The 72,089-nt window shown below is 43.9% G+C and overlaps 1 protein-coding gene across 1 annotated transcript; it reads right to left on the reverse strand.

The window, feature by feature from the left end:
• Positions 1-4,154: 4,154 nt before the first annotated feature.
• Positions 4,155-31,833, reverse strand: LOC120020016 (CMRF35-like molecule 3). Its single transcript, XM_038963438.1, has 10 exons — positions 31,703-31,833; positions 29,477-29,697; positions 28,579-28,702; positions 27,998-28,079; positions 22,695-22,849; positions 5,772-5,843; positions 5,577-5,688; positions 5,399-5,490; positions 5,140-5,189; positions 4,155-4,556 (listed from the first exon to the last, which is right to left on the reverse strand). The coding sequence occupies exons 1-10, from the start codon at positions 31,749-31,751 to the stop codon at positions 4,479-4,481; spliced, it is 1,035 nt and encodes a 344-aa protein (XP_038819366.1). The 5' UTR covers positions 31,752-31,833; the 3' UTR covers positions 4,155-4,478.
• Positions 31,834-72,089: the final 40,256 nt, after the last annotated feature.

A 72,089-nucleotide genomic window follows, 5' to 3' on the forward strand; every position in this document is an offset into this window, starting at 1 on the left:
AGAATGTTTTTATTGAATGTAACGATGGCCTCATTCTGTATGTTATGTCTCTGTGCCTCCAGGATCAGCACACAGAGAGGACCCCCTTCAATGTCTGTTTCAGAGGAACCCCTCAACGTCTGTTTCAGAGGAACCCCCTCAACGTCTGTTTCAGAGGAACCCCCTCAACGTCTGTTTCAGAGGAACCCCCTCAACGTCTGTTTCAGAGGAACCCCCTCAACGTCTGTTTCAGAGGAACCCCCTCAACGTCTGTTTCAGAGGAACCCCCTCAACGTCTGTTTCAGAGGAACCCCCTCAACGTCTGTTTCAGAGGAACCCCTCAACGTCTGTTTCAGAGGAACCCCTCAACGTCTGTTTCAGAGGAATCCCCTCAACGTCTGTTTCAGAGGAATCCCCTCAACGTCTGTTTCAGAGGAACCCCTCAACGTCTGTTTCAGAGGAACCCCTCAACGTCTGTTTCAGAGGAACCCCTCAACGTCTGTTTCAGAGGAACCCCCCTCAACGTTTGTTTCAGAGGAACCCCCCTCAACGTTTGTTTCAGAGGAACCCCCCTCAACGTCTGTTTCAGAGGAACCCCTCAACGTCTGTTTCAGAGGAACCCCTCAACGTCTGTTTCAGAGGAACCCCTCAACGTCTGTTTCAGAGGAACCTCCCTCAATGTCTGTTTCAGAGGAACCCCTCAACGTCTGTTTCAGAGGAACCCCTCAACGTCTGTTTCAGAGGAACCCCTCAACGTCTGTTTCAGAGGAACCCCTCAACGTCTGTTTCAGAGGAACCCCTCAACGTCTGTTTCAGAGGAACCCCTCAACGTCTGTTTGAGGAACCCCTCAACGTCTGTTTCAGAGGAACCCCCTCAACGTCTGTTTCAGAGGAACCCCCTCAACGTCTGTTTCAGAGGACCCCCCTCAACGTCTGTTTCAGAGGACCCCCCTCAACGTCTGTTTCAGAGGACCCCCCTCAACGTCTGTTTCAGAGGACCCCCCTCAACGTCTGTTTCAGAGGACCCCCTCAACGTCTGTTTCAGAGGAACCCCTCAATGTCTGTTTCAGAGGAACCCCCCTCAACGTCTGTTTCAGAGGACCCCCTAGTGCACAGCAACATGGAGGATGAGCTTGATGTGGACTCTGAGTCAAAAGTGAGAGGCTAGTGAAAGCATGAGTTATAGTGCGATTGAAATGTATGTATGACCTCATAACATTTTTCTAAATATGTACTCATGTAATTCAACACCATGTTAGCCCTTATAAATCGTGTGCGTGTGTGTGGGTGTGCGTGCGTGTGTGTGTGCGTACACACACGGGCATTCCTGTGCCGTTTAAGAAAGCTGCAGGAAAATAAGTCACTGACTCATTTTGTTCCTAATGATTAACAGGATAATTAATTCAATACATTTAGTTGCTTTCCTACAACTTGTTTATTTTACCCATTTTAATCTCCACAATGCAGATTTTATCAGGCCCTGCACAAGGTAACAAATTGAACATAGGTTTTAGGTAACATTTCAAATCATCATTATGGCACTGTGATGATGTGGAGGCAGGGTGTTCTAATTTGATGAGGTTGGGAAAGTGTAACCACCAACACTGAGCAGTGGATACTGGGGATAACATTATCAAATAAGAAGAGGTTTATCCAATTTGATGATACTCATCCTTCAGTTGAAGGTATGGATTAAAGGGGGGTGGGGGTAAGGTGATGCATTCACTATTTTTAAGTGGGGATAGTTCTTGAAGATTTGATATTTTCTGAATAATCAATTTGCCAATTTTATTTTCTCCACAGTGCCCAAAGCATGACACCGTTGAAACCAACATTGGAGTAGAGAAGTGTGTCTTTGGAGGACCATTCTCACCTCTTAAGGTGGCAGGGACTGAAGTGCAAACGTGAGTATCAATACCTTTGCTTCAATAATGATTACAATAGGTGGCTATCAACACCAAATCGGCATCATTTGCTAAAGTTGCAATATACCTATACACTCAACCTTAATCCATCCTTCATGTGTTAATTTCGTCAACGACCTATTTTTCCTGACTAAAATGATGATGATTACGAGGGAGGGGGACGATAACTACTACAAATGTACTTTTCATTTTAGTCTACGAAAATGACTAGAGGAGAATTCCACCTGAGGCTAATGGCATGCGGCGCGAGAGCGGCAACACGGAAGAATGAATAATGGCGCACTTGGGAAGATGGAGCTTCTGATGTGATCAAAGCAAAAATAGCCTACAGGAAAGTGAGGGAGTGAACAGTATTGTTTCTACACTGAACAAAAACATAAACGCAACATGTGAAGTGTTGGTTTCATGTGCTGAAATAAAAGACCCCAGAAATGTTCCATACGCACAAAAAGCGTATTTCTCTCGTTTTGTCCACATTTGTTTGCATCCCCGTTAGTGAGCATTTGTCCCTTTGACAAGATAAGATGTCAATTCTGCCAATGAGAGGATTGTATGAAATATTCTGCATGTTTAGGATTGGAGAAAAGGGGACATTTGTTTGCATAATTGATATCTTTCAGTCGCACGGTCTGATTGAGCTGATCTGCCTGGCTATTCTCCCACACAGCTCCCACTTCACTCCTAACTCTTTTGAACTGATGCGAAGCAAGGCACCTGGACACATGACTTGTAACTAATCTCAACGAGAAACAATGTTTACTCCCTCTCTTACTTTCGTGTAGGCTATTTTTGCTTTGATCACATCAGAAGCTCTATTTTCCCATGTATGCCGTTATTCATTCATCTGTGTTGCCGCTCTCACGCCGCATGTACACACGATAGAACTCAAGAGGATATTTAGCAATAAAATATTCATTATTTAATAGGGGAAAAAATGCTTTGACTTGTGACTAAAATTAGACACGTTGTCCAGGGTTTTAGTCGACTGATAATAACAACAATTTGTCACATTGTCCACGGTTTCCGTGAAATGACTAATGAGACTAAGACTAAAAGGTATTTTAAAACTAAAGATAAAATAGCTGGCAAAATATTATAACTGATCCAGCCCTCAACCTGTCCAGCATTTATTTTCATCTGTTCACTTACCAATCCACCATGGTTCTCATCTAATATGAACTGTGCTCCAGAGTATGTTAGTGTAACGTCTAATTATAGAGGTTGTACAGCGAGGGATCTCACAATAAAAAGGGGGGGGGGGGGGGGGGGGGTGATTATACACGCCTCAAACTCAACTCTTGACCTCAACGCCAGTTCCACTTCGTTTTTTAATTGTTCCCCTCCAAATCAGGGACTGCTTTAGACTTGACCGGTGCAATTTAATTATCAGGTAGAACAGAAATCTAGCAGGCTCCGGATTTCTAGGCTAAGAGTTGAATACTGCTCTACACACTATTGTGTGTATATATTTTATGTATTTTATACCCTGTGCTGGGGACAAAAGGCCACTTTAAAATGCTATGGCGGCATATGAAAAGATGTCACCATATCAGAAGGTCCAGCAGGTCAGGGGTCATTTGGGGGGGTAATTTGGTCATTGTTCGTATTGAACGGTACAGCCTTGCCTATAGAGCAGGGGTGTCAAACTCATTCCATGGAGGGCCTAGTTTCTGCTGGGTTTTCCTTCCAATTGAAGACCTAGACAACCAGGTGAGAGGAGTTCCTTACTGAGACCTAAACAACCAGGTGAGAGGACTTTCTTACTAATTAGTGCCCTTCATTCATCAATCAAGTACAAAGGAGGAGAGAAAACCTGCAAACACTCAGACCTCCGTGGCACAAGTTTGACGACACCGATTGAGCATGCTCCCGATAAATGGGATGTCAGCCCACAGCCCTACACGGTGACACCCACATATTACAATTCCAAAGAGTTTACACAAATATTAGCATCCATAGCTATAATTGCCTGACTTTACAGTCCAAAAGGAATGCTCAATGCGCACAATAGTGAAGTGATTTCCCACAGTTACAGACCCGCAATAAGACCCACGCCGCTAATATTTATCAACTCATCAGAATTGTAATCTGTTGGTGTCACTGAGTAGGTGGATACCCCCATTTCATGTATGCACACTTCATAGGTACCAACTTGTCCAACCAGTATACTGAGTACTATGATAACTAGTCCCTTTCTATACCAACTTGTTCAACCAGTATACTGAGAACTAGAATAACTAGTCCCTTTCATGTAATTCTTTATTTTTTTTTTATAGAAAATGTAAATATGTAATACAAACAAATAGTTACAGTAGATTATATACACACTGATTTCAGTAAATATCGTAACATTATTTAACATGTCAGGTAATGATCACAATAACTAACATCATTAGCATTTGTGGTACTTAGCAGGTCTGTACCAAAGGGCAGGATCATACAGCATGGTACTGAACATATTGTTGGATGGATGGAATATTTAGAGGCAGCAACATGGCGTCCAGCTCTGAAGAAAGGTGGCCAGAGATAGAGGGTGGAAGTTAGAGGTCAGAGGTGACTGGAGGGTGGGCGGGGTCAGAAACCTGACACCTTCTGTGAGGCGGAGTTGAGGAAGATGACAGAGGTGTTCTGCCAGTCGTCACCCGGGGGGTCCTGGGGGGAGAGGGGGGTCAGTCAGTCAACTCACAGGTGTTTAAAACAAGGGGACCAAGGGTGTATTCATTATGGAAACTGTTTACTGTTTAAGAAACAAACGGAAGCATACGAAACGAGGAGGGACCTTGTACAATAGAAACTCATTTGCGTTTTCTGTTTGGAGTAAATGGTTTATGTTGCAAAACATTTTGCAACACCCCTTGTGTGTTGGATCAGCTGACAGTTGGAGTGGACTTACACTGAGTCTGGATCAGCTGATAGTTGTAGTGGACTTACACTGAGTCTGGATCAGCTGATAGTTGTAGTGGACTTACACTGAGTCTGGATCAGCTGATAGTTGGAGTGTACTTACACTGAGTCTGGATCAGCTGATAGTTGGAGTGGACTTACACTAAGTCTGGATCAGCTGATAGTTGGAGTGGACTTACACTGAGTCTGGATCAGCTGATAGTTGGAGTGGACTTACACTGAGTCTGGATCAGCTGATAGTTGGAGTGGACTTACACTGAGTCTGGATCAGCTGATAGTTGGAGTGGACTTACACTGAGTCTGGATCAGCTGATAGTTGTAGTGGACTTACACTGAGTCTGGCTTCCAGCTCCTCTGCCTGTCTTGTCCTGTGTGTTTTGTCTGAAAAGATATGGTGAGGTTTAACTTAGGAGCAATAAAATATGCTTATTCCATTGTCTACCAGCAGACAGCGTCATTGTAACAGGACACATTTCCATGAACTAGTTATGAATAAGGCCTGCATTTTGTTCACTAGAAACCTTCAGTGTGAAATCCATGTCATGCCTTCTGTGTGTTTATAAACCTACTATACCCAGTACAGGACTCACTGTATTGGTCCAGTATCTTCCATGGCAGCAGCACCAGAACCATCAAGATGAACAAAACTCCACACACCATCAGAGGAAACTCCCATAGTGGCCTGCAACACACACACACACAGGGCTACCTATAGCTGTGGTAACTTCTACCCATGGTTACCTATCCCTCCCTGGTCTGCAGTGTTACCTGTGGGGGTCTGCTCCTTTAGCTACGTGTCTGGGAAGAGGAGACACAGACGGAGACACAGGAACAGACTGGGGGCTTTCTTCTGGTGGGGACGTCACTGTAGGAGCAGGCGCTGCGTGACAAACACACAACAGGTTTCTTAATCCTGCTTGTTCTAACTCCTGATTCAGCCAATCATATCTAATCATCATGTACCTGTTGTGGATGGAGGAGTGACCAGGATGTGGACAGCCACCTGTTGTTGTCCTGCATCACACCAGTACCAGCCTGCAGACACATGAGAATATTAATAACCAGTACCAGCCTGCAGACACATGAGAATATTAATAACCAGTACCAGCCTGCAGATACATGAGAATATTAATAACCGGTACCAGCCTGCACACACATGAGAATATTAATAACCAGTACCAGCCTGTACACACATGAGAATATTAATAACCGGTACCAGCCTGCACACACATGAGAATATTAATAACCGGTACCAGCCTGCACACACATGAGAATATTAATAACCGGTACCAGCCTGCACACACATGAGAATATTAATAACCGGTACCAGCCTGCACACACATGAGAATATTAATAACCGGTACCAGCCTGCACACACATGAGAATATTAATAACCGGTACCAGCCTGCACACACGAGAATATTAATAACCGGTACCAGCCTGCACACACGAGAATATTAATAACCGGTACCAGCCTGCACACACGAGAATATTAATAACCGGTACCAGCCTGTACACACATGAGAATATTAATAACCGGTACCAGCCTGTACACACATGAGAATATTAATAACCAGTACCAGCCTGTACACACATGAGAATATTAATAACCAGTACCAGCCTGCACACACATGAGAATATTAATAACCAGTACCAGCCTGCACACACATGAGAATATTAATAACCAGTACCAGCCTGCACACACATGAGAATATTAATAACCGGTACCAGCCTGCACACACATGAGAATATTAATAACCAGTACCAGCCTGCACACACATGAGAATATTAATAACCAGTACCAGCCTGCACACACATGAGAATATTAATAACCGGTACCAGCCTGCAGATACATGAGAATATTAATAACCGGTACCAGCCTGCAGATACATGAGAATATTAATAACCGGTACCAGCCTGCACACACATGAGAATATTAATAACCGGTACCAGCCTGCACACACATGAGAATATTAATAACCGGTACCAGCCTGCACACACATGAGAATATTAATAACCGGTACCAGCCTGCACACACATGAGAATATTAATAACCGGTACCAGCCTGCACACACATGAGAATATTAATAACCGGTACCAGCCTGCACACACATGAGAATATTAATAACCGGTACCAGCCTGCACACACATGAGAATATTAATAACCGGTACCAGCCTGCACACACATGAGAATATTAATAACCGGTACCAGCCTGCAGATACATGAGAATATTAATAACCGGTACCAGCCTGCACACACATGAGAATATTAATAACCGGTACCAGCCTGCACACACATGAGAATATTAATAACCGGTACCAGCCTGCACACACATGAGAATATTAATAACCGGTACCAGCCTGCACACACATGAGAATATTAATAACCGGTACCAGCCTGCACACACATGAGAATATTAATAACCGGTACCAGCCTGCAGACACATGAGAATATTAATAACCGGTACCAGCCTGCGCACACATGAGAATATTAATAACCAGTACCAGCCTGCACACACATGAGAATATTAATAACCGGTACCAGCCTGCAGATACATGAGAATATTAATAACCGGTACCAGCCTGCAGATACATGAGAATATTAATAACCGGTACCAGCCTGCACACACATGAGAATATTAATAACCGGTACCAGCCTGCACACACATGAGAATATTAATAACCGGTACCAGCCTGCACACACATGAGAATATTAATAACCGGTACCAGCCTGTACACACATGAGAATATTAATAACCGGTACCAGCCTGTACACACATGAGAATATTAATAACCGGTACCAGCCTGCACACACATGAGAATATTAATAACCGGTACCAGCCTGCACACACATGAGAATATTAATAACCAGTACCAGCCTGTACACACATGAGAATATTAATAACCGGTACCAGCCTGCACACACATGAGAATATTAATAACCAGTACCAGCCTGCACACACATGAGAATATTAATAACCGGTACCAGCCTGCACACACATGAGAATATTAATAACCGGTACCAGCCTGCACACACATGAGAATATTAATAACCGGTACCAGCCTGCAGATACATGAGAATATTAATAACCGGTACCAGCCTGCACACACATGAGAATATTAATAACCAGTACCAGCCTGTACACACATGAGAATATTAATAACCAGTACCAGCCTGCACACACATGAGAATATTAATAACCGGTAGCAGCCTGCACACACATGAGAATATTAATAACCGGTAGCAGCCTGCACACACATGAGAATATTAATAACCGGTAGCAGCCTGCACACACATGAGAATATTAATAACCGGTACCAGCCTGCACACACATGAGAATATTAATAACCGGTACCAGCCTGCACACACATGAGAATATTAATAACCGGTACCAGCCTGCACACACATGAGAATATTAATAACCGGTACCAGCCTGCACACACATGAGAATATTAATAACCGGTACCAGCCTGCAGATACATGAGAATATTAATAACCGGTACCAGCCTGCACACACATGAGAATATTAATAACCGGTACCAGCCTGCATCACATGAGAATATTAATAACCGGTACCAGCCTGCACACACATGAGAATATTAATAACCGGTACCAGCCTGTACACACATGAGAATATTAATAACCGGTACCAGCCTGCAGATACATGAGAATATTAATAACCAGTACCAGCCTGCAGATACATGAGAATATTAATAACCAGTACCAGCCTGCAGATACATGAGAATATTAATAACCAGTACCAGCCTGCAGATACATGAGAATATTAATAACCAGTACCAGCCTGCAGATACATGAGAATATTAATAACCGGTACCAGCCTGCACACACATGAGAATATTAATAACCGGTACCAGCCTGCACACACATGAGAATATTAATAACCGGTACCAGCCTGCACACACATGAGAATATTAATAACCGGTACCAGCCTGCACACACATGAGAATATTAATAACCGGTACCAGCCTGCACACACATGAGAATATTAATAACCGGTACCAGCCTGCACACACATGAGAATATTAATAACCGGTACCAGCCTGCACACACATGAGAATATTAATAACCGGTACCAGCCTGCACACACATGAGAATATTAATAACCGGTACCAGCCTGCACACACATGAGAATATTAATAACCGGTACCAGCCTGCACACACATGAGAATATTAATAACCGGTACCAGCCTGCACACACATGAGAATATTAATATCCGGTACCAGCCTGCACACACATGAGAATATTAATAACCGGTACCAGCCTGCACACACATGAGAATATTAATAACCGGTACCAGCCTGCACACACATGAGAATATTAATAACCGGTACCAGCCTGCACACACATGAGAATATTAATAACCGGTACCAGCCTGCACACACATGAGAATATTAATAACCGGTACCAGCCTGCACACACATGAGAATATTAATAACCGGTACCAGCCTGCACACACATGAGAATATTAATAACCGGTACCAGCCTGCACACACATGAGAATATTAATAACCGGTACCAGCCTGCACGCACATGAGAATATTAATAACCGGTACCAGCCTGCACACACATGAGAATATTAATAACCGGTACCAGCCTGCACGCACATGAGAATATTAATAACCGGTACCAGCCTGTACGCACATGAGAATATTAATAACCGGTACCAGCCTGTACGCACATGAGAATATTAATAACCGGTACCAGCCTGTACGCACATGAGAATATTAATAACCGGTACCAGCCTGTACGCACATGAGAATATTAATAACCGGTACCAGCCTGTACACACATGAGAATATTAATAACCAGTACCAGCCTGTACACACATGAGAATATTAATAACCGGTACCAGCCTGTACACACATGAGAATATTAATAACCGGTACCAGCCTGCACACACATGAGAATATTAATAACCGGTACCAGCCTGCACACACATGAGAATATGAATAACCGGTACCAGCCTGCACACACATGAGAATATGAATAACCGGTACCAGCCTGCACACACATGAGAATATGAATAACCGGTACCAGCCTGCACACACATGAGAATATTAATAACCGGTACCAGCCTGCACACACATGAGAATATTAATAACCGGTACCAGCCTGCACACACATGAGAATATTAATAACCGGTACCAGCCTGCACACACATGAGAATATTAATAACCGGTACCAGCCTGCACACACATGAGAATATTAATAACCGGTACCAGCCTGCACACACATGAGAATATTAATAACCGGTACCAGCCTGCACACACATGAGAATATTAATAACCGGTACCAGCCTGCACACACATGAGAATATTAATAACCGGTACCAGCCTGCAGATACATGAGAATATTAATAACCAGTACCAGCCTGCAGATACATGAGAATATTAATAACCAGTACCAGCCTGCAGATACATGAGAATATTAATAACCAGTACCAGCCTGCAGATACATGAGAATATTAATAACCAGTACCAGCCTGCAGATACATGAGAATATTAATAACCAGTACCAGCCTGCACACACATGAGAATATTAATAACCAGTACCAGCCTGCACACACATGAGAATATTAATAACCAGTACCAGCCTGCACACACATGAGAATATTAATAACCAGTACCAGCCTGCACACACATGAGAATATTAATAACCAGTACCAGCCTGCACACACATGAGAATATTAATAACCAGTACCAGCCTGCACACACACATGAGAATATTAATAACCAGTACCAGCCTGCACACACATGAGAATATTAATAACCGGTACCAGCCTGCACACACATGAGAATATTAATAACCGGTACCAGCCTGCACACACATGAGAATATTAATAACCGGTACCAGCCTGCACACACATGAGAATATTAAATAACCGGTACCAGCCTGCACACACATGAGAATATTAATAACCGGTACCAGCCTGCACACACCTGGTACCAGCCTGCACACACATGAGAATATTAATAACCGGTACCAGCCTGCACACACATGAGAATATTAATAACCGGTACCAGCCTGCACACACATGAGAATATTAATAACCGGTACCAGCCTGCACACACATGAGAATATTAATAACCGGTACCAGCCTGCACACACATGAGAATATTAATAACCGGTACCAGCCTGCACACACATGAGAATATTAATAACCGGTACCAGCCTGCACACACATGAGAATATTAATAACCAGTACCAGCCTGCACACACATGAGAATATTAATAACCAGTACCAGCCTGCACACACATGAGAATATTAATAACCAGTACCAGCCTGCACACACATGAGAATATTAATAACCAGTACCAGCCTGCCACACACATGAGAATATTAATAACCGGTACCAGCCTGCACACACATGAGAATATTAATAACCGGTACCAGCCTGTACATCACATGAGAATATTAATAACCGGTACCAGCCTGCGATACATGAGATATTAATAACCGGTACCAGCCTGCAGATACATGAGAATATTAATAACCGGTACCAGCCTGCAGATACATGAGAATATTAATAACCGTACCAGCCTGCAGATACATGAGAATATTAATAACCAGTACCAGCCTGCAGATACATGAGAATATTAATAACCAGTACCAGCCTGCAGATACATGAGAATATTAATAACCAGTACCAGCCTGCAGCATACATGAGAATATTAATAACCGGTACCAGCCTGCACACACATGAGAATATTAATAACCGGTACCAGCCTGCACACACATGAGAATATTAATAACCGGTACCAGCCTGCACACACATGAGAATATTAATAACCGGTACCAGCCTGCACACACATGAGAATATTAATAACCGGTACCAGCCTGCACACACATGAGAATATTAATAACCAGGTACCAGCCTGTACACACATGAGAATATTAATAACCAGTACCAGCCTGCACACACATGAGAATATTAATAACCAGTACCAGCCTGCACACACATGAGAATATTAATAACCAGTACCAGCCTGCACACACATGAGAATATTAATAACCGGTACAAGCCTGCACACACATGAGAATATTAATAACCGGTACCAGCCTGCACACACATGAGAATATTAATAACCGGTACCAGCCCTGCACACACATGAGAATATTAATAACCGGTACCAGCCTGCAACACACATGAGAATATTAATAATCCGGTACCAGCCTGCACACACATGAGAATATTAATAACCGGTACCAGCCCTGCACACACATGAGAATATTAATAACCGGTACCAGCCCTGCACACACATGAGAATATTAATAACCGGTACCAGCCTGCACCACACATGAGAATATTAATAACCGTACCGAGCCTGCACGAAACATGAAATATTAATAACCGGTACCCAGCCTGTACGCACATGAGATATTAATAACCGGTACCAGCCTGCAGATACATGAGAAGATTACTACCGTTACCAGCTGCTACACACTGAGAATATTAATAATACCGGTACCAGCCTGCGTACACACATGAGAAATATTAATAACCGTACCAGCCTGCACACATGAGAATATTATAACCGGACCAGCCTGCACACACATGAGAATATTAATAACCAGTACCAGCCTGCACCACATGAGAATATTAATAACCGGTACCAGCCTGCACACACATGAGAATATTAATAACCGGTACCAGCCTGCACACACATGAGAATATTAATAACCGGTACCAGCCTGCACACACATGAGAATATTAATACCGTACCAGCCTGCACACACATGAGATATTAAATAACCGTACCGACGCACACACATGAGAATATTAATAACCGGTACCAGCCTGCACACATAAATATTATAACGTACACCTGCACACAAAGATATTAATAACCGTACCAGACCTGCACACACATGAGAATATTAATAACCGGTACCAGCCTGCAACACATGAGAATATTAATAACCAGTACACACCTGCAGATACTAAGAAGATAAATAACCAGTACCAGCCTGCAGATACATGAGAATATTAATAACCAGACCAGCCTGCAGATACATGAGAATATTAATAACCAGTACCAGCCTGTGCAGAACATGAGAATATAATACCGTACCAGCCTGCACACATGAGATATTAATAACCAGTACCAGCCTGACACCATGAGAATATTATAACCAGACCAGCCTGCACACACATGAGAATATTAATAACCGGTACCAGCCTGCACACACATGAGAATATTTAATAACCGGTACCAGCCTGCACACACTGAGAATATTAATAACCGGTACCAGCCTGCCACACATGAGAATATTAATAACCGGTACCAGCCTGCACACACATGAGAATATTAATAACCGTACCAGCCTGCACACACATGAGAATATTAATAACCGTACCAGCCTGCACACACATGAATATTAATAACCAGTACCAGCCTGCACACACAGAATATTAATAACCGTACCAGCCTGCACACACATGAGAAATTAATAACCGGTACCACCTGCACACACATGAGAATATTAAAACCGGTACCAGCCTGCACACACATGAGAATATTAATAACCGGTACCAGCCTGCACACACATGAAATATAATAACCGGTACCAGCCTGCACACACATGAGAATATTAATAACCGTACCAGCCTGCACACACATGAGAATATTAATAACGGTACCACCTGCACACACATGAATATTAATAACCGGTACCACCTGTACACACATGAGAATTTAATAACCGGTACCAGCCTGCACACACATGAGAATATTAATAACCGGTACCAGCCTGCACGCCCACTGAGAATATTAATAACCAGTCGCCTGACCCACATGAGAATATTATATAACCGGTACCAGCCTGCATCACATAGAGATATTATAACCGTACCAGCCTGTACACATGAAATATTAATAACCGGTACCAGCCTGCAGATACATGAGAATATTAATAACCAGTACCAGCCTTCAGACACATGAGAATTAATAACCAGTACCAGCCTGCAACAAAAATTTAAAACGTACCAGCCTCAGAAACATGAGAATATTAATAACCGTACCAGCCTGCAATACATGAGAATATATAACCGTACCAGCCTGCAAACATGAGAATATTAATACCAGTACCAGCCTGCAATACATGAGAATATTAATAACCAGTACCAGCCTGCAAACATGAGAATATTAATAACCAGTACCAGCCTGCACACACATGAATATTAATAACCGTACCCCTGCACACACATGAGAATATTAATAACCGGTACCAGCCTGCCACACATGAGAATATTAAATAACCGGTACCAGCCTGCACACACATGAGAATATTAATAACCGTACCAGCCTGCACACACATGAAAATATTAATAACCCGTACCAGCCTGCGCACCACATGAGAATATATAACGTGCCTAAGAATATTATAACCGGTACCAGCCTGTACACACATGAAATATAATAACCGGTACCAGCCTGCACACACATGAGAATATTAATAACCAGTACCAGCCTGCACACCATGAGATATAAATAACCAGTACCAGCCTGCACACACATGAGAATATTAATAACCGTACCAGCCTGCACACACATGAGAATATATACCAGTACCAGCCTGCACACACGGAGATATTAATAACCGTACCAGCCTGCAACCAATGAAATATTAATAACCGGTACCAGCCTGCACACAATGAGAATAATAACCGTACCAGCCTGCACACACATGAGAATATTAATAACCGGTACCAGCCTGCAACACACATGAGAATATTAATAACCGGGTAATACCAGCCGCCCACACACATGAGAATAATTAATAACCGGTACCAGCCTGTACACACATGAGGAATATTAATAACCGGTACCAGCCGGTACACACATGAGAATATTAATAACCGGTACCAGCCTGTTACACCACATGAGAATATTAATAACCCTTACCAGCCTGTACACACATGAGAATATGGAATAACCAGTACCAGCCCTGGTACACACATGAGAATATTAATAACCAGTACCAGCCTGACACCACATGAGAATATTAATAAACCGGTACCAAGCCTGCACACACATGGAGAATATTAATAACCGGATACCAGCCTGCACACACATGAGAATATAATAACCGGTACCAGCCTGCACACACATGAGAATATTAATAACCGTACCAGCCTGCACACACATGAGAATATTAATAACCAGTACCAGCCTGCACACACATGAGAATATTAATAACAGTACCAGCCTGCACCAACATGAGAATATTAATAACCAGTACCAGCCTGCACACCAGGAGAATATTAATAACCAGTACCAGCCTGCACACACATGAGAATATTAATAACCAGTACCAGCCTGCACACACATGAGAATATTAATAACCAGTACCAGCCTGCACACACATGAGACATATAATAACCAGTACCCAGCCTACACATGAGAATATTAATAACCAGTACCAGCCTGCACACACATGAGAATATTAATAACCAGTACCAGCCTGCAGATACATGAGAATATTAATAACCAGTACCAGCCTGCACAAACATGAGAATATTAATAACCGGTACCAGCCTGCAGATACATGAGAATATTAATAACCGGTACCAGCCTGTACACACATGAGAATATTAATAACCAGTACCAGCCTGCACACACATGAGAATATTAATAACCAGTACCAGCCTGCACACACATGAGAATATTAATAACCAGTACCAGCCTGCACACACATGAGAATATTAATAACCAGTACCAGCCTGCACACACATGAGAATATTAATAACCAGTACCAGCCTGCACACACATGAGAATATTAATAACCAGTACCAGCCTGTACACACATGAGAATATTAATAACCGGTACCAGCCTGCATCACATGAGAATATTAATAACCGGTACCAGCCTGCACACACATGAGAATATTAATAAACCGGTACCAGCCTGTACACACATGAGAATATTAATAACCGGTACCAGCCTGCAGATACATGAGAATATTAATAACCAGTACCAGCCTGCAGATACATGAGAATATTAATAACCAGTACCAGCCTGCAGATACATGAGAATATTAATAACCAGTACCAGCCTGCAGATACATGAGAATATTAATAACCGGTACCAGCCTGCAGATACATGAGAATATTAATAACCGGTACCAGCCTGCACACACATGAGAATATTAATAACCGGTACCAGCCTGCACACACATGAGAATATTAATAACCGGTACCAGCCTGCACACACATGAGAATATTAATAACCGGTACCAGCCTGCACACACATGAGAATATTAATAACCGGTACCAGCCTGCACACACATGAGAATATTAATAACCGGTACCAGCCTGCACACACATGAGAATATTAATAACTAGTACCAGCCTGCACACACATGAGAATATTAATAACCAGTACCAGCCTGCACACACATGAGAATATTAATAACCAGTACCAGCCTGCACACACATGAGAATATTAATAACCAGTACCAGCCTGCACACACATGAGAATATTAATAACCAGTACCAGCCTGCACACACATGAGAATATTAATAACCAGTACCAGCCTGCACACACATGAGAATATTAATAACCAGTACCAGCCTGCACACACATGAGAATATTAATAACCAGTACCAGCCTGCACACACATGAGAATATTAATAACCAGTACCAGCCTGCACACACATGAGAATATTAATAACCAGTACCAGCCTGCAGATACATGAGAATATTAATAACCGGTACCAGCCTGCAGATACATGAGAATATTAATAACCGGTACCAGCCTGCACACACATGAGAATATTAATAACCGGTACCAGCCTGCACACACATGAGAATATTAATAACCGGTACCAGCCTGCAGATACATGAGAATATTAATAACCGGTACCAGCCTGCACACACGAGAATATTAATAACCGGTACCAGCCTGCACACACATGAGAATATTAATAACCAGTACCAGCCTGCACACACATGAGAATATTAATAACCAGTACCAGCCTGCAGATACATGAGAATATGAATAACCGGTACCAGCCTGCAGATACATGAGAATATGAATAACCGGTACCAGCCTGCACACACATGAGAATATGAATAACCGGTACCAGCCTGCACACACATGAGAATATTAATAACCGGTACCAGCCTGCACACACATGAGAATATTAATAACCGGTACCAGCCTGCACACACATGAGAATATTAATAACCGGTACCAGCCTGCACACACATGAGAATATTAATAACCAGTACCAGCCTGCACACACATGAGAATATTAATAACCAGTACCAGCCTGTACACACATGAGAATATTAATAACCAGTACCAGCCTGTACACACATGAGAATATTAATAACCGGTACCAGCCTGCACACACATGAGAATATTAATAACCAGTACCAGCCTGCACACACATGAGAATATTAATAACCGGTACCAGCCTGCAGATACATGAGAATATTAATAACCAGTACCAGCCTGCACACACATGAGAATATTAATAACCGGTACCAGCCTGCAGATACATGAGAATATTAATAACCAGTACCAGCCTGCACACACGAGAATATTAATAACCGGTACCAGCCTGCACACACATGAGAATATTAATAACCGGTACCAGCCTGCACACACATGAGAATATTAATAACCGGTACCAGCCTGCAGATACATGAGAATATTAATAACCAGTACCAGCCTGCAGATACATGAGAATATTAATAACCAGTACCAGCCTGCAGATACATGAGAATATTAATAACCAGTACCAGCCTGCAGATACATGAGAATATTAATAACCAGTACCAGCCTGCACACACATGAGAATATTAATAACCGGTACCAGCCTGCACACACATGAGAATATTAATAACCGGTACCAGCCTGCACACACATGAGAATATTAATAACCGGTACCAGCCTGCACACACCACACATGAGAATATTAATAACCGGTACCAGCCTGCACACACATGAGAATATTAATAACCGGTACCAGCCTGCACACACATGAGAATATTAATAACCGGTACCAGCCTGTACACACATGAGAATATTAATAACCGGTACCAGCCTGTACACACATGAGAATATTAATAACCGGTACCAGCCTGTACACACATGAGAATATTAATAACCAGTACCAGCCTGCACACACATGAGAATATTAATAACCAGTACCAGCCTGCACACACATGAGAATATTAATAACCAGTACCAGCCTGCACACACATGAGAATATTAATAACCAGTACCAGCCTGCACACACATGAGAATATTAATAACCAGTACCAGCCTGCACACACATGAGAATATTAATAACCGGTACCAGCCTGCACACACATGAGAATATTAATAACCGGTACCAGCCTGCACACACATGAGAATATTAATAACCGGTACCAGCCTGCACACACATGAGAATATTAATAACCGGTACCAGCCTGCACACACATGAGAATATTAATAACCGGTACCAGCCTGCACACACATGAGAATATTAATAACCGGTACCAGCCTGTACACACATGAGAATATTAATAACCGGTACCAGCCTGCACACACATGAGAATATTAATAACCGGTACCAGCCTGCACGCACATGAGAATATTAATAACCGGTACCAGGCTGCACGCACATGAGAATATTAATAACCGGTACCAGCCTGTACACACATGAGAATATTAATAACCGGTACCAGCCTGTACACACATGAGAATATTAATAACCGGTACCAGCCTGTACACACATGAGAATATTAATAACCGGTACCAGCCTGTACACACATGAGAATATTAATAACCAGTACCAGCCTGTACACACATGAGAATATTAATAACCAGTACCAGCCTGTACACACATGAGAATATTAATAACCGGTACCAGCCTGCACACACATGAGAATATTAATAACCGGTACCAGCCTGCACACACATGAGAATATTAATAACCGGTACCAGCCTGCACACACATGAGAATATTAATAACCGGTACCAGCCTGCACACACATGAGAATATTAATAACCAGTACCAGCCTGCACACACATGAGAATATTAATAACCAGTACCAGTCTGCACACACATGAGAATATTAATAACCAGTACCAGCCTGCACACACATGAGAATATTAATAACCAGTACCAGCCTGCACACACATGAGAATATTAATAACCAGTACCAGCCTGCACACACATGAGAATATTAATAACCAGTACCAGCCTGCACACACATGAGAATATTAATAACCAGTACCAGCCTGCACACACATGAGAATATTAATAACCAGTACCAGCCTGCACACACATGAGAATATTAATAACCAGTACCAGCCTGCAGATACATGAGAATATTAATAACCAGTACCAGCCTGCACACACATGAGAATATTAATAACCGGTACCAGCCTGCAGATACATGAGAATATTAATAACCGGTACCAGCCTGTACACACATGAGAATATTAATAACCAGTACCAGCCTGCACACACATGAGAATATTAATAACCAGTACCAGCCTGCACACACATGAGAATATTAATAACCAGTACCAGCCTGCACACACATGAGAATATTAATAACCAGTACCAGCCTGCACACACATGAGAATATTAATAACCAGTACCAGCCTGCACACACATGAGAATATTAATAACCAGTACCAGCCTGCACACACATGAGAATATTAATAACCAGTACCAGCCTGTACACACATGAGAATATTAATAACCGGTACCAGCCTGCATCACATGAGAATATTAATAACCGGTACCAGCCTGCACACACATGAGAATATTAATAACCGGTACCAGCCTGTACACACATGAGAATATTAATAACCGGTACCAGCCTGCAGATACATGAGAATATTAATAACCAGTACCAGCCTGCAGATACATGAGAATATTAATAACCAGTACCAGCCTGCAGATACATGAGAATATTAATAACCAGTACCAGCCTGCAGATACATGAGAATATTAATAACCAGTACCAGCCTGCAGATACATGAGAATATTAATAACCGGTACCAGCCTGCACACACATGAGAATATTAATAACCGGTACCAGCCTGCACACACATGAGAATATTAATAACCAGTACCAGCCTGCACACACATGAGAATATTAATAACCGGTACCAGCCTGCACACACGAGAATATTAATAACCGGTACCAGCCTGCACACACATGAGAATATTAATAACCGGTACCAGCCTGCACACACATGAGAATATTAATAACCAGTACCAGCCTGTACACACATGAGAATATTAATAACCGGTACCAGCCTGCACACACATGAGAATATTAATAACCGGTACCAGCCTGCACACACATGAGAATATTAATAACCAGTACCAGCCTGCACACACATGAGAATATTAATAACCGGTACCAGCCTGTACACACATGAGAATATTAATAACCGGTACCAGCCTGTACACACATGAGAATATTAATAACCAGTACCAGCCTGCAGACACATGAGAATATTAATAACCAGTACCAGCCTGCAGACACATGAGAATATTAATAACCAGTACCAGCCTGCACACACATGAGAATATTAATAACCAGTACCAGCCTGCACACACATGAGAATATTAATAACCAGTACCAGCCTGCACACACATGAGAATATTAATAACCAGTACCAGCCTGCACACACATGAGAATATTAATAACCAGTACCAGCCTGCACACACATGAGAATATTAATAACCAGTACCAGCCTGCACACACATGAGAATATTAATAACCAGTACCAGCCTGCACACACATGAGAATATTAATAACCAGTACCAGCCTGTACACACATGAGAATATTAATAACCGGTACCAGCCTGTACACACATGAGAATATTAATAACCAGTACCAGCCTGCAGACACATGAGAATATTAATAACCAGTACCAGCCTGCAGACACATGAGAATATTAATAACCAGTACCAGCCTGCACACACATGAGAATATTAATAACCAGTACCAGCCTGCACACACATGAGAATATTAATAACTAGTACCAGCCTGCACACACATGAGAATATTAATAACCAGTACCAGCCTGCACACACATGAGAATATTAATAACCAGTACCAGCCTGCACACACATGAGAATATGAATAACCAGTACCAGCCTGCACACACATGAGAATATTAATAACCAGTACCAGCCTGCACACACATGAGAATATTAATAACCAGTACCAGCCTGCACACACATGAGAATATTAATAACTAGTACCAGCCTGCACACACATGAGAATATTAATAACCAGTACCAGCCTGCACACACATGAGAATATTAATAACCAGTACCAGCCTGCACACACATGAGAATATTAATAACCAGTACCAGCCTGCACACACATGAGAATATTAATAACCAGTACCAGCCTGCACACACATGAGAATATTAATAACCAGTACCAGCCTGCACACACATGAGAATATTAATAACCAGTACCAGCCTGCACACACATGAGAATATTAATAACCAGTACCAGCCTGCACACACATGAGAATATTAATAACCAGTACCAGCCTGCACACACATGAGAATATTAATAACCAGTACCAGCCTGCACACACATGAGAATATTAATAACCGGTACCAGCCTGCAGATACATGAGAATATTAATAACCAGTACCAGCCTGCACACACATGAGAATATTAATAACCGGTACCAGCCTGCAGATACATGAGAATATTAATAACCAGTACCAGCCTGCACACACGAGAATATTAATAACCGGTACCAGCCTGCACACACATGAGAATATTAATAACCAGTACCAGCCTGCACACACATGAGAATATTAATAACCAGTACCAGCCTGCAGATACATGAGAATATGAATAACCGGTACCAGCCTGCAGATACATGAGAATATGAATAACCGGTACCAGCCTGCACACACATGAGAATATTAATAACCGGTACCAGCCTGCATCACATGAGAATATTAATAACCGGTACCAGCCTGCACACACATGAGAATATTAATAACCAGTACCAGCCTGCACACACATGAGAATATTAATAACCAGTACCAGCCTGCACACACATGAGAATATTAATAACCAGTACCAGCCTGTACACACATGAGAATATTAATAACCGGTACCAGCCTGCACACACATGAGAATATTAATAACCAGTACCAGCCTGCACACACATGAGAATATTAATAACCGGTACCAGCCTGCACACACATGAGAATATTAATAACCGGTACCAGCCTGCAGATACATGAGAATATTAATAACCAGTACCAGCCTGCACACACATGAGAATATTAATAACCGGTACCAGCCTGCAGATACATGAGAATATTAATAACCGGTACCAGCCTGCACACACATGAGAATATTAATAACCGGTACCAGCCTGCACACACATGAGAATATTAATAACCGGTACCAGCCTGTACACACATGAGAATATTAATAACCGGTACCAGCCTGCACACACATGAGAATATTACTAACCGGTACCAGCCTGCACACACATGAGAATATTAATAACCGGTACCAGCCTGCAGATACATTAGAATATTACCATGGTAATAATAACCGGTACCTACCTGCAGATACATTAGAATATTACCATGGTAATAATAACCATTACCATCCTGCAGATACATTCGAATATTACCATGGTAATAATAACCATTACCATCCTGCAGATACATTAGAATATTACCATGGTAATAATAACCATTACCATCCTGCAGATACATTAGAATATTACCATGGTAATAATAACCATTACCATCCTGCAGATACAATATAATATATAGATTGTCTTCATCATTAAAATCCACATAACTGCACCATGGTATATTATTTATTATGAGTTATATTCTCCATACCTGTATCTCTCCGGGCTAGTCCCTTCAGGGTGACAGTGAAAGCCTTGGTCAGGTCATCTCTGATCTCTACTGCCTGGTCTTCATACCGCCCTTCACCATCTGTCACCAGACAGGAGCTCCAGTCACCACTACGACACCACCGCTTCTCATGCTGCCTGACAACACACACACACACACACACACACACACACACACACACACGTCACTACACACCAGCAGTTCTCACTCTGCCTGACAACAGACAGACAGTCACAGACCCACAATCCTACTGGCAACTGCACAAAATCACAGGCCTACTGTAGATGTACTCTCTCTGCCACAAGTCACATTGGGAGCAGGAGTTCAGTTCTGATGCTAGGGTATTCTATATAGACAGGTTACACACCATTCACATACATATATGTTTATATTCCGGACTCTGATCCAGAAGCTAAATTCCTGCAATTGCGATCCATTTCACCATGGGGTTTTTGTACTGTATTCAAATACTGTATTCTCAACATTTCTGATTCTATTTCTACTACTGTACATTGTATTTTAGTTACACTGGTTTATACACACCACATATTTATTTGCAGTGCATTCGGAAAGTATTCAGACACCTTGACTTTTTCCACATTTTGCTATGTTATAGCCTTATTCTGAAATTGATTAAATTCTTTTTTCGCCCTCATCAATCTACATAATGACAAAGGAAAAACAGGTTTTTAGAAATGCTTGCTAATTTATATATGAAATGTAAATGCAATAACACATTTACATAGGTATTCAGACCCTTTACTCAGTACTTTGTTGAAGCACCTTTGGCAGTGATTACAGCCTCGAGTCTTCTTGTGTATGACACTACATGCTTGGCACGCCTGTATTTGGGGAGATTCTCCCATTCTTCTCTGCAGATCTTCAAGCTCTGTCAGGTTGGATTGTCGCTGCACAGCTATTTTCAGGTCTCTCCAGAGATGTTTGATCGGGTTCAAGTCTGGGCTCTGGCTGGGCCACTCAAGGACATTGAGACTTGTCCCGAAGCCACTCCTGCGTTGTCTTGGCTGTGTGCTTAGGATCGTTGTCCTGTTGGAAGGTGAACCTTCGCCCCAGTCTGAGGTCTTGAGCTCTCTGGAGAAAGTTTTCATCAAGGATCTCTCTGTACTTTGCTCTGTTCATCTTTCTCTCAGTCCTGACTAGTCTCCCAGTCCTTGCTGCTGAAAAACATCCCCACAGCATGATGCTGCCACCACCATGCTTCACTGTAGTGATGGTGCCAGGTTTCCTCCAAACGTGACGCTTGGCATTCAGGTCAAATAGTTCAATCTTGGTTTCATCAGACCAGAGAATCTTGTTTCTCATGGTCTGAAAGTCTTTAGGTGCCTTTTGACAAACTCCAAGCAGGCTGTCATGTGCCTTTTACTGAGGAGTGGCTTCCGTTTGGCCACTCTACCATAAAGGCCTGATTGGTGGAGTGCTGCAGAGATGGTTGTTCTTCTGGAAGGTTCTCCCATCTCCACAGAGGAACTCTAGAGCTCTGTCAGAGTGGCCATCGGGTTCTTGGTCACCTCCTTGACCAAGGCCCTTCTCCCCCGATTGCTCAGTTTGGCCCTGGTGGCCAGCTTTAGGAAGAGTCTTTGTGGTTCCAAACTTCTTCCATTTAAGAATGATGGAGGCCACTGTGTTCTTGGGAACCTTAAATGCTATAGACATTCTTCCCCAGATCTGTGCCTCGACACAATCCTGTCTCGGAGCTCTACGGACAATTCCTTCGATCTCATGGCTTGGTTTTTGCTATGACATGCACTGTCAACTGTGGGACCTTATAGACAGGTGACAGGTGTGTGCCTTTCCAAATCATGTCCAATCAATTTAATTTAACACACGGGGACTCCAATCAAGTTGTAGAAACATCTCAAGGATGATAAATGGAAACAGGATGCACCTGAGCTCAGTTTCTAGTCTCATAGCAAAGAGTCAGAATACTTATGTAAATAAGGTATTTCTTTTTTTGTATACATTTGCAAACATTTCTAAAAACCTGTTTTTTCTTTGTTATTGTGGGGTATTGTGTGTAGATTGATGAGTATATAAAAAAATATATAAATATTTTTTAGAATAAGCCTGTAACGTAACAAAAAGTCAAGGGGTCTGAATACTTTCCAAATGCCCTGTATATACTGGATTCTTGATATAGCTTACTAACATATCTACTGCTGTACATATCATTCTTAGTATATCTACTGCTGTACATATCATTCTTAGTATATCTACTGCTGTACATATCATTCTTAGTATATCTACTGCTGTACATATCATTCTTAGTATATCTACTGCTGTACATATCATTCTTAGTATATCTACTGCTGTACATATCATTATTGGTATATCTACTGCTGTACATACCATTCTTAGTGTATCTACTGCTGTACATATCATTCTTAGTATATCTACTGCTGTACATATCATTCTTAGTATATCTACTGCTGTATATATCATTCTTAGTATATCTACTGCTGTATATATCATTCTTAGTATATCTACTGCTGTATATATCATTCTTAGTATATCTACTGCTGTATATATCATTCTTAGTATATCTACTGCTGTATATATCATTCTTAGTATATCTACTGCTGTATATATCATTCTTAGTATATCTACTGCTGTACATATCATTCTTAGTATATCTACTGCTGTACATATCATTCTTAGTATATCTACTGCTGTACATATCATTCTTAGTATATCTACTGCTGTATATATCATTCTTAGTATATCTACTGCTGTATATATCATTCTTAGTATATCTACTGCTGTATATATCATTCTTAGTATATCTACTGCTGTATATATCATTCTTAGTATATCTACTGCTGTACATATCATTCTTAGTATATCTACTGCTGTACATATCATTCTTAGTATATCTACTGCTGTACATATCATTCTTAGTATATCTACTGCTGTATATATCATTCTTAGTATATCTACTGCTGTACATATCATTCTTAGTATATCTACTGCTGTACATATCATTCTTAGTATATCTACTGCTGTATATATCATTCTTAGTATATCTACTGCTGTATATATCATTCTTAGTATATCTACTGCTGTATATATCATTCTTAGTATATCTACTGCTGTATATATCATTCTTAGTATATCTACTGCTGTATATATCATTCTTAGTATATCTACTGCTGTACATATCATTCTTAGTATATCTACTGCTGTACATATCATTCTTAGTATATCTACTGCTGTATATATCATTCTTAGGATATCTTGTGTAAATTCATCTGGTGTATATACGTATAGACTGCATCTGGATCACTGTTACAGTGCTATTTGGGTTAATTGGATTCGTTCTGACATTTCAAGATTTAAATGTTTTATTGTATTATTTGTGTACTTGTTTTACGGCATTGTTAGAAGCTAGTAACATAAACATTTCACTGCACCCGCTATAACATCTGCTAAACTGTGTGCACAATGAATTAACTTTGATTTGATTATGTACTCTATAGAGCAGAACTCTCCAGCCCTGTTCCTGGAGAGCTACCTTCCTGTCCGTTTTTACTCCAGCCCTGTTCCTGGAGAGCTACCTTCCTGTCCGTTTTTACTCCAGCCCTGTTCCTGGAGAGCTACCTTCCTGTCCGTTTTTACTCCAGCCCTGTTCCTGGAGAGCTACCTTCCTGTCTGTTTTTACTCCAGCCCTGTTCCTGGAGAGCTACCTTCCTGTCCTTTTTTACTCCAGCCCTGTTCCTGGAGAGCTACCTTCCTGTCCTTTTTTACTCCAGCCCTGTTCCTGGAGAGCTACCTTCCTGTCTGTTTTTACTCCAGCCCTGTTCCTGGAGAGCTACCTTCCTGTCCGTTTTTACTCCAGCCCTGTTCCTGGAGAGCTACCTTCCTGTCTGTTTTTACTCCAGCCCTGTTCCTGGAGAGCTACCTTCCTGTCCGTTTTTACTCCAGCCCTGTTCCTGGAGAGCTACCTTCCTGTCCGTTTTTACTCCAGCCCTGTTCCTGGAGAGCTACCTTCCTGTCCGTTTTTACTCCAGCCCTGTTCCTGGAGAGCTACCTTCCTGTCCTTTTTTACTCCAGCCCTGTTCCTGGAGAGCTACCTTCCTGTCTGTTTTTACTCTAGCCCTGTTCCTGGAGAGCTACCTTCCTGTCTGTTTTTACTCCAGCCCTGTTCCTGGAGAGCTACCTTCCTGTCCTTTTTTACTCCAGCCCTGTTCCTGGAGAGCTACCTTCCTGTCCTTTTTTACTCCAGCCCTGTTCCTGAGAGCTACCTTCCTGTCCGTTTTTACTCCAGCCCTGTTCCTGGAGAGCTACCTTCCTGTCCGTTTTTACTCCAGCCCTGTTCCTGGAGAGCTACCTTCCTGTCCGTTTTTACTCCAGCCCTGTTCCTGGAGAGCTACCTTCCTGTCTGTTTTTACTCCAGCCCTGTTCCTGGAGAGCTACCTTCCTGTCCGTTTTTACTCCAGCCCTGTTCCTGGAGAGCTACCTTCCTGTCTGTTTTTACTCCAGCCCTGTTCCTGGAGAGCTACCTTCCTGTCCGTTTTTACTCCAGCCCTGTTCCTGGAGAGCTACCTTCCTGTCCGTTTTTACTCCAGCCCTGTTCCTGGAGAGCTACCTTCCTGTCTGTTTTTACTCCAGCCCTGTTCCTGGAGAGCTACCTTCCTGTCCGTTTTTACTCCAGCCCTGTTCCTGGAGAGCTACCTTCCTGTCCGTTTTTACTCCAGCCCTGTTCCTGGAGAGCTACCTTCCTGTCCGTTTTTACTCCAGCCCTGTTCCTGGAGAGCTACCTTCCTGTCCTTTTTTACTCCAGCCCTGTTCCTGGAGAGCTACCTTCCTGTCCTTTTTTACTCCAGCCCTGTTCCTGGAGAGCTACCTTCCTGTCCTTTTTTACTCCAGCCCTGTTCCTGGAGAGCTACCTTCCTGTCTGTTTTTACTCCAGCCCTGTTCCTGGAGAGCTACCTTCCTGTCCTTTTTTACTCCAGCCCTGTTCCTGGAGAGCTACCTTCCTGTCCGTTTTTACTCCAGCCCTGTTCCTGGAGAGCTACCTTCCTGTCCTTTTTTACTCCAGCCCTGTTCCTGGAGAGCTACCTTCCTGTCCTTTTTTACTCCAGCCCTGTTCCTGGAGAGCTACCTTCCTGTCCGTTTTCACTCCACCCCCAGTTGTAACTAACCCGATTCAGCTTATAAATATTTGAATCAAGTGCGTTAGATGAGAGTTGGAGTGAAACCTACAGGACAGTAGCTCTCCAGGGACGGCAATTCTCCAGCCCTGCTACAGAGGTGATGTCCAGTCGTACCTGTATCCCTGGCTGTAGAGACACTGGACAGTGACGCTGGTCCCTTCCTCTCCACTCACCATGCTGTTCACCACAGACATACCTGTACAGCACCACCAGAACAACACATATACGTATTAACGTGTAGTTTAGCCATACCAACTAGCTACCACAGCATACTGTAACAACCACCAGACCAGCACACCACTCCAATGCTGCAGATACATGAGGAGGAGCAAACGAGTGCACACATTATGTGAATGGCTACATTCCAATTCTCTACCCTTCTGACGAAGTGTGCATTCGTTCACTCCCCCCTTGTAGATTTATAAGGAATGGCGTAGTGTGATGGTGGAATATGGTGGACACTCCCTCCAGCCGTGCCTGCACCAATCTAATGCTTTTAAATACATAAAGGGGGAGTGAATAAGATCAGAACACAGCCAATCAGAACACAGCCAATGAGTGCACACTTAAGGGAGAAGGGGTTAGAATGGGGAGTGGGACTGTGACTCGTTGCGTGAACGAGTGCACAAATGAAGGGAAAGAGTGTACAAATGAGTACACACTTCAGGGAGAAGGAGGGACTTGTGTCCTCTCACCTTGGATAACATTGATGTGAAGGGAGGCTGTGACATCAGCACTCCAGACTCCTCCCACCTCCACACCACACCAATACCATCCAGAGTCCTCCTTCTGCAGCTCTGTCATTGTTACTGTGAACACCTGGGTATAAAATATAACACATCATCACCATCATGCTCACTGTAACAACATGAAAAATACACATCTTTTAACCCTTTTATTATGCTGCTGACTGGAGAAATCCAGTGTCAACAGATAACATCATACTGACTAGCCACTTCTACTAGACATCATACTGACCAGCCACTTCTACTAGACATCATACTGACCAGCCAATTCTACTAGACATCATACTGACCAGCCACTTCTACTAGACATCATACTGACCAGCCACTTCTACTAGACATCATACTGACCAGCCAATTCTACTAGACATCATACTGACCAGCCAATTCTACTAGACGTCATACTGACCAGCCAATTCTACTAGACGTCATACTGACAAGCCAATTCTACTAGACGTCATACTGACCAGCCAATTCTACTAGACGTCATACTGACCAGCCAATTCTACTAGACGTCATACTGACCAGCCAATTCTACTAGACGTCATACTGACCAGCCAATTCTACTAGACATCATACTGACCAGCCAATATACTGACCAGCCAATTCTACTAGACATCATACTGACCAGCCACTTCTACTAGACATCATACTGACCAGCCACTTCTACTAGACATCATACTGACCAGCCACTTCTACTAGACATCATACTGACCAGCCAATTCTACTAGACATCGTACTGACCAGCCAATTCTACTAGACATCATACTGACCAGCCAATTCTACTAAATGTACAATGAAGTATCTATCCTAATCGATATTAATAATAGAAACCATCTGATCCTCCCACCTGCTGTACCGGGTCATCAAACATGGCCACCTTGTCTTCTCCAGATGCTGGCCCCCGTGGAGCATCGCTGCGAACCAGACTGGTACAGAGGTCCTTTACACTGCCACGGCACCAGTACTTCACATAACTGGCGTATTGCGGCCCGTAATGGCACGGGATCATCACCGACCGACCTTCCAGAACCGCCAGGTCACCCACGGTGGTCACCTTACAGAGAGAGCCTACAAGCAGAGATGTCATTCACCCTAATATTAACCCCTGACCCCTCCAGAACCTTTAGATCACCCACAGTGGTCAACCTACATAGAGAACCTACAGGCAGGAAGAGAAGTTCATTAACCCCTGACCCCTCTACAACTGCCAGGTCAACCTACATAGAGAACCTACAGGCAAGAAGAGAAGTTCATTAACCCCTGACCCCTCTACAACTGCCAGGTCAACCTACATAGAGAACCTACAGGCAGGAAGAGAAGTTCATTAACCCCTGACCCATAACCCCTCTACAACTGCCAGGTCAACCTACATAGAGAACCTACAGACAGGAAGAGAAGTGCATTAACCCCTGACCCCTCTACAACTGCCAGGTCAACCTACATAGAGAACCTACAGGCAGGAAGAGAAGTTCATTAACCCCTAACCCCTCTACAACTGCCAGGTCACCCTACATAAAAACACTACAGGCAGGGAGCAGAGAGGTCATTAACCCTGACATTAAGCCCTAACACATGCCTGTCAATGTGTATGTTATTAAAAGTCATGTTTCCTCTCTGGTACTGTTGATCTTTAACCGGCAGCCCTAAGCTGTCCTATCTATAAAAAAGCAGGATACAGAATGTTCCTCCACAAGACACTTCGGGTTTCATTTTTCTTGAAAATAGTTACTGTCACTTTCACATCCCTCAGTCCCCCCTCTCTCTCCTCCCCCTCCTTCTCCTCCCTACTCCCGCTCCTTCTCCTCCCTACTCCCGCTCCTTCTCCTCCCTCTCCTCCCTACTCCCCCTCTCTTTCTCCTCCCTACTCCCGCTCCTTCTCCTCCCTACTCCCGCTCCTTCTCCTCCCTACTCCCGCTCCTTCTCCTCCCTACTCCCGCTCCTTCTCCTCCCTCTCCTCCCTACTCCCCCTCTCTCTCTCCTCCCCCTCCTTCTCCTCCCTACTCCCGCTCCTTCTCCTCCCTACTCCCGCTCCTTCTCCTCCCTACTCCCGCTCCTTCTCCTCCCTACTCCCGCTCCTTCTCCTCCCTACTCCCGCTCCTTCTCCTCCCTCTCCTTCTCCTTCCTACTCCCTCTCTCTCTCCTCCCTCTCTTCCTATTCCCTTTTCTCCTCCTTCTCTTCCCTACTCCCTCCTTCTGCTCTTCCTATTCCCTTTTCTCCTCCTCCCTACTCCCTCTTCTGAGAGCGTGAGAAGAGGGTCAAATGCGTGTCTCATGGTCAATGCGTGAGAGTTGGCAGCTCTGCTCTTCTCCCCCTCCCCACTTTCCTCCACCCTTATCCCCTCTCCATCTGCCTTCTCCCTTCTCCTGCCCCTTCTCACTCTCCCTCCCCCTTGACTGAGACCTGAATATTCTGTTAGTTCCCTGAGATTATTTCCTAGAGTTTAGCTCTGCGGTCTAACACAGTCTTGTGGTGTGCAAACGAGCCAGGTTCAAACACAGAAGGACACGCTTGCTTGAGGGCATAATACAGTCTGGGACTTAGGAAGGAGACAGAAGAATGTTGCTTTCTGCTTCCACTGACTGTCAGAGAATTCCATGAATTTGGACACTTGTGCCAGTGAAATGTTTGAAAACTGAAAAAAAGACAATATTGTGCAAGAAAACACAGAAAATCTAAACAATATGGCTTCCCTTCAACACTTTACTGATCATAACATCAAAATGCTCTAACAATGTGATTTTATACAAGTAGAAATGAAAGATAGCTTTTTGGATGGTTTTACATATTCAACACCACAAAATATGAGCTTCTCAGCCATTTAAATTAGTTTGCTCAATAACTAGCTACCCTTTACTTCACTATATACTATATACATTATATCCTGAGGAGCAAATGTGTCTTTTACAAAGTTTAAAAAGTTAGAGCATGTTTCCCCAGGCCCAGATTAAGCCTTCTCCGGGACTCCATCACACTGTCATTAGAGATTCTCCATCGGGAATGTTGTTAATCCAGGAGGTGGAGCACGAGTTAATCTGCGTCTCAGGAGAAACCAGACCTGAGTTCAGTCCTTACCTGGCAGACGAGAGAGGAGGAGGAAGGCGAAGAAGAGTAGAGGAGTCATGTTCCAGACTGTGACTATGTGAGGCTATGGCGCTGTGAGAAGTGGTTCATTAATAAAACCCGTTTCCTAAAACTACTCGTTCCCTAGCCCTCACTTCCTGCTGGTCACATGCCCTACAAATGTGGTGTCCAGATGTTACAGATTTTTTAACCGTTTCAGTTCCCTGTTGTTTTAGTTCATATTACCTCCAACGATGATTACTAATAGGCTATTTTATGTACTGTTTCTTTATCATAACATGAACTTTTTTGTTTTTCCTTTTTTGTTTTCCAACATGAAGCCCAAAATTGTACAATTTAATCTCTTGTTGAAGTCTCATACTTGGCATTTAAAACGCATCAAAAGTTTTTTAATGCGTGGTTTTGCTGCACATAAAGAATTGGTGTGTTTTAGAGTTGTAGTAACACCTTGCCCAAACCGGCTACACACGTGCGCTATCGTGCATAAATTTATTTTGCCCCCCCACACCAAACGCGATCACGAAACGCAGGTTAAAATATCAAAACAAACTCTGAACCAATGACATTAAACATGTATGGTAATTTAGCTAGTTAGCTTGCACTTGTTAGCTAACGTTAATTTGTCCTATTTAGCTAGCTTGCTGTTGCTAGCTAATTTGTCCTGGGATATAAACATTGAGTTGTTATTTTACCTGAAATGGACAAGGATCTCTACTCCGACAATTAATCCACATATAAAACGGCCAACCGAATCGTTTCTAGTCATCTCTCCTCCTTCCAGGCCTTTTCATCGTTTAAATTATATGGTGATCGCATCTAAACTTTCATTGTATTACCACGACTACCGGCAAAACAGTTTGTCTTTCTATCACCCACGTGGGTATAACCAATGAGGAGATGACACGTGAGTACCTGCTTCTATAAACCAATGAGGAGATGGGAGAGGCAGGACTTGCAGCGCGATCTGCGTCAGAAATAGGAACGACATCTATTTTAGCCCTTGGTGTCGCACGTGCAAGCAGTGTGGGTGCAATAATTGAATAACATGGATTTCTAAATTTATTTTTGCGACGCTCGCGCACGCGACGTGTCCGGTCTGGTCAGCATGTAAGGCTTTATATGTCAAACCTGGTTTTACATGTCAGTCTGTCTGTCTGTCTGTCCCACAGCTGCCCAGCTCACACCTACAGTGTCATTGCACAAAATGGTACGCAGCATCATCTGGATATATGTGCAAATAAAGTTCACATTCACCTTCTGCTACCATTTCTGTCAAACCGTCTACGCATACAGTTTGACGCATACATTCGATAAATCCAAAGTACTGTATGCACCACACAGAACACACTACAACTGCCTCTGCAACGCTATGCTGCAAGACAAACGCAGCGTTCCATTAGAAATGAATTTACTTCTGGTGTAACAAAATGCAATTACGCTGTCGGTGTTCGGGAAAAATTTCCCAATTATCTCTCCTTCATTAAACCACCGACTGGTACCATTTCATCTCTTTATTTTAGTTTGTCTTCAAGTGCAAAAGGGAATGTGTGTCAGATTAAAGAAAGTTATGAAAACAACAATCATCTTGAACACAAATGCTGCGCTGTATATCGACCAATCACAGTCATAGAAGAGTTGGCTCCATGGTTGGTGTTCAGGAGGATGTGTGTGTGTGTGTGTAAGAGGTTTACTTGGTGGGGCCTCGTCTGGTTGGTCTGTAGTGCTTGACGGAGCTTCAGCCAATAAAATACATGAAGATGAGATGGAGCACGGTGTGAGCGAATAGGAAGTTGGCCGAAGGTTCTCTCCGAGGAGACGGACACGAAATCTCCTTTGATCTGAGGGTTGATCTGGATACCCAGGCACACTGGACGGAGGAGAGGAGAGAACATAGTTTTGATTTGATTACATTTCTTTTATTTAACTGTCATACACCAATTGGTGCCAAGCCCATATGGGCTTATTAGGCACTATTTCTTCAAGTATGTGTGTTACGTCCTGACCTTAGTTCCTTTTTTATGTCTCTATTTTGGTTTGGTCAGGGCGTGAGTTGGGGTGGGGATTCTATGTTTTTCATTCTATGTTTTGTATTTCTATGTGTTTGGCCTGGTATGGTTCCCAATCAGAGGCAGCTGTCTATCGTTGTCTCTGATTGAGAACCATACTTAGGTAGCCTTTTCCCACCTGGTGTTTGTGGGTAGTTGTTTCCTGTTTTGTGTTGTGTCACCTTTCAGGACTGTTTCGATTTTCATTTCTTTCATTCACTTTGTTATTTTGTATTTTCGTGTTCAGTTGTAATAAATTATCATGGACACTTACCACGCTGCGTTTTGGTCCGATCTATCCTGTTCATCAGATGAAGAAGATCGTTACAATGTGTGCACAAAACACAATAAGATTTGACAAATTAAATGCATAATTAATCATCATGGCAAGTACAGATACCTTGTCACATTATACAAACAATGGTAATGGGTCATGATAATAATAATATGCCTAGGTAGATTTTATAAGCATTAGAATAAGCCGCCTCAATATTTGCAGCCATAGGTGATATCTCTCTCACAATGGTATTCAAAGTTGGGGTCGCGACCCCTAGTGGGTTAGTGTTAGTAACTGCAGTGGGAGCGCCTATTAGTTTGTTTGTTTTTATATACAGTGCCTTCAGAAAGTATTCATACCCCTTGACTTATTCCACATGTTGTTGTGTTACAGCCTGAATTCAAAATGGATTCAATAGATATTTTTTGTCACCCATCTACACACATTACCCCATAATGACAAAGTGAAAACATGTTTTTAGAAATTTTAGCAAATGTATTGAAAATGAAATACAGAAATATCTAATTTACATAAGTATTCACACCCCTGAGTCAACACATGTTAGAATCACCTTTGGCAGTGATTACAGCTTTGAGTCTTTTGGGGCAAGTCTCTAACAGCTTTGCATACCTGGATTGTACAATATTTGCCCATTATTCTTGCAAAAAATTCTTCAAGCTCTGTCAAGTTGATTGTTGGTCATTGCTAGACAGTCATTTTCAAGTCATGCCATAGACTTTCAAGCCGATATAAGTCTAAACTGTAACTAGGCCACTCAGGAACATTTAATGACATCTTGGTAAGCAACTCCAGTGTTGATGTGGCCTTGTGTTTTAGGTTATTGTTCCTGCTGAAAGGGGAATTTGTCTCTCAGTGTCTGTTGGAAAGCAGACTGAACAAGGTTTTACTCTAGGATTTTGCCTTTGCTTATAGCTGTATTCCGGTTATTTTTTCCCGATGACAAGCATTCCCATAACATGACGCAGCCCCCACCATGTTTGAAACTATGAAGAAAGGTACACAGTGATGTGTTGTGTTGGATTTGCCCCAAACATAACGCTTTGTATATAGGACAAAATGTAATTGCTTTGCCACATTTTTTGCAGCATTACTTAAGTGCCTTGTTGCAAAAAGGATTAATGTTTTGGAATATTTGTATTTTATACGGGGTTCCTTCTTTTCACTCTGTCATTTAAGTTAGTATTGTGGAGTAACTACAATGTTGGTAATCCATTCTCAGCCTTTTCATATCACTACCATTAAACTCTGTAAGTGTGCTAAAATCATAATTGGCCTCATAGTGAAATCCCTGAGCAGTTTTCTTCCTCTCCAGCAATTGAGTTAGGAATGACGCTTTTATATTTTTAGTGGCTTAGTGTATTGATACACAATCCAAAGCCTAATTAATAACTTTACCACGCTCAAAGGGATATTCAGCATCTGCTTTTTTTCTTCTTTTTTTTTTTTTTTTTTTACACATCTACCAATCAGTGACCTTCTTTGTAACGCATTGAAAACCCTCCCTGGTCTTTGTGGTTGAATCTGTGCTTGATTGAGGGACCTTACAGATAATGTGGGTAGTACCAGGGTATTAGTAGGTGACGCAAGTACCCAGATGAAATAAAATACATTTAATGAAACAAAACCTGAAGATGTTAACATCATTCAGCTACTGTAGCTGCCTACCTAACATCAACAGGCAGCACCAGTAGCGAAACAATTAAAAATAGAGACCAAAAGTAAAGTTCCTGGCGATCATAGCAATCTGACACCCCCCTTCTGTCTGAACTTGGAATATTCTTGTTCGCGGGCTTTGGCCACTGACCCTCAACCTGGTTGTTCTGTTCTGCGTTGTGACTATTCTAATAATTTGAAGTTTGATGGAATAACCATTTTAACTCTACTACATGTAGATCAGTGACACAACATCTCAATTTAATTCATTTTAAATTCAGGATGTAACACAACAAAATGTGAAACAAGTCAAGTGGTGTGAATATTTTCTGAATGCACTGTATTGTAATGAAACAGCAGGGAGCAGGTGTCGAACCCTCGACCTTCTAGCCCGAAATCAAGCGCGCTATCGACTGTGCCGCAAAAGCATGCTCGTGTGGCAGTCGATTTCTGCGCTTATAAACCCAGGGTCGTTACAGTATATACATAGTACAGGTTATAGTATGGGACAATATACTGTAACGACCCGGTATTGTGTTCTGTGTTTGTGGGTGTGTTATGGTTCTCATGGCTACTAGCAGGGGTTAAATATGTCAGGACAGATGGAAAGGTTGGGGGGGTATGATGGGTAATCCCGCCGGATTTGGAAATGCATAAATAGGGATTACTGTATCATCTTTCTTGCTCTTCTGTTCGGGACCTTGATCTGTTCATATGAGAGTGACCCTTAACTCGACTTGGTTTAAATGTGTACGTTCGGTATTTAGCGGCGTGGGCTGTGGCCTGAACAATAGCCCAGTTTAGGAATAAACCTGTGTTCTGACCCGCACACCTAGAGTCCGTCTCTTTTCCTTTTATGACCCAGCCGGGTCATTACATTGGTGTCAGAAGTGCTTTCGAACTACGGGATCGAGACTAGGCGAGTTAGCTGTTCAGTATAGGCCGGGTTGGCTTTAGCGTGACTCGCATCTACGGTCATGATGCCTGGGGCGAGGCGGAAAATTAAGGAAGAGTCGGACAAAGTGTCCGTTGTGGGCTCGAGGGTACCCGGTCGGGAGGGTCAGGCGGCGACTGCCGTAGAAGAGCTGGAGAGCCACATGGCGGAAGTTAAATTGGCAGTCAGCAAGATGGCAGAACTGGCGGGTTTTCCTTCACACCGCTCGAGAGCAGACGTCACGGCGACGGGGATATCGACGTCACCGGGTGCGGAAATGGCTGGGCCTGCTTATGTAAACAGAGATGGCAGCGACCTATTGCCATTAGCCACGGTAGCGGCTAAACTACCAAAGTTCAATGGACAAGGTAAATGGGAAGTTTTTTTCACTCAATTCGAGTTGTTGGCTAGAGCTGGGATGTGGTCTGACGAGATGAAAGCGTTACAGCTTGCCCTGAGCCTGGCAGAGGAGGCGTCGGAATGCCTGCTAACGCTAGCCCCGGACGATAGGGGCGACTACGGTGCGCTAGTGGAGGCATTGGGGGGCCGTTTCGGCAGCGACGCGCAGCCCAACATGCTGCGGATTGAACTGTGTAACAAAAAGAGACTTCAGGGGGAATCATTAAAGGCGTTGGCAAGTGGTATTCTGAGCCTGACCAGGCGGGCTTATGCAACTATGCCGATTGGGGTGCAAGACGAGCTGGCACGGGACAGTTTTATTAGAGCGCTCTCTTCCACCGAACTGGGTAAGCATGTTCAGATGGCGGACCCACCATCTCTGCGGGCTGCAGTGGAGATAGCCAGGAAGAGGGAGCTGATCTGGGGTGAGGGAGTGAGAGTGGAAGTCGCCAGTCAACCAGAGGTGAGAGCAGCGGTGGCTGGGGTGCCAGGGGTCACAAAACCAGAGTGGGTTGACGAGTTGGGCGGGCTAGTCAAGACTGCTTCGCTTGTCATGGAGAGGGGCTCCAGGCAACGTCGCAGTGTCAGCTCAACTCCTATTGTCTGCTGGGGTTGTGGCCAACCTGGCCACATTCAGCGGGAGTGTGGCAGATTCCCCCGTCACCAGGGAAACGACAACGGGTTCTCGCGCAGGGGGCAGCGCGGGCCCACTCCCCCGCCCCCGAACCCACTGTAAGCAAAGGAGGTACCCAGCAGCGCAGACAAGAGGGTGGGGACCTGCTCCCCCAGGGTGTAGCTGCCGCCGTGTTTCCTAGTCCGGTAGTTGTGGTGGGACGTACCACCGTTGGGGACTTCTGCAATGTCATCGTCAAGGTAGAGGGGGTAGAATGTTTGGCCCTGGTCGACACGGGCTCTACAGTAACCCTGGTGAGACCAGACATACTACCTGTTGGGGTGCGGGTGGAGCCGACCCTTGTCCAGCTACGGACTGTCACGGGGGAGCTAGCCCCCATGTTAGGGAAGTGTCAGCTATCTGTGACTGTGGGGGGGAGAACTGTGGGGTGTCCGGTGTGGGTAGCAGCGGTGCAGGACCCCTGTATACTGGGAATGGACTTTTTGAAAAACTGTGGGGCTCAGTTGGACTTAGCGTCGGGCACTTTGAGGCTGTCGGGGGGGCCCACAGTGGGAATGTCGCCTTCGGGAGGGCCAGCAGGGGGCAGGGTTGTCCCTCCGTCTTCCTCCAAGCTTGCAGAAACTCCACCGGTCATCCCGGCTGCTCCCTTGGTCGTTGTGCCATCCCAGCAGCTGTCTCCGGCGGCGACGGCCTTCACTCCCCATCATGGTGCAAGCACAGGCAGCCCAGTAGCCCAAAACACACTGGCTCCTTCACCCCATCAGCCCGACGGGGGGAAGGAGGAAGCTATCGACGCCGTCGAGGCTGTGTGGCTGAAGAACTGTCAGGGTCTGGATGAGAGACAACAGAGACAGTTAAAGCAGCTGCTGTTGGACTTTAAAGATAGCTTCGCTTGGGGGGAAGATGAGGTAGGACAAATGCACCTAGTTCAGCACGAAATAGACACTGGGGACGCCCGACCCATTAAAATTCGGCCCCGTCGTATTCCCCTTGCCAGGAGGGAAGCAGCAGACACAGCTATTGTTGACATGTTGCGGGCTGATTTCATTGAGCCATCAGATAGCCCATGGTCCGCGCCGGTCGTCATGGTGCCTAAGAAAGGGGGTAAACTTAGGTTTTGTGTTGACTACAGGGGCCTAAATTCTGTCACCACTAAAGACTCTTATCCCCTACCGAGGATTGATGAGTCGCTAGACCACGTGAGAGGGTCCTCGTGGTTCTCCTCCCTTGATCTGCGCAGTGGCTACTGGCAGGTGCCCCTCTCGCCAGGGGCACGTGAAAAAACGGCATTCTCCACAGATAGGGGCCATTGGCAGTTCAAGGTGCTGTGCTTCGGGCTCTGTAATGCTCCTGCCACCTTTGAGAGGCTCATGGACAGAGTGCTGGCGGGGGTTCCGAGAGACGAGTGTGTTGTGTACCTAGACGACATATTGGTGCACGGCACATCGTTTGAGGGGGCACTGGGGGCAATTAGGCGAGTGTTGGAGAGGATCTCGGGGGCGGGGCTAAAATTACATCCGGGAAAGTGCCATTTCATGCAAAGGGAGGTGGCGTTCCTGGGGCATCAGCTGGGTGGTGAGGGCATCAGCACGATGCCAGACAAAGTAGAGGCTGTGAGGGGGTGGCCAGTTCCAGGGGGGAAAAAAGAGGTTAAGAGCTTCCTGGGGCTGGCATCCTACTATCGTAGGTTTGTGAAGGGGTTTGCGGGGGTAGCAGCTCCTTTGAACCACCTTCTCAAGGAGGACACTGTTTTTCAGTGGACCGAAGAGCACCAGCGGGCGTTTGAGGCCCTCAAACGTGCCCTGATGGAGGCCCCTGTCCTGGCCTCACCAGACCCGAACCGTCCGTTCATCCTGGACACAGACGCAAGCAATGAGGGTTTGGGGGCTGTGCTGGCTCAGCATGGGCCTGATGGGGAACACGTAGTAGCTTATTACAGCAGAACCTTTGATAAGGCTGAAAAACGCTACTGCGTGACAAGGAGAGAGCTTTTGGCTGTCGTGGCAGCAGTACGCCATTTCAAGTACTACCTGGGGGGCCTGCCGTTTGTGGTCCGGACGGATCACTCCGCCCTGCAGTGGCTTCTCTCCTTCAAGGAGCCAGAGGGTCAGATTGCCCGCTGGCTGGAGGAGCTGCAACCCTACGACTTCCAGGTGGAGCACAGAGCCGGCCTTCGCCACAGCAATGCAGACGCCTTGTCCCGCCGCCCGTGTGCTGAGGATGGCTGTGGGTACTGCGCCAAACGGGTGGAGCGAGAGAGAGAACTGTGCAGGGAGGAGGGAGTCACCGCCACGGTGAGTCAGCTGAGTGTGACAGAGTGCCGGGAGCTTGAGGCTGTGGACGTTGGGGAGTGGAGGCGTCGCCAGGAGGAGGACGCAGAGCTGCGTCCTGTGCTGCGGTGGGTGGAAGAGAGAAGACGACCGCCGTGGGGGGAAGTAGCCCCTCTATCACCAGTCACCAAAGGACTGTGGGCTAAATTCACAGTCCTTAGAGTGGCTGAGGGAGTGCTCCAGAGGGGGTGGAAAAAGCCAGCGACTGGAGAAATTACGTGGCAGGTAGTGGTGCCCAAAAGGCTGCAGGGGAGCGTGTTACAGCAGCTTCATGGGGGAGTAGGCGCAGGGCATTTTGGGGTATCCAAAACGTTAAAGCGCGTGCGTAAAGGTTTCTATTGGGCCAGGCACAGGAGGGATGTTGAGGACTTTTGTAGGCAGTGCGACGAGTGTGCTGCTAAAAAAGGACCTCCAGGTCAGTCACACGCCCTCCTACAACAATTCCCAGTAGGGGAGCCCATGGAGAGACTGGGGGTAGACATAGTAGGGCCGTTTCCAACCACAGACAGCGGTAACAGGTGGATTCTAACCGCTATGGACTACTTCACCAAGTGGCCGGAGGCTTACGCTCTCCCAGACCAGGAGGCGGTGACAGTAGCTGATGCGTTGGTGGGGGGAATAATCAGTCGGTTTGGGGTGCCACAGTCTATTCACAGCGACCAGGGGAGAAACTTCGAGTCACGGGTGTTCTCAGAGTTGTGTAGACGGTTAGGCGCGGAGAAGACGCGCACTACTCCGCTTCACCCCCAGAGTGATGGGCTGGTGGAAAGATTTAACAGAACATTAGCACAGCAGCTGGCCATCGTTACCTCAAAACACCAGAGAGATTGGGACACCCACTTACCGTTTATTCTTATGGCGTGTAGGTCGGCTGTTCAAGAATCGACTGCGTGCTCCCCAGCACTACTAATGTTAGGTCGTGAGTTGCGCACCCCAGCCGAACTGACGTTTGGCCACCCTCCTGATAATGACGACGGGGTTTTGCCTGGCCCGAACTATGTGTGTCGTCTGCAGAACCGGTTAGAAGCGGCTCACACCTTCGCAAGAGAGCAACTCGAGAACGCAGGGGTGCGCCAAAAGCGCCACTACGACTCACGAGCTAGGGGGAGGCACTTTGGAGCGGGAGAATGTGTGTGGCTTCACAACCCCACGCGCAAGAAGGGGCGGTGCCCAAAGCTGGACAGTGCATGGGTGGGGCCGTGTCTGGTGATAGAGAGAGTGGGGGAGGTGACGTACCGGGTGGAGGTCCCCCCACGGAGCAGGAAGGTGGTGGTCCACCGGGATCGATTGGCACCCTACAGAGGGAGGAAAATGGTAGGGAATGGGAGTGAGGGCTCTGATGTGAGCCCACGGGAACAGTCTAACGAGGAGACTCTAGCGCAACCTGAGCCTGGGGAGGGGGCTGCTTCTTCAGAGGGCGCTGGAAATGACATTGGGGCAGAGGAGTGTTCTGGGGGTTCACCGCTGAGAGTCACGGGGAGGCCCAAGAGACTGATGCGACCTCCGGGTCGTTTTAAGGATTTTGTTGTGTAACCCTAGGGGCTAGGGTTTAGAAAGGGGGGGGGGCTATGTAACGACCCGGTATTGTGTTCTGTGTTTGTGGGTGTGTTATGGTTCTCATGGCTACTAGCAGGGGTTAAATATGTCAGGACAGATGGAAAGGTTGGGGGGGTATGATGGGTAATTCCGCGGGATTTGGAAATGCATAAATAGGGATAACTGTATCATCTTTCTTGCTCTTCTGTTCGGGACCTTGATCTGTTCATATGAGAGTGACCCTTAACTCGACTTGGTTTAAATGTGTACGTTCGGTATTTAGCGGCGTGGGCTGTGGCCTGAACAATAGCCCAGTTTAGGAATAAACCTGTGTTCTGACCCGCACACCTAGAGTCCGTCTCTTTTCCTTTTATGACCCAGCCGGGTCATTACAATACAAACGTATTTGGGAAAGATAAATAGAAAAATACAATTTCATTTAGTTAACGCATTTATTGGTTTATAATGTTGATAAGAGATTAAAATGTAATGAACTGATCCTTTGCTAAGCCCCGTCACCTTGGTTACTGTTGCAACCTCCGACATTTTCCCATGGAAGCGCATTTCCCCATACGAACCACTTGCGAAATCCCCTCACAATGATCTCAAACTGTGTTTTAATACACAATGAAATTAAACGCAGAATACACCTTGCTAATCAGGAAACTCTCGGGTATGTTCTGGTGGACTGTCCTTATAATTGCTTCACGGGAACCTGGTAAAATTAGGTTTGTAGTGTGGCTAGCCACTGAATTCACTGTCAGCGTGCGGTCAAAGATACTAACCACATTTGGAGATAACTAGTGCTCTCAAATGGTATCCTGATGTCGGACAGAGAAGATACATTCATTGTAGAAACGATACATTGTTAAAACACTTGTAAACCTAAATTCCATCGCTATCTGGAAACTGGGCCCTGGCCAATGAAGAAGAGACACAGTTTGTACAACATTAGGAGGAAATACAGTATATGCTACAGGCTACATAGTAGGCTACTAAATAAACTTTCCATTGGCACTGACTTCCCAATGATGAGGATGAAGCCTATAGGCTGCTCACCGGTGATGGCCCTCCTATCAATAACCTCTCAAGATATTTTAAATAAATTATGTAGCCTTCTAACTTTGACTAAAAACAACGTTTTTATGAGCAGGAAATAACTTATTAAACGCTCTTATTTCCCGTAATGTAACCTGCAAGTAATGATGGGCCTTGCCGTCCGTGATGTATAGCCCACCAGGCTACATGACCGCTCTCTACAACTTTTACAGTTGTAGGATAATTTCGGTATAATGACTAATGTCTAGTCTAACTCGCATTTAATGGGCTATAATGAACATATCCTGCTGACTTTGAGGAATAATAACTCATTGTATCATTCCACTGGGCATGATATTCCATGTTGGTTCAAAGACGTGTAAACAACGTTGATTCAACCAGTACTTTTGTTGAAATATATCCATGTAATTGTCATTGGAAGTTTCTTAATTCGGCTATTAGGGAGACTGGGGGAAAGTGTTTGAAAGTCCCAGGAAATTGCAACATGTTTTGACATTGTATTCATTATTTTGTCTATTATTCAGAGACCATTTTGTTTGGTGATAATTAGACAGATGTGTCTTGTTGCCTCTAATAAACGAAGTAGTTTATTAGTTTTTACTGTAGGCTACATTCATTGCCTCTCTTGGAAAATATGTGTAGAAAAATCCTTTAGGATTCTCTCAGCCTTGTAGGATGTTGTGTCACCTCTATCAGAATCCTAATGGAATCCTATTGGACTACATTTTCCCTATTGGAAATCAAATGTAATCGTAATGGATCCTATAGGATTGGGAATTTTTCCAATAGAATCCTTTAGGATTCTCACAGCCCTATAGGATGTTGTGTCACCTCTATCAGAATCCTATTGGACTACATTTTCCCTATTGGAAATCAAATGTAATCGTAATGGATCCTATAGGATTGGGAATTTTTCCAATAGAATCCTTTAGGATTCTCACAGCCCTATAGGATGTTGTGTCACCTCTATCAGAATCCTAATGGAATCCTATTGGACTACATTTTCCCTATTGGGAATCAAATGTAATCGTAATGTATCCAATTGATTCTCACAATTCTATAAGATTTTGTGTCACCTCTATCCGAATCCAATTTTCCTATTGTAAATCAATGCAATTGGATCCTATAAGTCTTGTAAGATTTTGTCACCCCAATCAGAATCCTTTTAAAACTTTTGTTCTTAATTTAACCCAATAAATATAGTTTCTTGTCATTTGTTCCAGTACAATACAACAACATTAATTACAACATTTTCTTTGATAGGAAACAACTGTTCTATATTAATTTCGGTTTTATTCACCACCACAATATGGGATTGATTCAAGGCTGCAAGTTCATGACCACCAGTACAGTACACCTTTATCAACAAAGCACTCACTCTGTTTTGATTCTTATTCATACAACTTCTTGTCTTCGAATTAGACATCACAATAAAATATACAATACTACGTATATACAATGTTACAATAACACAAGTTTTTGGGGGGTTTTCACCTTATATGCAAATAAAAAGTACAAGGAAAATACATTTGTAGGTAGAGTAACACAAAGATATGAGCATTGCTTTAATTTCATATATAATAGTCAGCTATACATAATAAAAAATATAATTTTCATTTACCCTCTTTATGTTAGGATAGGGAGAGGAAATGAGAAACCTAAAGATAATGAGACCAGATGCAAATGTTTACTCACGTTGTGTCCCTTGGACCTCTGGGGATTTGGGGCTGTCCAAGATAGCTACTGGGGGGCCGTTGCCGACGGTTCCCCAGGGTCACCATCTCAAGTGGCAAGGGTGGCAGTTCAATATTGGTTGCTTATGATGTTATTATAGTTCACATGTGTCCACTGTCCACCATGTTTGGAGGGTGGGTGCTCCATATGCTAATCAGCCAAGTTAACTATAGTGTATAACCAAGTTAATTAACTATAGTGTATAACCAAGTTAACTATAGTGTATAACATAAACAAATCCTGAACAGAGAAAGAACAACATGCATCTGTAAGAACCGACGCTGAAGAGAAGTAGTACGGAGAGTGAACATCTAATATAGCACAGACATAAAACAGGACAGGAACAGCACCAGAACCGGGTAACAAAACGACAAACGACAATTAATGCTGAAGCGGGGAACAGAGCTGAGGAACAGACAGATATAGGGGAGGAAATAACACAGGTGATTGAGTCCAGGTGAGTGCAATGAATCGCTGATGCGCGTGACGAGGGAAGCAGGTGTGCGTAAGGATGGTGGCAGAGTGTGTAGTGCTGGGCAGCCTGGCGCCCTCGAGCACCAGGGAGGGAGAGCAGGAGCAGGCTTGACAGTACCCCCCTTCTAGGGGCTCCACCCGGCGTCCCACCTGGGAGAGCCTGACGGGCCGGCCGAGGCATGGGCGCTGGACCAGCCGGCTGGGGCACAGAAGCCTGATGAACCAGCAGAGGCGTGGGAGCCTGGCGAACCGGCTGAGACGTGGGAACCTGACAGTCCGGTTGAGTTGTGAAAGCCTGATGATCCCGCTGGGACGTGGGATCCTGATGAGCTGGCTGAGGCGTAGACGCCTGACGAGCCAGCTGAGGTGTAAAAACCTGACGATCCGGCTGAGGCCTGATGTGGGATGGGCCCCTGCTGAGTCAACCGGGGCACCGAAACCTCTCGGAGAGCGGGAGCAGGCGCCGCATGCATCAAAGTTCTTTACACTTTTAGGGCTCTGTTTTCGGCCGGCGTTAACGCCTCAATCACAACAACAGTGGTTTGCGCAAAATGGTACGCAACATCATCTGCATATGTGTGCAACAACGTTCATCACTCACCTTCTGCTACAATTTCTGTCAAGCCGCATATGCATACAGTTTGACGCATACATTCGTTAAATCCAACGTATGCACCACACAGAAAACACTTTGTCTGCCTCTGCAACGCAATGCTGCAAGACAAACACAGCGTTGCATTGAAAATGAATTTACTTCTGGTGTAATTTTTTTTTGCAAAGGCTGGCATTAAGGCGGTGCTAGTGCTCTTTGGCAATTTCAGTTTGTAAAAGCCAGCACTCTGCTATTTTCCAACCCAGGTAGAACCCTCTGTGTAAAGGAACTCTCTGTGTACATGGAACACAAAAGAGTTCTAACTAGAACCAAAAGCTTTCTACCTGGAACCAAAAAGGGTTCTTCAAAGGGTTCTCCTGTGGGGACAGCCGAAGACCCCTTGTAGGTTCTAGATAACACCTTGTTTCTAAGAGTGTAATGATCCAACTTCGTGCCATGGTCTTTATTAATATTCACAGGTCAACACTGAATAGTAGATCTCAGATAGCAATCACCATGGCAATCTTACATCTGAAATCAGTTTGGCTTCAATCTCTTCAGCATTTCTTTGCTATTCATCCATGGTTAACTCTCAACCTGACATAAGAGTTAAGGATATTAGCAAGCATTACTGGGAAAGCCACCCATTCATTGAATGAGGCAGAATACTTGCATACATATAGGTGCATACATACTGCCATAGTAAATGATGTGAGGCCATCATTATGCAGTAGAAGAAGAGAAGAGATCCATTGGAACACACCTCCTAACGGATCGACAGGAAGGAAATCTAAATCCAAGTTACTTAATGTTCCTTTGTACCTACCACCTCTGATCTACCGGATAGAGCTTTGACGAGACAATCTGAACCGTTCTAACAAATGGATCCGCCTGCATACAGTACACACAGTGTTTAATGCGTAACACTGATTTATCATTGGTTGTATGAGTGTAGGTTGGAACTGTGAATACAGTCATGCCCACACACTATCTGACTTCCTACAGTCACTGACACCTTTCATTCAATGGGCATTGCACATAGGCCTAAAGAGTCTACACTTTCATAGAAGCTGCATGGACAAAAATAATGTCCAATATAAAGAAAAAATGTGAATGTCTGTTTTGCTGTTCATGATAGTTTAATTAAGAATGTAATTATCCAGCTAGACGGTGCACTGTCCTTCTCTCAGCACATATCAAAGCTGCAGGCTAAAGTTAAATCTAGACGTGGTTTCCTCTATCGTAATCGCTCCTCTTTCACCCCAGCTGCCAAACTAACCCTGATTCAGATGACCATCCTACCCATGCTAGATTACGGAGACATAATTTATAGATTGGCAGGTAAGGGTGCTCTCGAGCGGCTAGATGTTCTTTACCATTCGGCCATCAGATTTGCCACCAATGCTCCTTACAGGACACATCACTGCACTCTATACTCCTCTGTAAACTGATCATCTCTGTATACCAGTCGCAAGACCCACTGGTTGATGCTTATTAATAAAAGCCTCTCAGGCCTCACTCCCCCTATCTAAGATATCTATTGCAGCCCTCATCCTCCACATACAACACCTATTCTGCCAGTAATATTCTGTTAAAGGTCCCCAAAGCACACACATCCCTGGGTCACTCCTCTTTTCAGTTCGCTGCAGCTAACGACTGGAACGAGCTGCAACAAACACTCAGACTGGACAGTTTTATCTCAATCACTTCATTCAAAGACTCACTCATGGACAGTCTTACTGACAGTTGTGGCTGCTTTGTGTGATGTATTGTTGTATCTACCTTCTTGCCCTTTGTGCTGTTGTCTGTGCCAAATAATGTTTGTACCATGTTTTGTGCTGCTACCACGTTGTGTTGCTACCATGCTGTTATTATGTTGTCTTGCTACCATGCTGTGTTGTCATGTGTTGGTGCCTTGCTATGTTGTTGTCTTAGGTCTCTCTTTATGTAGTGTTGCGTTGTCTTTCTTGTTGTGATGTGTGTTTTGTCCTATATTTACATTGTAATTTTTATTTTATTTTAATCCCAGGCCCCCGTCTCCGCAGGAGGCCTTTAGCCTTTTGGTAGGCCGTCATTGTAAATAAGAATTTATTCTTAACTGACTTGCCTAGTTCAATAAAAGTTAAATAAAATAGATAAATAAAAATACAGTATATATTGTCTTCAAACATGGACTATCTTCTATCTAGTCCTAAATGAAGGCTGCTTTGAACCCATTTGTAACGTTCGTCTAAGTCGTTCTCCTCCTCAGACGAGGAGGAGCAAGGATCGGACCAACATGCAGCGGGTGATGAATACATGAATGATTTATTTTAAACAAGACGAACACGAAGAACACTTGATAACTACAAAACAATAAACGATGTGAACAAACCTGAACTAGAGAACATAACGCACTAACAGGAACGAACACATACACGAACGAAAACGAAACAGTCCTGTGTGGTGCGACATACACAGACACAGGAACAATCACCCACAAACAAACAGTGTGAACAACCTACCTTAATATGGTTCTCAATCAGAGGAAACGTAAAACACCTGCCCTGATTGAGAACCATATCAGGCTAATAGACAATGAACCTAAACATAGAAACACATAACATAGAATGCCCACCCCAACTCACACCCTGACCATACTAAACAAATGCAAAAACAAGGAAAACAGGTCAGGAACGTGACACCATTTTAGTATCTTTTCATCAATCATGTGTAGTATGTGTTGAAAAACCTTTTAACAATTATGTACAGACTCCTTCCTGTGTTTGCAAATATTGCCGCATGAGGGCGATGCGCGCAAGTTGGTCGCAGAACAATGGGGAGTTCTTATAGAATGCCAGCAAAAAAAGCCTCTATTTAAATGTTGCTTATGAGCGCATTTCACACTACTTTTGGATTATCATTGGATTTTAAGGCTCATATGAATGTCCTGCTTAATATAATGTTTGTGTCATCATCGCAAATCAACTGCATTATACTTAAAAAACATTTAAACTTCAACCAGTAAATGGCTCTTTGGCTAGCTTTTGCTACAGCCTATATCAATGAGCGTTAGCATTCTAGCTAACAACTGCTGCATCCAAAATAGTTATTTTGCAAAGATCACTACCAAATATAATCTTAGCTACTGTTCAAGCTAAAATAATTGTAAGCATATGAGAACCCCAAATACTTTTTTTTGTTGGGAAGTAATAGAAATGCAAATCTAGGCTATGCTGAATGGGCCCAAATCACGATGGCTTTCTTACTGCAGCCAAGAGTCGTGACGACAGTGTCGTGTACTGGAAAATAGTCTATTATCTAGGTGGAGGGAATCATATTGAAGATGGAGATTTGAGAATGTTCTTTGGTTGATAGACAGAGTCACAGAGATATCGTTGCAGAGATATCGTTACAGAGATATCGTTGCAGAGATATCGTCGCAGAGATATCGTTACAGAGATATCGTCGCAGAGATATCGTTACAGAGATATCGTTACAGAGATATCGTCATAGAGCTATCGTTACAGAGATATCGTCGCAGAGATATCGTTGCAGAGATATCGTTACAGAGATATCGTTACAGAGATATCGTCACAGAGCTATCGTTACAGAGATATCGTTGCAGCGATATCTGAGATATCGTCACAGAGATATCTGAGATATCGTCACAGAGATATCATTACAGAGATATCGCCTTCTTGGCCAATTTCAAGCAGGCTGCTGGTGATCTATAACGCAATTGGTTAGGCTCACAGTTGCCAACAACCAATGTTTAATTACACTATCATGGACAGCAAAACAGACATTCCTGTTTTTTCTTAATCTTGGACATTATTTTTGTCCATGCAGCTCCTGTGAAAAGTGTGGACTCATTAGGCCTATGTGCAAAGCCCATTGAATGAAAGGTGTCAGTGACTGTAGGAAGTGAGATAGTGTGTGGGCATGACTGTATTCACAGTTCCATCCTACACTCATACAACCAATGACTGGGGCTCCCGAGTGGCGCAGCGGACTAAGGCACTGCATCTCAGTGCTAGAGGCGTCACTACAGACCCTGGTTTGATTCCAGGCTGTATCACAACGGGCCGTGATTGGGAGTCCCATAGGGCGGCGCACAATTGGCCCAGCGTCGTCCTGATTAGGGTTTGGCTGGGGTAGGCCGTCATTGTAAATAAGAATTTGTTCTTAACTGACTTGCCTAGTTAAACATTATGAAGACGGCGCCGGAGAACAAGGCTGACGTTTTACATATTCCTAACCAATTGTGTTTTTCTGTTTGTTTCTTTGCGTTGTTTGTAACTTGTTTTTTAAAACTTATTTTGTACATAATGTTGCTGCTACTGTCTCTTATGACCGAAAATAACTTATTGGCAGTTGAACTGCGATTTCTCACCACGGACTGGCAGAATCCTTTTTTTCTTTAACGAGTCCGACGAGCCTGATCCCCGTCATTTGCGTGAAGAGAAGGGGGAGAACAAGTGACCAGAGGGCGAGCTGCCTTTTGAGAATTCGTAGGCAATCGTATTAAACCCCCACTTCCTTACATTCTGCTAGCAAATGTGCAATCTTTGGAAAATAAAATCGACTACCTACGTGGAAAATTTAACTACCAACGGGACATTCAAAACTTTAATATCTTATATTTCACGGAGTCGTGGCTGAACGACAACATTATCAACATACAACTGGATGGCTATACACTGTATCGACAGGATAGAACAGTGGCGTTTGGTTAGACAAGGGGCGGCGGACTATGTATTTTTGTAAATAACAGCTGGTGCACGATATCCAAGGAAGTCTAAGGAAGGTTTTGCTCACCTGTGGTAGAGTATCTCATGACAAGCTGTAGACCACACTATATACCTAGAGAGTTTTCATCTGTATTTTTCGTAGCTGTCTACATACCACCACAGACTGATGCTGGCACTAAGACCGCACTGAATAAGCTGTATTCCACCATAAGCAAACAGGAAAACGTTCACCCAGAGGCGGTGCTCCTAGTAGCTGGGGACTTTAATGCAGGGAAACTTAAATCCGTCTTACCAAATTTCTATCAGCATGTTAAATATGCAACCAGAGGGGTAAAAAAACTCTGGACCACCTTTACTCCACACACAGAGACGCATACAAAGCTCTCCCTCGCCCTCCATTTGGCAAATCTGACCATAATTCCATCTGATTCCTGCTTACAAGCAAAAATTTAAGCAGGAAGCAACAGTAACTCGATCAATAAAAAAGTGGTCAGATGAAGCAGATGCTAAGCTACAGGACTGTTTTGCTAGCACAGACTGGAATATGTTCTGGGATTCCTCCGATGGCGTTGAGGAGTACACCACATCAGTCATTGGCTTCATCAATAAGTTCATCGATGACATCGTCCCCACAGTGACCGTACTTACATACCCCAACCAGATGCATAGAATTACAGGCAACATCTGCACTAAGCTAAAGACTAGAGCTGCCACTTTCAAGGAGCAGGACTCTAGACCGGAAGATTATAAGAAATCCCGCTATGCCCGCCGATGAACCATCAAACAGGCAAAGCGTCAATACAGGACTAAGATTGATTCATACTACACCAGCTCTGATGCTTGTCGGATGTGACAGGGCTTGCAAACTATTACATACTACAAAGGGAAGCACTGCCGAGAGCTGCCCAGTGACACGAGCCTACCAGACGAGCTAAACTACTTCTATTCTCGCTTCGAGGCAAATAACACTGAAACATGCATGAGAGCACCAGCTGTTCCGGAAGACTGTGTGATCACACTCTCCGCAGCCGACGTGAGTAAAACCTTTAAACAGGTCAACATTCACAAGGCTGCAGGGCCAGACGGATTACCAGGACGTGTACTGCGAGCATGAGCTTACCAACTGGCAAGTGTCTTCAATGACATTTTCAACCTCTCCCTGTCTGAGTCTGTAATACCAACATGTTTTAAGCAGACCACCATAGAACCTGTGCCCAAGAACATTAAGGTAACCTGCCTAAATGACTTCCGACCTGTAGCCATGAAGTGTTTTGAGTGGCTGATCATGGCTCACATCAACACCATTATCCCAGAAACCCTAGACCCACTCCAATTTGCATACCGCCCTAACAGATCCACAGATGGTGCAATCTCTACTGCACTCCACACTGCCTTTTCCCACCTGAACAAAAGGAACAACTATGTGAGAATGCTATTCATTGACTACAGCTCAGCGTTCAACACCATAGTGCCCTCAAAGGTCATCAATAAGCAAAGGACCTTGAGACTGAACACCTCCCTCTGCAACTGGATCCTGGACTTCCTGACGGGCCGCCCCCAGATGGTAAGGGTAGGTAACAACACATCCGCCACGCGGTTGATCCTCAACACAGGTGCCCCTCAGGGGTACGTACTCAGTCCCCTCATGTACTCCCTGTTCACTCATGACAGCACAGCCAGGCAAGACTCCAACACCATCATTACGTTTGCAGATGATACAACAGTGGTAGGCCTGATCACCGACAACGACGAGACAGTCTGTAGGGAGGAGGTCAGAGACCTGGCTGTGTGGTGCCAGGACAACAACCTCTCCCTCAATGTGATCAAGACAAAGGAGATGATTGTGGGCTACAGGAAAAGAGGACCGAGCACGCCCCCATTCTCATAGTAGTGGAGGAGGTTGAGAGCTTCAAGTTCCTTGGCGTCCACATCACCAACACACTAACATGGTCCAAGCACACCAAGACAGTCATGAAGAGGGCACAAAAAAACTTATTCCCCCTCAGGAGACTGAAAAGATTTGGCATGGGTCCTCAGATCCTCAAAATGTTCTACAGCTGCACAATCGAGATCATCCTGACTGGTTGCATAACTGCCTGGTATGGCAACTGCTCAGCCTCCGACCCCAACGCACTACAGAGGGTAATGCGTACGGCCCAGTACATCACTGGGGCCAAGCTTCCTGCCATCCAGGACCTCTACACCAGGCGGTGTCAGAGGAAGGCCCTAAAAATTGTCAAAGACTCCAGCCACCCCAATCATAGACTGTTCTCTCTGCTACCGCACAGCAAGCGGTACCGGAGTGCCAAGTCTAGGTCCAAGAGGCTTCTAAACAGCTTCTACTCCCAAGCCATAACTCCTGAACATCTAATCAAATGGCTACCCGGACTATTTACATTGCTACCCCCTCCCCTCTTTTACACCGCTGCTACTCTCTGTTGTTATCATCTATGCATAGTCACTTGAATAACTCTACCTACATGTACAAATTACCTCAACTAACCAGTGCCCCCACACATTGACTCTGTACCGGTACCCCCTGTATATAAACCCACTATTGTTATTTTACTGCTGCTCTTTAATTAATTACTTGTAACTTTTATTTCTTATTGTTATTTGTATTACTATTTTTTTTAAATAAACTGCACTGTTGGTTAAGGGCTTGTAAGTAAGCATTTCACGGCGCATGTGACTAATATTTAACATATATGTATATTTAAAAAAAAGATAAATCAGTGTTACGCATTAAACACTACTGTATGCAGGCGGATCCATTTGTTAGAACGGTTCAGATTGTCTCGTCAAAGCTCTATCCGGTAGATCAGAGGTGGTAGGTACAAAGGAACATTAAGTAACTTGGATTTAGATTTCCTTCCTGTCGATCTGTTAGGAGGTGTGTTCCAATGGATCTCTTCTCTTCTTCTACTGCATAATGATGGCCTCACATCATTTACTCTGGCAGTATGTATGCACCTATATGTATGCAAGTATTCTGCCTCATTCAATGAATGGATGGATTTCCCAGTAATGCTTGCAAATGTCCTTAACTCTTATGTCAGGTTGAGAGTTAACCATGGATGAATAGCAAAGAAATGCTGAAGAGATTGAAGCCAAACTGATTTCAGATGTAAGATTGCCATGGTGATTGCTATCTGAGATCTACTATTCAGTGTTGACCTGTGAATATTAATAAAGACCATGGCACGAAGTTGGATCATTACACTCTTAGAAACAAGGTGTTATCTAGAACCTACAAGGGTCTTCGGCTGTCCCCATAGGAGAACCCTTTGAAGAACCCTTTTTGGTTCCAGGTAGAAACCTTTTGGTTCTAGGTAGAACTCTTTACACAGAGGGCTCAACATGGAACCCAAATGAGTTCTACCTGGAACCAAAAAAGGGTTCTACCTGGAAACAAAAAGGGTTATCCTATGGGGACAGCCGAAGAACCCTTTTGGAACCCTCATATCAAAGTGTGTCAGTCACAGAGGAGTCAGGCTATCTTTAACCTGGTTTACAATAGATCTAGGCTACAGTATATATTTTCTTCTAACATGGAGTATCTTCTATCTGATCCTAAATGCAGGCTGCTTTGAACCCATTTTAGTATCTTTTCTCAGAACAATGGGGAGTTCTTATAGAACAGCAGCAAAAAATGTTTTTTAAAAGCCTCTATTTAAATGTTGCTTATGAGCGCATTTCACACTACTTTTGGATTATCATTGGATTTTAAGGCTCGTATGAATGTCCATAATGTTTTTGTCATCATTGCAAATCAACTGCATTATAGTTAAAAAACATTTAAACTTCAACCAGTAAATGGCTCTTTGGCTAGCTTTTGCTACAGCCTACATCAATGAGCGTTAGCATTCTCGCTAACAACTGCTGCATCCAAAATAGTTATATTGCAAAGATCACTACTAAATATAATCTTAGTGACTGTTCAAGCAAAAATCAAAACATCATTGTAAGCTATGAGAACCCAAGAAAGTTATTTTGTTAAGAAGTAATAAAAATGCAAATCTAGACTATGTTGAATGGGCGCAGATGGCGATGGTTTCTTACTGCAGCCAAGAGCATGACGTCAGTGTGTCGTGTACTGGAAAATAGTCTATTATCTAGGTGGAGGGAATTACATTGACGATGGAGATTTGAGAATGTTCTTTCGTTGATAGACAGTTTTTTCTCTATGAGTCACAGAAATATCGTCACGGAGATATCGTCACGGAGATATCGTCACGGAGATATCGTCGCAGAGATATTGTCGCGGAGATATCGTCGCAGAGATATCGTCACAGAGATATCGTCACAGAGATATCGCCGCCTTCTTCAATCTACATCCTGTAGCAGCAGGTCCAAGGAGCACAACAGGGCTACCTGATGGAATTGATTCTTGTTCTCGATCAAACATTACTGTGGGTGTTATTCATTTTCTGTAAAAAATTGTTTACACGTGTTAGCACCATAGATGGTAACACCATGGACAGAGACACCGTTATGATGTTGTCCCGCATTCCACTCGGCCATGTTGATGGACGCTATCAACCTAATGATGCCAAGAAAGGCCAAGGCGAGACAGTCTCTCAGACCATAAATATGTATGTCAGCTTCGATAGCTCATGTGTTTCCCTTGGAGGAAGCCTCACTTTTTTTGGGATTTATTAACCTTTATTTAACGAAACAAGTCAGTTAAGAACAAATTCTTATTTACAATGACAGCCTATCCCGGCCAAATCCTGCCCTAACCTGGACAACGCTGGGCCAATTGTGAGCGCCGCCCTATGGGACTCCCGATCACGACGGGTTGCGATACAGCCCAGGATCGAACCCGGGTCTGTAGTGATGCAGTGCCTAAGACCGCTGTGCCACTCGGTTCCACCTTTACCACCTGAGCAGGGAGCCTTTTTGACCTTGACAAGTTCGCTATTCAACTCAACCTGGCAGCCATGTACAAATTCCTCCCTAATACAGAGGTCCATATGGGTCAGTATGTAAAAGGCCCAGAACATGACAGCTCATGGGAAGATGACAGGTCCCTTCCATTTCAATTCCAGTCAATTCAGAAAGTATATCGTCACAGAGATATCGTCACGGAGACGATATTCAGAAAGTAAACCCAATTTAAATTCCTATTCCACATTTTCCTCATTGAAAATCATTGAAAGGAATTGGAATTGGAATTTCAGTGTACTTCCTGAACTGACTGGAATTTAAATGGAATTGACTCCAAACCTGTACTGGTACAATATGATGAAGATGAATTGCAAGTTACTTGGTTGCATTTCTAAACAAGTTATAGATTGATACATTGATTAATTGAACACTATAGAAATATCTAGATGAATAGATTATGCAAAATGTTGCTGAGGAGTATTTCTGTCTGCAATAAAGCCCTTTTGTGGGGGGGGGGGCGGGAAATTGCCCTTTGGCTAGCTTTTGCTGCAGCCTATATCAATGAGCATTAGCATTCTCGCTAACAACTGCTGCATCCAAAAGAGTTATAATGCAAAGATCACTACCAAATATAATTTTAGGAACTTTTCAAGCAAAAATCAAAACATCATTGTAAGTGTATGAGAACCCCAAGAAGTTATTTTGTTAAGAAGTAATAAAAATGCAAATCTAGGCTAGGGTTGAATGGGCGCAGATGGCGATGGTTTCTTACTGCAGCCAAGAGTCGTGCGCATCGGTAGATGACGTCAATCCAGGACCTCCACCTCCGGCTTCTTCACCTATGGGATCGTCAGAGGGGGGAGGGGCGGGGGGGTTTGCTGAGGAGTATTTCTGTCTGTAATAAAGCCCTTTTGTGGGGAAAAACTCATTTTAATTGGCTGGGCCTGGCTCCCCAGTGGGTGGGCCTATGCCCCTCCCAGGCCCACCCATGGCTGCACCTCTTCCCAGTCCTGTGAAAAACATAGGTTAGGGCCTAATGGATTTATTTAAATTGTTTGATTTCCTTATATGAATAGTAACTTAGCAAAATCTTTGAAATTGTTGCATGTTGTGTTCATATTTTTGTTCAATATAGTTTCAGACAAATGGCTACTTTGTATTACAATAGATTAACCCACACAAGATGATCAGCAATCCAAACGGCTATCAATCAGAGCAATTCGTGTTTCTTATGTCCCCATCTAATTAAAGTTTTGTATTCATTTATTCCCATTGTAGGGTGTTGTATCAGAGAGAGAGAGAGACAGAGAGAGAGAGAGATGTGGATGGAAGGAGGTGTGGTGGGGGGACTCCAGAATCCTATATGGTACATCGGGGTGCAGTTATTCCACATTTCTCTGTCATGCTCGGAAATATGAAGCCTACTATGTTCAGCAAGGACACGTTGTGCGCGATATTGCAATAAAACCCTTACACAGCTAAGGAAATTGCCTCATTAACTCGAGAGAGCTTTCTTTTTTTCTTACCAGCATGCCTGCGAATTGCACAAGCTACTACAGCGCAGAAAATGCTTTTGTGAATGGCTTTTTGTGCCCTAAAGCGGGAAGCGGTGCGCACGCGGTATTCTGCTGCGGATTTAACGATATCAAGTATTGCTGTGATGACCCCAACAGTTTTTTCCCCTACGAGTATGCATACATGTGGTGGCTTAGGTAAGGACTTTTTACGCATCTTTGATTTGATGTTATAACAATTCATCCGTTTTATTTAGCCTCTATAGCCTTACCCTATCTTGGGGAAATCTCATTCACTGCTGGACTTTTAAGTTTGCATAATGTTTGATATTGTGATGATGTACACGTATTATAGGTTACAGTAGGCTACTCTATATTGAGGGAATCTGATGCAAGGTGAAAAGTACCTAAATTAAATGTGAAAATAAAAACAGAAAAGTGTACATTTTCCTCCTACTATACTAAATACTGTATCCAGTGGCAGACTGGGACCAGAATTCGGCCCTGGTATTTCTATCACACCGGCCCATGTTTTTCCTCAATGCCACCATTATTAGCCAAATTATATATATTTTTAATTTAACCTTTATTTAACTTGGCAAGTCAGTTAAGAACAAATTCTTATTTACAATGACGGCCTACAAGGGCCAAACCCGGACGACGCTGGGCCAATTGTGCGCCGCCCTATGGGATTCCCAATCACGGCCGGATGTGATACAGCCTGGATTCAAACCAGGGACTGTAGTGACGCCTCTTGCACTGAGATGCAGTGCCTTAGACCACTGCGCCACTCAGATGGACCAGCCCATCTGACATTTGCCCGAAATGCTGGATGGCCAGTCCGCCCCTGACTGTATCACTCTCAGAAAGAGTGCAATCTATTATCTCTCTTCCCCATCACCTCTCTGCTCTCCCTGTCTTCCCCATCACCTCTCTGCTCTCCCTGTCTTCCCCATCACCTCTCTGCTCTCCCCTGCCTTTCCCTCCCTGTCTTCCCATCACCGCTCTCTCTGCTCTCCCCTGCCTTTCCCTCCCTGTCTTCCCATCACCGCTCTCTCTGCTCTCCCCTGTGGTTCCCTCCCTGTCTTCCCCATCACCTCTCTCTCTGCTCTCCCCTGCCGTTCCCTCCCTGTCTTCCCCATCACCTCTCTCTGCTCTCCCCTGCCTTTCCCTCCCTGTCTTCCCATCACCTTTCTCTCTGCTCTCCCCTGCCGTTCACTCCCTGTCTTCCCCATCACCTCTCTCTGCTCTCCCATGCCTTTCCCTCCCTGTCTTCCCATCACCTTTCTCTCTGCTCTCCCCTGCCTTTCCCTCCCTGTCTTCCCCATCACCTCTCTGCTCTCCCCTGCCGTTCCCTCCCTGTCTTCCCCATCACCTCTCTCTGCTCTCCCATGCCTTTCCCTCCCTGTCTTCCCATCACCTCTCTCTCTGCTCTCCCCTGTCTTTCCCTCCCTGTCTACCCCATCACCCCTCTCTCTGCTCTCCCCTGCCGTTCCCTCCCTGTCTTCCCCACCACCCCTCTCTCTGCTCTCCACTGCCGTTCCCTCCCTGTCTTCCCCATCACCTCTCTCTGCTCTCCCCTGCCGTTCCCTCCCTGTCTTCCCCATCACCTCTCTCTGCTCTCCCCTGCCTTTCCCTCCCTGTCTTCCCCATCACCTCTCTCTGCTCTCCCCTGCCTTTCCCTCCCTGTCTTCCCATCACCTTTCTCTCTGCTCTCCCCTGCCGTTCCCTCCCTGTCTTCCCCATCACCTCTCTCTGCTCTCCCATGCCTTTCCCTCCCTGTCTTCCCATCACCTTTCTCTCTGCTCTCCCCTGCCTTTCCCTCCCTGTCTTCCCCATCACCTCTCTGCTCTCCCCTGCCGTTCCCTCCCTGTCTTCCCATCACCTTTCTCTCTGCTCTCCCCTGCCTTTCCCTCCCTGTCTTCCCATCACCTTTCTCTCTGCTCTCCCCTGCCGTTCCCTCCCTGTCTTCCCATCACCTTTCTCTCTGCTCTCCCCTGCCGTTCCCTCCCTGTCTTCCCCATCACCTCTCTCTGCTCTCCCCTGCCGTTCCCTCCCTGTCTTCCCATCACCTTTCTCTCTGCTCTCCCCTGCCTTTCCCTCCCTGTCTTCCCATCACCTTTCTCTCTGCTCTCCCCTGCCTTTCCCTCCCTGTCTTCCCCATCACCTCTCTGCTCTCCCCTGCCGTTCCCTCCCTGTCTTCCCCATCACCTCTCTCTGCTCTCCCCTGTCTTCCCCATCACTTCTCTCTCTGCTCACCCCTGCCTTTCCCTCCCTGTCTTCCCCATCACCTCTCTCTCTGCTCTCCCCTGTCTTCCCCATCACTTCTCTCTCTGCTCTCCCCTGCCTTTCCTTCCCTGTCTTCCCATCACCTCTCTCTCTGCTCTCCCCTGCCTTTCCCTCCCTGTCTTCCCCATCACCTCTCTCTGCTCTCCCCTGCCGTTCCGTCCCTGTCTCCCCATCACCTCTCTCTCTGCTCTCCCCTTTCTTCCCCATCACCTCTCTCTGCTCTCCCCTGCCGTCCCCTCCCTGTCTTTCCATCACCTCTCTCTCTGCTCTCCCCTGCCTTTCCCTCCCTGTCTTCCCCATCACCTCTCTCTGCTCTCCCCTGCCTTTCCCTCCCTGTCTTCCCATCACCTCTCTCTCTGCTCTCCCCTGCCGTTCCCTCCCTGTCTTCCCCATCACCTCTCTCTGCTCTCCCCTGCCTTTCCCTCCCTGTCTTCCCATCACCTCTCTCTCTGCTCTCCCCTGTGGTTCCCTCCCTGTCTACCCCATCACCTCTCTATCTGCTCTCCCCTGCCTTTCCCTCCCTGTCTTCCCCATCACCTCTCTCTGCTCTCCCCTGCCTTTCCCTCCCTGTCTTCCCATCACCTCTCTCTCTGCTCTCCCCTGTCTTTCCCTCCCTGTCTACCCCATCACCCCTCTCTCTGCTCTCCCCTGCCGTTCCCTCCCTGTCTTCCCCATCACCCCTCTCTCTGCTCTCCACTGCCGTTCCCTCCCTGTCTTCCCCATCACCTCTCTGCTCTCCCCTGCCTTTCCCTCCCTGTCTTCCCCATCACCCCTCTCTGCTCTCCACTGCCGTTCCCTCCCTGTCTTCCCCATGACCTCTCTGCTCTCCCCTGCCTTTCCCTCCCTGTCTTCCCCATCACCTCTCTGCTCTCCCCTCCCTGTCTTCCCCATCACCTTTCTCTGCTCTCCCCTGCCTTCCCCATCACCCCTCTCTCTGCTCTCTCCTGCCTTTCCCTCCCTGTCTTCCCCATCACCTCTCTTTGCTCTCCCCTGCCGTTCCCTCCCTGTCTTCCCCATCACCTCTCTGCTCTCCCCTGCCTTTCCCTCCCTGTCTTCCCCATCACCCCTCTCTCTGCTCTCCCCTGCCTTTCCCTCCCTGTCTTCCCCATCACCTCTCTCTGCTCTCCCCTGCCTTTCCCTCCCTGTCTTCCCCATCACCTCTCTGCTCTCCCCTGCCTTTCCCTCCCTGTCTTCCCCATCACCTCTCTGCTCTCCCCTCCCTGTCTTCCCCATCACCTTTCTCTGCTCTCCCCTGTCTTCCCCATCACCCCTCTCTCTGCTCTCCCCTGCCTTTCCCTCCCTGTCTTCCCCATCACCTCTCTTTGCTCTCCCCTGCCGTTCCCTCCCTGTCTTCCCCATCACCTCTCTGCTCTCCCCTGCCTTTCCCTCCCTGTCTTCCCCATCACCCCTCTCTCTGCTCTCCCCTGCCTTTCCCTCCCTGTCTTCCCCATCACCTCTCTCTGCTCTCCCCTGCCTTTCCCTCCCTGTCTTCCCCATCACCTCTCTGCTCTCCCCTGCCTTTCCCGCTCTGTCACACATTCTTCACATTCTCTCACCTTCTCTGTCCATTGCTTTCTCCCGGCCTTCCCCTAATATCTTTCTCTCCTTTCCCCATCTGTATCTGTCTCTTTTTTCATCTCTCTCCCTCCCTCTACTCGCCATCCTCTTTCTCTTCCCCTTATTCCTTCATCTCTTAGCGTCGGGGCCCTGATAGGTCTGTCCATAGCAGCAGTGGTCCTGCTGGCCTTCCTCATCACAGTCTGTGTCCTCTGCTACCTCTTCATCGCCACCAAGCCCAGTCGCCTTGACAACGGCCTGCCACTCAGAGCACCAGGTGGGTAAACACTTCTGGCCAGCGGTGGGCTACGGTCTTGAAACCTAATGGTATGTGATGGGATACATAGAGCCGGGCTAAGGTCTTGAAACCTAATCTAATGGTATGTGATGGGATACATAGAGCCGGGCTAAGGTCTTGAAACCTAATCTAATGGTATGTGATGGGATACATAGAGCCGGGCTAAGGTCTTGAAACCTAATCTAATGGTATGTGATGGGATACATAGAGCCGGGCTAAGGTCTTGAAACCTAATCTAATGGTATGTGATGGGATACATAGAGCCGGGCTAAGGTCTTGAAACCTAATCTAATGGTATGTGATGGGATACATAGAGCCGGGCTAAGGTCTTGAAACCTAATCTAATGGTATGTGATGGGATACATAGAGCCGGGCTAAGGTCTTGAAACCTAATCTAATGGTATGTGATGGGATACATAGAGCCGGGCTAAGGTCTTGAAACCTAATCTAATGGTATGTGATGGGATACATAGAGCCGGGCTAAGGTCTTGAAACCTAATCTAATGGTATGTGATGGGATACATAGAGCCGGGCTACGGTCTTGACACATCATCTAAAGATGTTGGATAGGATACAGACAGTGCATTCGGAAAGTATTCAGACCCCTTGACTTTTTTGACATTTTGTTATGTTACAGCCTTATTCTAAAATGGATTAAATATGTTTTCGCAGCAGTCTACACACAATACCCCATAATGACATCACAATGACATCACAATACCCCATAATGACATCACAATGACATCACAATACCCCATAATGACAAAGCAAAAACAGGTTGACATATTTTTGCAAATGTATAAAAAATTACAAACTGAAATACCTTATTTACGTAAGTTTTCAGACCCAGCTATGAGACTCGAAATTGAGCTCAGGTGCATCCTGTTTACATTGATCATCCTTGAGATGTTTCTACAACTTGATTGGAGTCCAACTGTGGTAAATTCAATTGATTGGACATTATTTGGAAAGGCACACACCTGTCTATATAGGGTCCCAGAGTTGACAGTGCATGTCAGAGCAAAAACCAAGCCACGAGGTCGAAGAAATTGTCCGTCGAGCTCCGAGACAGGATTGTGTCGAGGCACAGATCTGGGGAAGGGTACCAAAAAATGTCTACAGCATTGAAGGTTCCCAAGAACACAGTGGCCTCCATCAATCTTAAATGGAAGAGGTTTAGAACCACCAAGACTCTTCCTAGAGCTGGCCACCCGGCCAAACTGAGCAATTGGGGGAGAAGGGCCTTGGTCAGGGAGGTAACCAAGAACCCCATGGTCACTCTGACAGAGGTCCAAAGTTCCTCTGTGGAGATGGGAGAACCTTCCAGAAGGACAATCATCTCTGCAGCACTCCATCAATCAGGTCTTTATGGTAGGGTGGCCAGACGGAAGCCACTTGTCAGTAAAAGGCATATGACAGCCTGCTTGGAGTTTGCCAAAAGGCACATAAATGATTCTGACTATGAGAAACAAGATTCTCTGGTCTGATGAAACCAAGATTGAACTCTTTGGCCTGAATGCCATGCGTCACGTCCGGAGGAAACCTATCACCATACCTACAGTGAAGCATGTTGGTGGCATCATCATGTTGTTGGGATGTTTTTCAGCGGCAGGGACTGGGAGACTAGTCAGGATCGAGGCAAAGATGAACGGATCAAAGTACAAAGAGATCGTTGATGAAAATCTGCTCCAGACTGCTCAGGACCTCAGACTGGGGCGAAGGTTCACCTTCCAACAGGACAACAACCCAGCAAAGACAATGCAGGAGTGGCTTTAGGAGAAGTCTCTGACTGTCCTTGAGTGGCCCAGCCAGAGCCCGGACTTGAACCCGATCGAACATCTCTGGAGAGACCTGAAAATAGCTGTGCAGCAACACTCCTCATCCAACCTGACAGAGCTTGAGAGGATCTGCAGAGAAGAATGCGAGAAACCTGTAGCGTCATACTCAAGAAGACTCGATACTGTAATCGCTGCCAAAGGTGCTGAGTAAAGGGTCTGAATACTTATGTAAATGTGATATTTCAGTTTTTATTTTGAATAAACTAGCAAACATTTCTAAAAACCTGGTTTTGCTTTGTCATTATGGGATAATGTGTGTAGATTGATGAGGGAAAAAACTATTTAATCCATTTTAGAATAAGGCTGTTACACAACAAAATGTGGAAAAAGTCAAGGGGTCTGAATACTTTCTGATTGCACTGTAAATGGGATATTATATAGAAAATACAAAAAACCCTAATTTTAGGGATATCGTGCTATCGCGGATACAAGTCTGTCGACCCTTATCACACCAGGCACCTTGATGATAGCCCCCAACATAAGGAAATTGAAAGTGTCTTTCTTCTGGAACCAAGTTACATGTTCCTCAGTACACAAACACACAACAATATAATGAGCCATGCCATGCATTGCTGGGCTCAGTCAGATTGTTGACACATTCACCCACTGAAACATCAGCCACACAATGTTGGCACCATTGTAACAGGTTGTAATCAAGCCCTGGTCTCCAGCATGGGAACAGAAGAGGAATACCTGGTGGCTAGGTAATCTCAGGTAGGAATACCAAAGAAAACTTGGCTCTGACAACAAAAGCATTTCATGTCCATCAACTTATCTAAATACCCCTCACACCCTATAGCAGGGCTGCCCAACCCTCTTCCTGGAGATCTACTGTCTTGTGGGTTTTCAGTCCAACCCTCTTCCTGGAGATCTACCGTCCTGTGGGTTTTCAGTCCAACCCTCTTCCTGGAGATCTACCGTCCTGTGGGTTTTCAGTCCAACCCTCTTCCTGGAGATCTACTGTCCTGTGGGTTTTCAGTCCAACCCTCTTCCTGGAGATCTACTGTCCTGTGGATTTTCAGTCCAACCCTCTTCCTGGAGATCTACCGTCCTGTGGGTTTTCAGTCCAACCTTAATTTAACACACCTGATTCTACTAATTAGCTGCTCAACGAGACCTTAACTAGCTGAATAAGATATGCTGAATTACGGTTGGACTCAAAACCCACAGGACAGTCGATCTCCAGGAAGAGGGTCGGGCAGCCCTGCCCTACAGTAACCTGTGGATCATCAGAACCTTCATAAGCTGTTTATTGACACTTGATAGTGTCCTGTAATGATTTGTTTGAAGTTAGTCACCTTCGGTCATTAATAACATATCCATAAAGACTCTGTATAGCGTGACAGTGTACTTACTTTAAAGTGAGACACCTTCGGTCATTCATAACATATCCATAAAGACTCTGTATAGCGTGACAGTGTACTTACTTTAAAGTTAGTCACCTTCGGTCATTCATAACATATCCATAAAGACTCTGTATAGCGTGACAGTGTACTTACTTTAAAGTTAGTCACCTTCGGTCATTAATAACATATCCATAAAGACTCTGTATAGCGTGACAGTGTACTTACTTTAAAGTGAGACACCTTCGGTCATTCATAACATATCCATATAAATGAGGCAAATGTAGTTAACGCTTAAGGAATTATCACTGTCAGCTAAAACAAATAAACGTTCAAGACAAGTTTAAACCATACATCTCTTTTCATTTTTACATTTGAAACCCCTTCTCATTAATACTGGACCTTATCACCCTCCCTATTCCTAACACATGGGATGTCAAATTAAAACCTTAAAACAATACAAATACAGTATTTATTTTATTTTATCCAGCAATGCAAATTACATTGAACATTATACATGGTTGTGAATAGTGTAGCTTGTCCCTGAGCTAGTCGACAAACGGTTCTGGCCTCTCTGATTGCTGGAGGCACAGCATGTTGGTTTCAACCTTAAAAGTAACAAAGAAAGGTAGCAGTTTTTTTAGGAAAAGCCTTTGTTACATTCGCTGGATAAGGGCATTTCTGTGCTAAACTGATATGACAGGTTGACTGCATTGTCAGTGTTGGAAAAAGTACCATATTCTCATACTTGAGTAAAAGTAAAGATGCCATGATAGGAAATGACTCAAGTAAAAGTGAAAGTCACCCAGTAAAATATTACTTGAGTAAAAGTCTAAAAGTATTTGGTTTTAAATATACTTAAGTATCAAAAGTAAGTGGAATTGCAAGTATAAATAATTTGAAATTCGTTATATTAAGCAAACCAGATGGCACAATTGTTTGTGTTTTTCTCATTTTTAGATAGCCAGGGGCACACCCCAACCTTACCTGTTTAGTAAGTCCGCCAGATCAGAGGTAGTAGAGATGACCAGGGCTGTTCTCTTGATAAGTGTGTGAATTGGACCATTTCTGTAAAAATGTAACGAGTACTTTTGGGTGTCAGGGAAAATGTATGGAGTAAAAAGTACAACATTTTCTTTAGGAATGTAGTGAAGTAAAAAATATAAATAGTAAAGTAAAGTACAGATACCCCAAAAAACAACTTATTGTAAATAGTGTCACACTGGTATAAAGGATTTGGAGAAAGGCACAGAAATATATAATAGGGTTTTTTAATACACCCCAAACAAACACGTATACAAAACACTGGGATGTACCCAAACGATACCTGTAATACACAATGCACAAAACACGCAGCACAAAAGCTGAAACATCGCATAGGTACTCACATGACCAACGGACATGGGAACATTAATCGACAGCCCAATGGTGAACCAAAGGGCACATATATATAAATATAAATCAGTGAGGAAATGGGGACCAGGTGTGTGTAATGACACAGTTCAGTTCCTAGAGGCCGGTGACGTAGACCTCCGAATCTGGTGCACGGAATGAGCAACAGTACCGGAGGGATCCGTGACAAGTAGTACTTTAAAGTATTTTTACTTAAGTACTTCACACCACTGTGCATTGTAGAAATGGACCTATTATGTCTTATTGTTTAGCCTGTATACTTACAGGTTGTTTGTAAAGGAGTCGAAAAATGTCTCCATCTATTCTGTATGAAGATGGAGGCAGGATGACAGGCACCACCTTCAGGACCACATCGTCAACTGAGTCTATAGGGGAAAACATAAAAGTATTGATGTGATCAGGAAAACGTTTTCTTACCATTAGAAGTGTTTCAGCATCCTCTGCCAGGTCATTAGCCTTCTTCTCCTCCAATGGAAGAACGACAACTCACGTCTGATGCCATGCCGTCACTGGTCACCCCTGAAGAAACACAAAATATACATCTTTTTAAACGATCTCCAAGAGTGAAAGAGATGGATGCTCGAAAATAAACTTAAACCATTACGTTAAACATCTTAAATGACAGGTCTCTGTCTGATCTAACCAGTGTAGCAGTCTGGGGATGAAGTTGTTGACAAATGGGAGGAGGTAGAGGAGGACATCTCAAGCATGTGGCTATGAGATATGATGTAGTAAAGTAGATAGCGGTATTTTTTTTATCTGAGCCTGGTAGCTAGCAAAATAGTTAGCTAGCAAAATGTCGTATTGTTATAGCTAGCTAGCTCATGCTGCTAACATTATCTATCACAGCAGTGGCAGTGAAGTTACCAAAATGATTTGAAATAACGATTGAGGTATCCATGTAATCTAGCTAAATAATTTACATTTAAATTAACATAAATAAAGTTACATTTACCAGTTTTTTGCTGTCCAGTGGCACCACAAGTGGGCATTTGATTTGCAAACTCCATCACGTGTCCACATCACCAACAAACTAGAATGGTCCAAACACACCAAGACAGTCGTGAAGAGGGCACGACAAAGCCTATTCCCCCTCAGGAAACTAAAAATATTTGGCATGGGTCCTGAGATCCTCAAAAGGTTCTACAGCTGCAACATCGAGAGCATCCTGACTGGTTGCATCACTGCCAGGTACGGCAATTGCTCAGCCTCCAAACGCAAGAAACTACAGAGGGTAGTGCGTACGGCCCAGTACATAACTGGGGCTAAGCTGCCTGCCATCCAGGACCTCTACACCAGGCGGTGTCAGAGGAAGGCCCTAAAACTTGTCAAAGACCCCAGCCACCCCAGTCATAGACTGTTCTCTCTACTACCGCATGGCAAGCGGTACCGGAGTGCCAAGTCTAGGACAAAAGGTTTCTCAACAGTTTTTACCCCCAAGACATAAGACTCCTGAACAGGTAATCAAATGGCTACCCGGACTATTTGCATTGTGTGCCCCCCCCCAACCCCTCTTCTTACGCTGCTGCTACTCTGTTTATCATATACGCACAGTCACTTTAACTATACATTCATGTACATATGCACAGTTGAAGTCGGAAGTTTACATACACTTAAGTTGGAGTCATTAAAACTTGTTTTTCAACCACTCCACATTTATTATACAAGAAACAAAATTTACAAATCCTATAGCACAAGTGTAAAACGAACAATGACTCAATAATCCTTCTGGGATCGCTATGAACTCCAAAAGCATATTTCAAGACAGACACTTAACACAATGGAAAGGTCAAATGCTTTATTATCTAAATGTTGAAAGTGCTTGGGCGATGGAGAGAAATAAAATGGTGCAGTTTGAGGCCATGTGGCAAAGAGAGATGTAAGCCCTGGAGATGGGGGTGTGAGCAGCTGGGTCTGTGCAGGTGTGATGTCGATGTTTTTTGTGTGTCTGTATGCTGTCGTTTATATGTGTATGTTTTGTATTGTAAAAAAATATATAATAATAATTAAGCACTGCTAACCAAACAGTGCTACGTGCATGTGCACTTGAATTAAAGGGTAACTACACTCTCAAATCAACACCTCAAAAGTGGTCCCATGATGATGTTTAAGCATTGTTGTGATCATAGAACATCCAATTCTGTGTTTTTTCTTTTTAAAATGTTGTGGTTTTTTAGATCGAAATCCAGATTTTTGGGGGGGAAATCAGACACCTGGAAAAACAAAAACAAGAAAATTAAATGTTACCCCCCCCCCCCCAAAAAAAACTACTTTTAAAGGGCCCTAGCCCTACCAATGTTTTTTGGTGTGCATGACTGCACTTTAGAGTGTGTGTCATCCTGCAGCACAGCATTTTTGGGGAAAGTTGAGGTCAAGTCCAATATTGGCTTTTCACCCAAGATGATTAAAAAAAATATTTGTTATTGAACCTTTATTTAACTAGGCAAGTCAGTTAAGAACAAATTCTCATTTACAATGACAGCTTCGTAATATAATATTTGCCATTTAGCAGACGCTTTTGTCCAAAGCACGTGAATATGTAACCGGTGAGAAAATAGCTTGCCCTGAGACCTTGAAGTAGTTGTTTCCTTGTGGAGCGATAGTTAACAATGCTTCGTGGGTGACTGTTGTCGATGTGTTCAGATGGTCCTTGGTTAGAGTCCACGTTGGGGCAAGGAGAGGGACGGAAGCAATATGTTTACACATACACTTTTACTTATGGGTGGTCCCAGGAATTGAACCCACTATCCTGGCCTTGCAATGCTCTACCAACATGCATGACAAAATTATAGATGCTTGTGAAGCCTCAATTTCATATGATTTATAAAGCCTTTATTAAGTAGTGGTTATGTCACCCTTTACAAAGCACAGGTTTGTCGTATTTTTTATAGTGGGTTATGTCACATTTGACATAGGTGGTTATCCTCTACGGGATGGGTGTCCCTAAACTGGGACGGTTTTTGCTAACGTGCACTAATGTGACTAGAATGACGTTGTATACAACAGCCAACTTTCCTGGACAGAAAATATTAAATTCTTGTTAAACTAACTGTAGTGTCCAATTAATAGTAGTTATTACAGTGAAAAAATACCATGCTATTGTTTGAGGAGAGTGCACAACAACAAAACTTTTATCATGGCAACTGGTTTGATACATTCACCTCTGAAGGTAAATAATGTACTTACATTCAGTAATCTTGCTCTGATTTGTCATCCTGAGGATCCCAGAGATAAAATGTAGCATAGGTTTGTTTGATAAAATACATTTTTATGTTCAAATGTAGGAACTGGGTTCTACAGTTTGACCCCACTGCTGTCTCTGGCTCCACACCCACCCCGTCCGGCCATCTAGATGTGTGAAAGTTAGTGTATAAACTAATGATCCATCATGTATGACATTCCTGGGAGTGTGTACATTTATTTATTTTTATTCCCATATCACTTTTGTATATATCAATTGACCATTTTGGCACATTTGGGCAAACTCCTGGCAGACTTGGCACAAAATATTGTGCAGTAATGAAATTCTTCACTGGATCAGTCTGAAACTCTGCACACACTGCTGCCATCTGGTGGCCAAAATCTAAATTACACCTAGACTCCTATCTGAAAGTCTGGCCTTTCTCTTGCATTTCAAAGATGATGATTTTTTTATTTATTGAAATAACTTGTGATTTTGTTTGTATGATCAAAAAAACAGATCTTATGTGTTATATTCTCTTACATTAGTTTAACATTTCCACAAACTTCAAAGTGTTTCCTTTCAAATGGTATCAATAATATGCATATTCTTACTTCAGGTCTTGAGCTACAGGCAGTTAGATTTGAGTATGTCATTTTAGGCGAAAATTGAAAACAAAACATTTTTTTTTGTGTTCTAATTAAGTTCAGAACAACCCTTAGTTGTGGTATATTGGCCATAGCGATGGTATAGAAGAGATAATCAACTCAGGGCTCACTTCGCTAGTGCTTCATGGAACACACCTTCCACGTCATTCCTTATTTTCCATAGAACATATAGGCCCTTGTTGATTATCACTTACAAATATACACTACATGGCCAATTAGTGGATTCGGCTATTTCAAACACACCTGTAGCTGACGGATGTACGAAATCGAGCACACAGCCATGCAATCTCCATAGACAAACATTGGCAGTAGAATGGCCCATACTGAAGAGCTCAGTGACTTTCAACGTGGCACTGTCAGTGGTGTAAAGTACTTTAAGCAAAAATACTTTAAACAACTACTTAAGTTGTTTTTTGGGGTATCTGCACTTTACTATTTATATTTTTGACAACTTTTACTTTTACTTCACTACATTCCTAAAGATAATAATGTACTTTTTACTTCATACATTTTCCTTGACACCCAAAAGTACAAAAGTACATTTAGAATTCTTAGCAGGACAGGAAAATGGTCCAATTCACAATCTTATCAAGATAACATATGGTCATCTCTACTACTAAACACAAATGCATCGTTTGTAAATTATGTCTGAGTGTTGGAGTGTGCCCCTGGCTATCCGTACATTTTAAAAACAAGAAAATATCTGCTTAACTTAATATAAGGAATTTGAAATTATTTCTACTTTTACTGAGACTTTTGATACTTAAGTATATTTTAGTAATTACATTTACTTTAAATAATTGAAGTATATTTAGAGCCAAATACCTTTAGACTTTTACTCAAGTAGTATTTTACTGGGTGGCTTCCACTGTTACTTGAGTAACTTTCTATTAAGGTATCTATACTTTTACTCAAGTATGATAATTGGGTACTTTTTCCACCACTGGGCACCGTCATAGAATGCAACCTTTCCAACAAGTTCTTTTGTAAAATGTCTGCCCTGCTAGAGCTGCCCCGGTCAACCGTAAGTGCTGTTATTGTGAAGTGGAAACATCAGGGAGCAACGACTTCACTAATGCTCTTTTGGCTGAATGGAAGCAAGTCCCCGCAGCAATGTTTCAACATCTAGAGGAAAGCCTTGCCAGAAGTGTGGAGGCTGTTATAGCAGCAAAGTGGGGACCAGCTCCATATTAATGCCCATCATTTTGGAATGAGATGTTTGACGAGCAGGTGTCCACATACCTTTGGCAATGTAGTGTATGTCCGAGCCTACCTCTTTCAGGTAATACATTCAATGCAGTATTAGCCTTATATTTAGCTGATGAATGATGGGTTATGCTTAAGCAATAAAGCACAAGAGGCAGTGCTATATCATGAATACAGTCACAGGTAAATGGCTTTCTTCACCCGACACGATAGCGGAGGACTAGTCAACCAATTTACATGTGAGTGTATTCATGATACAGCACAGCCTCATGTGCCTTATTGCTTTTATAAAACTGTAACCAAAATATTTAATTTTCATTCAAATGTTATTTTGATTAGTAAATTCATACAATTACATTCTTCCACCAGAATATATAGTCCAGACAAAATATGTTATTTTGTTACTTTGCTCATGTTGCTACAGACGGAACAAAGTCATTCATTATTTTTTGCATAGTTACGCAAAAGGTCTGGTTGTCCATTCTAAACAAAATGGTTGCTATGCAGGCTGGGTAACGTTCGTGTCATTTGCTAGCTAGCTAGCCAACTTCAGTTAACTCAGTCATGTCAAACATTAAACCTGGATAGACAGTACACTAGCTGCATTTTCGTTAGATTTAAAAAAAAAAATATTGGCATTTACTTGGATTTGTTCCATGATAATGTCTGGTTCGCATCTCTGACGACCGAACCGATAGAACGAATGACCAGGCGACTTGGGTAGCAACCCGTCGAGACTATATCTTGTGGAAGGATGAAATGGTATGAATAAATTCATTAAAATAACGTTTTTAATGAAAATATGTCAAACATTATTTGAATATATTGGTAACCCCATGTTTAACAGTGATAATGCCCTCGAAGCCGATGTTTTGAGGATATATTGGCACGGTTTGCCGGACCTCGACTTCATCTCGGGCCTAACAACACCCGTGCCAATATATCGTCCAAACACTGGCTTCTCGGGCATTATCACTTAATTGTACTGTTAGCAGGAATAGTGTGCCAATACAATACAGCACGGGTTGGAACGCTGCTTGCCCAATCTTCATCCAGGATCCAAACAACCAGTTTAATAAATACACTTCTAGCCTACAACCAGTTTTATAAATAAGCTTCTAGCCTCTGTCTCTTGCGCAGTACACACGCCTGTGCTCCCCTGGCCTCTCTCCTTAAAAAACGCAAATAGGAGTCCCAGGAAAAGATAGACTATAATAGCTTTTTTATTGTTGCATTTCTTACTCTAATAGACTATTCGAAGAGGATGCAAGCTCTTGTTTGGTGAATGTTATATACAGTAGCCAATAGAACTCAAGGGGAGTTTCAAAAATGAGAGAACGCGTGATGGCGGTAGGCTATAGCAGTAATTTGTTCAAAACCATAACCATTCGCGAAGAGAACTGAAATGCATTTTAAGCATGTCATTAAAATGATGAAGATTAGGACAACAAAACGTATTTCATTTAAATGTTGAAGGGAGAAAGGGATGAAGCAACAATAGAGAGAGAAGAGGTAGGCCAGGGGTTCCCACACTTTTTTGTCCCACTACCCCATTTTGATATCTGAAAATGAATGTGAAAAAAGTATGTAATTAACAGCTAATGTTTACTTTTTTATTTGGGAATATGGTAGTCAATTGAAAAATATTCTAACAGTATTTCTGATTGTCTTCTCAACTCACCATCACTTACTTTTAATGTGGTGCTATGACAGCCAATTGCTAATTAGTCTGACATGATGTCCCTTATCTCACCACCACG

This window comes from Salvelinus namaycush, chromosome 25 (assembly GCF_016432855.1).
Source record: "Salvelinus namaycush isolate Seneca chromosome 25, SaNama_1.0, whole genome shotgun sequence".
NCBI lineage: Eukaryota > Metazoa > Chordata > Actinopteri > Salmoniformes > Salmonidae > Salvelinus > Salvelinus namaycush.

Bases quoted from the DNA above. Each gene is read 5' to 3' on its own strand.
- LOC120020016 (XM_038963438.1), bottom strand. From the start codon at position 31,751: ATGACTCCTCTACTCTTCTTCGCCTTCCTCCTCCTCTCTCGTCTGCCA. The intron at 28,080-28,578 runs GTGAGAGGACAC...GGTGCTGTACAG, and splicing joins TCACATCAATGTTATCCAAG to GTATGTCTGTGGTGAACAGC. The intron at 5,689-5,771 runs GTACATGATGAT...TTTGTCACGCAG, and splicing joins CACTCCTCCATCCACAACAG to CGCCTGCTCCTACAGTGACG.